Source organism: Drosophila guanche, unplaced genomic scaffold (genome assembly GCF_900245975.1).
Source record: "Drosophila guanche unplaced genomic scaffold, DGUA_6, whole genome shotgun sequence".
NCBI classification, from domain to species: domain Eukaryota; kingdom Metazoa; phylum Arthropoda; class Insecta; order Diptera; family Drosophilidae; genus Drosophila; species Drosophila guanche.
Window position 1 is genome coordinate 959,273 of NW_022995760.1, and position 67,246 is coordinate 1,026,518.

Sequence of the window (67,246 nt, forward strand, 5' to 3'; positions counted from 1 at the left end):
TGGATACGCAGAAATCTAGAATGAAATTCATGCATTGAGCACATAGGATCGGGGCACATAGACTCGCATATATCTTCAGATATATGGTAGATATACGTAAGTACGCACATATATGTATACTATATGGTCTATATAGCCCATACAATGTACATATATTTGGCATAATCAAAAATACGCCTCTTTCTCAGTTGCGTGCCGTCCTCCCCGTGCCGTCTCTTGCAGTCTTTAGTGGTTCCCTCTTGCTTTTGGCAACGACAACAGGCTATGCTGGCGGCCTGTCTAAAGATATAGTCAACACATAGTCCACATTCACATCACAAATGCTCCTACTGTGCCCTCGGTCCGCACCCCTACCCAGCAGGCAGAGACCACAATCTACCCCATGTAGTACGAGTGAAAGAGAGAGAGAGAGAGAGAGAGCATTTTGGATTTGGATTTTTGGCTTGCCCTCCCCTCCGGTGGCAATCATCATCATTCCTGTGGTCTCCTGGATTCCTCATTCCTCATTCCTCATTCCTCAATTCGCAGCTTGCATCTTGCAACTTGCATTCCACTTGCTTGGCTTAGGAATTCAACTTCAAATTTTGGTTTATGGCTTTTGGTTTTGGTTTCTGGCTGACCCGGATTTATCTTTTGGTATTCTTGGTACTAAAAATAAATACGAAGGTCGACCCCTAATTGGCCAAGAGAGGTTAAGAGAAGGGGGAGAGGGATATGGTGTGTGGTGCGTGTGGTCCGGTGTGGCGTTGCGGGGTGCGGACACTCTCAGTTCCTGGGTTCTTGCATTGGTGGTTCGGAGTAAGGCAGGAGCTTCGGAACCAAAGGTCAAAGTGACAACTGCAATTGCAGTGGCAGCGATAGCGGCAGAGCTACCCACCGACAGGTACTCGGTAAGGATCGGGTGGGTTCCTCTGGCTTGTGCTACGTCTCCGTCTCCGAATCCATTCATCCGACCGCCCAATGTTGCAACTGCTCCGCAAACGAGTGGCAGAGCGTTCACAGAGCTGTGGCAGAGGGAGTGTCAAACAGGTGTGCAGCGGGTGTCGACGTCATTGCATCTGCAAGGATTCCGTACACGGACCCGACCCAGACCCGGGCACGGATCAAAACCACACCGACGCAACGTCCAACCCGACGGACAATCATTCACAACGGCAGCGTGCATATGCAGCGCGCTGCTGTGCCATGCAGCCATGAGGCACACACATTCCATATCAATGGAAAATGGAACATTCCAATGGACTTTAACATTTCATTTAAAGTAAATACTTATATATACATACATAGTATGTACATAGTATGTATGCACATGCATTTACATATTCGATTGAATATTTGCTGATGTCGCACGCTAATTTTATTCTCAGTCTTCAATCTTCACTATGAGCTTGTTCTCAGTTTGTTGTGCATTTCTCTCATTTTTTTTGTTGTTTTTTTTTTTTTTTGCTTCATCCACATGCTTTACCGTTGTTGCGGTTTATCGTTACGCCCCGTAGACAATTCTCCTTCTGCCTATGAGTCAAATCGACTAAAAACTCTCATTCGCTTGCTGATTTACCGTTCTTACGGTCAATTGACCATCCATCCCATTGCTGCGCTCGTGTTACTGAGAGAGTGAGAGGTGCCTAGTGAGATGGGGGTGATGGGGGTTAGAACGAGAAGCATGCATAAATCAAGAGAGTAAGCGCGCAGCAGGAAAGGCTTGCGTTACAGTTAATATTTTGCAATGCGAAAAGCGCAGTTTCAGAGTTTCGCTTTTTCACGTGTCGCAACGGAAATCCAACAAATTTATAGATTTTGTACACACTTCATTTTTTTTACCTAAGCTCCATTTATTTTGGATTACTTTTGGCTACTTTTATTTACCACTGTGCGCTGCGCTGGTGGTGGTGGCTGTCTGGGCCCCTGGCCACACCTTTTTTGGGGTGGCGCCGCCCGACGTTTTGGGGCTGCTGTTCGTGGAGCTGCTGCTAACACAGTGACCTACTGCCGAGGCCAGCAGCCAGCAGCCGAGTGTTAACGGGTGCGGGGTACGGTGTACGGAGACGTATATGGAGGCGGCGGCGGCGACCGCGGAAGAAAGCGAAAGCGATAGTGACGTCATAGCTGGCATTCATTCACAGGATATGAGGCAGCACAAATTTTGGGGGCACGCGGCAAGCAGAGCGAGCATTGGGGCAATCGTTGAAGCTCTGCTAAGGGTGCGGCGCCTCGTGTTGCAAGTTGCAGCAGAGCAGCGCAAAGAAGGGCGGTGCACGGTACAGCCCAGCAGCCGAGGACCAGCAAAATGGAAAATTTCATTGAGAAAATGACTGTGGCATAGTCCCTACCACACAGTCCCCTGCTCTGCACTGCCCTGGCCACCCGTAGATACATTATCTGCAAAGGACACTGTGTGCGACATCAGCTTGCGATGCTGCCACAGCCTCTGCTGCTGCTGCTGCTGCTGCTGCTGCTGCTGTTGCTGCTGTTGTTCCTGTTGTTGCTGCTGCTGAAACTGGGCATGCCTCTACTGCTGCTGCTCTGCCATTCGGCTGCTGCTTGATGCCTGCGTCAGGCGCTCCAAGTTGAGCCTGGTTATGGTTTACATTCGAGGCAACAGCATTTGGCAAAATCAGTCGCAAACTCGTCTCCAAGCCAAACAGTCGTGAGCGGCTCTGGCCCCAGCATCAGCCTCAGCAGATGGAAGCAACAGAAGGACCCATAACAGAAGTCCATTTCCAAAGTCCGGGACAAACAAAAAGAAGCCTCAAATTTTCAATTGTGATCCAATACAATCTTTGGCTTGGCGCCAAAAATTATTTTTTTTTTTTAACTTTTTTTGGTTGTGTGTTCGAAAATGTGCAAAACATGCAGAGTAAGTCCTGAATGAATTGAAAGTGAAAGTGCAAGTAGCAAGTGAAATCAAACTGTAGATCCTGGCAGCCATCTGCTCTGGCCTGTTCTACGTGCGAGTTCCACCATGCAAGTTTTGAGCTATTTGAATCCAAAAACTTGACACGTTGAGCTCGTGCGTGGAGCGGCAAAATCATCGCCGCAGTTCCCACCAGAAATACTCGAAAGCACCGGTACTGAATAGCGCATGATATTAGCACATGTCTATTGTTTTTGTATTAACCAAAATCATTGCCTGCTCCAGAGAGAAGTGGGCTTTATTTTCAAGTAGAATAATCTTGAGAATCCTTGAGAAATCTAAAGCTGGAGAATAAAAGCAGCCAGTTATTTTTATTCGAGCAAAAATTCGAGCATTCCATCAGCAGAAGTTATATTCGAAATGAAATCATTTTAAGAGAGTTTTGAGTTTCTGATCATGGTAAAATTTATTCCCAAAATCAAAAGATTTCAATTCATTTGAAACTTTTAGATGTTTTTACATTTCAAGAGCCCAAACCCAAACGATATTATAAACACTACATTCACACAGTTTGTGTATTTAATTAGAATTTAGAAATTGTAAATATAATACCGAAATTCAGACAGTTTCAGTTTTTAGTTTTTAACAGTCCAAGTTTAAGGTCCATTTAAAGGAACGATTCTCGCAAAGTCACATCCATCACTCCCGATATAACATTATGTTTAAAATCCCAATATATTAGCAGCATTAAGTAGGCGGACGAAGAAATATTATTTTAATGTTTTTAAAAGTGAAAAGTGAAATAATCAAGGCGCTCATCCCTCCCATACACCGCTTTCTCTTCCCCAAATGATTTACTTCCTTAAACTTTACCAGACAACTGCCTATGTACATACAAGTGTACAAGTTCTATGGTATTTATTTCCTTTAGGGACTTTCCCCGTCTTAAAGAGCACCCACACTCCGATGTGCTGCCTACTTTCAGGGGCAGCTTCAACATTGTTGATATTGTTCCTCTTTCTGTTGATGTTTGCTGCTGAAGTTCGCGACTATGCATAGGGACACACGAACACGAATGAGGGAATAGGAATAGCACTACAGATGGAACTGCAGATGCAGGGATGGCTGTGTGTGTGTGTGTGTGTGTGTGTGTGTGTGTGTGTGGCGGCAGCCAGCAACATGTGACGCTTCTGCAGAGGCCATTTACCCGCCGATTTGCTGACGTCATAGTCTGCGCGGGGCCGGATGCTGTCGTTGGGCGCTGCCACTGCTCCGGATGCTGCCTCAGGACGCCATTTGATTTGCAGACCCAGTAACCCAGTGCCGAGTGGACACGAACGCCGACCGAAGCCACACACGGCGGAGGGTGGAGTAAAGCACTGGCAAGGGGCAGTGTCTGTGTCCTAGATTTTTGGGGGCATCTATTTTTAAAGCTGCTCCCGCCACTGCCATTGCCTCCCTGCCTGTAGCACTAGCAACTGCACCGCTTGCACCCCTTTTATGGTCTTTCCATACTTTCCTTACTTCGGTTTGCTTGCAAGGATTTTTTGCACCTATTTTACTCTATTTTGGTACTCCCTTTAGCGTGAGGGTACATCGACTTTCCACACATCGACAGCGTTGCTGAGGCATGAAGCTTTGTACAAAACCTCTCTAGATAATCGACTTGAAGGTAAATATATTATCAATTATCATCCAAGACATGAGAATGTCTTCCCTTGAAATTTGTACAAGCTGAAACACTGAAAGGGTATTCGAAGGCTCGGCCATCCATGCCGTTTGCTTTGGGAATCTTCAAGTATTGTGACGTAGCAGCGAAGGTCGCTGCTCCCTGGACTCTCTCTATGTGGTATCTCGCTCACTCTTTCACCCGCTCTCTCTCTCTCTCTCTGCAAAGGACACGTGTGACGCGCTCGCAGGAATGTACAGGACACGAGTGTACTGGGTGCAATGTAATTACAACGTTATTCCATGAATATTGATTGAAATCAGATTGGACAAGTGTGGGTTCTCCCAGTACTCCCACAGCCTGACAGCACAAGTCCTCCCTGTGTGAATTCTAAGGCAAACAACAACCATCACAGCGCTGTGTAAACTTTATATTTTGTTAAACTTTCCTTCGGTTTAATTAAACATGCAATTCAATTCAATTCAATTCAATTACTCAAGGCAACAAGCAACGAGTCACTCTAGACGACAATTGGCAATGCTGACCTTTTTCTATGACTGTGGCTTCAAACTGTTTTTCTCATGGGCATTTTTAGTCTGCTTTTACAATGCATCATTTCACAACATTTTTATATTCCAGCTGTAGCCAATGCCTAATCTAACCTTCTCCATTACTCTTCAGTTATTATAAAAGTATAAACAATCTATCAATAACCTATGTACATGTCTCCTTGGTCAAATTTTCCATTGATCTTTTTCCAAATAAAAACGCATTCCTCTGTTTTAATTTCTATAATTGCTTAAAATTACTTTTATCTGTTTTAACATTCAATCCAAATCCTTTCAACTTTAGTTAAACTTAATATATACTGAAATAATTATTTGATGTATTAACCAAATCTTTTAACATTCACTTTTACTTCTTCTTGTCTTTCCTCAGAGTACATACTTCTCTTTGAAGGAAATCTCTTGTGGTTCCTTTTGGCAGGTTCCTCTTAGGTTTGTTTTGCTTTTGCAGCATACTTGCAGGGGCCGACCTTGTTGGGCGGAAAGCAATGACATTTGTACATACAGATGTATGTTCATATGTGGAAAATACTTTGGAAATTATGGTTTCCCCAAGACGGCAATCGACTGATCGCATACGATGGCCTCCTTGCCGCAGACAATCTGTCACTTGATACGCGCTGCTTAAGCTCCACGTTTGGGGTTACCTTTAACGTTACCTTTGTCGAGATTCACACATACACATACTCGCACGCATGCATACGCACAGATACACACAGACACCCCAACCCCATGGTAGAGCTGCCTTGTACGGGCGCTGACCAGCGAAGCATTCCAAGCGGACCGTACCGGACCGGACGAGACCGCAGCGAGCGAGACCTCCTGCTCCCCTGGGGATGCCATATAAGTGCGGAGGCAGAGCAGGTGGAAAAATGTTATTTAATTTTTGTAACGCCCTCGTGCAAAATAGGAATGGGAAATGGGAAATGGGGGATGAACAGCATGGGGTTTCCTCAGCGATTGTGTGTGCTCCCCATGCTCGCTGCTTGCCTGCTGCTGGCCATTCCAGTTGCAGTTGCATATCTCCATACGGATCATATTTCCAATTGGGCTTCAGCTTCAGCTTTGGCTCTGACTGGCACTGGCACTGGCACTGCCTTTGCCTTTGCCTTTTCCTTTGGTCGAAGTGTCAAGCACCCCGTGTGGCGGCAGTGGCGGTGCACAACAACCTGCCTCAATGTCTGGCCGGCTGTGGCACTTTTGGAAATGTGCCGCGTTCTTTTTTCCATTTTGTTGTTGTTTCTTTTCGTGTATTTCGGTTGACTTTTGCTGCTCAGCTGCTTCTGTTTCTGCTGCTGCTGCTTCTGCTTTTCCTTTGTATGTTTTCCAAGCGGACGGCCCCTGAAAGTAGGCAGCGGCGGTAGCAGTTTTTCCACACACACACACACACACACCCACACCCATACACACACCAAGAGGCCCTAACAATATTACACGCACACATGTAAGTCTTCGTCCGTCCGTGTCTTTTTGTTGCAGTTGAAAAAACTTAAACAGGTCCGAGGGATGCGACGCCGCAGTCAGCAACGGCAGCAGAGTCCACGGTGGCAGCGCCAGTGACAGCGGCTGCGGCTCCACCGTGCAACTATAAAAGCCCAGCGACAGTCAGAACAATGTCTCAGTGAAACATCGTTAATTAAGCGACAAGCAGCCGGAGGCGCAGCACCCGAACCAGCAGCAGCCACAAGACAGGATGACACCCTGGTCAATCCCTGGTTGCAGGACAGATCCCATCAGAGATGCCGCCTAACTTCTTCTTTTTTGTTCATGTGCAAACAGGAATATTTTTTTTGTTTGTGTGTGATTTTAAGTGCCTTCAAGGATGTCCTGCTGGACAGCCCAAATATGATCAAAGAGCGGAGAAGCAATTTGGCAAAATATCGGCAAAAGGGAAGCAAATATCTGTAAAAAGCGTATTCAAATCAATACAAAAAAGAAACGAAAGGAACGAGAATTAGCTTAGGAGGCGCCATACCATGCCGCAAGTCGGCATTCTAGCATTCGGCATTCTGGCAATCAAATATTCAAAAACGTGCTCAGGCCCTTGCCCACAGAGACCAATTACCGATGGAACTTTGGCCATATGTTTGTGGCTGAAGGGGACATCATCATCATTTATTTATTCATTAAACATTCGGCAAAGTCGGTGCCCCGCTTCCCAAACATAAGTCCCACTCGTGTTACCAAAACTTTTTTCCGTTTAAAGTTCCCAGTGAGCCGTTCAGTGCATTTGTGATTCCAGTTCGAGCGGTACTTATTGCAGCTGCTGGCCACTGCACAAGATTAGATTTAAGACTCTTGTGCGTGTGACAGCGGCTATTGTAAGAGGCCATATAAGCATCAAAGTACAACTAAACACATAATGCCATCGATGGGTGTTTGCTTGGTTCCGTTTTATTCCAGATGAGGTGCAAATGTGCCCCATGGGAAGCCATACAGCCCTACTACAGCCATTTGCCTATTTTCCCTACTCCCCCACTCACACAGCTGTGAGAGGGCCATTTCACCAACACTTTTAAGATAATTTCTGACGCATTAACCTCGAGTTAAATCAAATTGTAACGAACTAATCGAATTAACACGCTGACTCAAATACTTCGATTATTTTGTTCTATCGAAATTTCGAAAATCTATCTATCGAATTTGTTATTACAAAACGTGCACACTATTCCTAATATTACAAACCAGGGTGACCATTTGAGGTATATTAAGGATATTATGACAACGAAATTGAGTTCTTTGTAAATTAACGGAACGTCGGAATAATTAAATAATTTATATGGGCCAGCAACATGCTGGGAAAAGTGAGAAACATGCTGACAAAGTTGAGCAGCACTGTTCGCCAACATTTGGTACGGAATAAAGAACACTTAGTACCCCTAGTGGGAGGTATATCCTGGAATTGAGGACATGTTGGATATCTCAGGCTGCAATCAATGCAATAACAAGTCGATCTGTGTTTTAGGTGCAGACTATAGATATGGAGAATGTATTTACATAGAAAGCATATGAAAAGGTTAAAACATTTCAGTCTAAGATAAAGTCATTATTAATGTTTGAGAGCAGCTTTGAAAATCAAATTTTAATATTAATTTATGGAAATAGGGTATACAAATTCCCGTACTAAACTATACCTACAGGTTGACAAGCAACAAATTGCCAAATACGTAGTCATCCATTTCCACTCACGTAACGTTTTATGATAGTTTTGTGAGTGGATCATTTTATTTTTTAACTTAATTTGGAAATATTCCAATTAAAAGCAGTCTTAAAAACAAGCCAATCTTAGAGAGAATGGATTAATCAATCGGATAAAATTATAGTTTTAGCGCTTAGACTCCGAACTAGCTAGTAATATCAAATAGAACATCAAACTCGAGGAATATGATTTCAGATTGCGGTATATTAACGGAATATTTTTACAATGGGGTATGTTTTAGTATTTTTTTAAGGGTGATGCTGTATATTTGATTGATAATTCCGCGGTCCCACTGTTAAAAACTACGCAGAAATAAAAAACAACTTAAAACAATAAAAAAGGTTGAAAACTGTGCAACGAAACAGGCATAAAGATGCTTGTGTGCATTAGGATGCATACTATTAAGTAAGGGAAAGGATGGAAAAAGTGTTCTGGTTATGCGAGTAAGTACCTGCATTCAGACTGTCATACCCTACCAGCGCATTGCTATCGATAGGCGCCTACACACTTTCCACAACATTGCAGACAAAACTCTATCAACAAATCCAGAAAAATACACATTCAAGTACAATGAATAACTCGAACGGGTCAGAGCCACGACGACAGGGACCACCAGCAGCAGCTGTGTCGCCCCGCGTGACCCAGTCATTGTCGGAGTTTGATGCCGAAGTTGAGGAGCAATTACGACGACGCGCACTTGCCCAGCAGCCACCGCCGCCAGTGGGACCGAGCGTGATACCCAATGGCGCCTTTCCTGGTAAGAAAGCAATTTCCGAGCGATGGCCGGATTCAACTTGGTCAGCCAACTAATCCTTAACCTCGACAGGTTCCCTTACACCTGGTTGGAACGACCCACCGCCACTGAACCCCGACTCGGTTCTGGGCAATGCCAACAGTCGACGGCCACGCATTGATCCACGTCGTCGCGCGCCCTACCCCATCGAGAGCAATTCATTGCTATTTTACCCCAACCCGGAGGCAGGCGGTGCTGAGCCCTCATCGCGCCCAACAGCCATGGTAATGCCGCGACAGCTGCCACTACCACCTGACGCACCCAATGGCGCTGCAACCCACGAGCCCGATGAGGGCACAGTGCCAACCCGCGGACGGCCCGCATCAGGCAATGCTGCGTCCAGGGTGCCCACAGCCGTGGTGCCACCGCGCATGAAGAAACCCAATCATGCCAATTTGCCCCACTTTTAGATCTAATCACTTGATGTATCATAGAAATTCCAAATTCGTGTGTGTAAGCATTCGCAAACTGCGTTGGAAGGCATTTGGGGATTACACATGCGTCCTTGAACTCCCGTTTTTCGGCCCGACAAACTCCCCAGGACCTACGTCAGGATGACACATCAATACTCCCTTCTGTAATCCAGTAGAATGCACTTAAAAATATACTACTCTAATCGTACACGTGACTCTGTCTCTGTCTCTGCTTGTCTTCTCCTTAACTTTATTTAACAGCGAGTAATAACAACAACAAAAAGGGTCAACAAAGGATATACATAACACCAAGCGATCACTACCAGGGCAGCTGGGAGCCATCGTAGTTGATGAAGCCACCGTTGTGCTGCTCGCTCAGCTGGTTGAGGGTCTGGATTATTTGGTTGGTACTCGTGGGTACGTCCAAGGGGGCACTGCTGCCGCCCATGTCGGTACGCACCCAGCCGGGATGCAGGCTGATGCAGAGGATCTTCTCCGGATACAAATCGATGCTCAGCGACTTGGTGGCCGCGTTGAGGGCGGACTTGGACGTGCGGTAGCCATACATGCCCCCGTTCGTGTTGGATCCAATTGATCCCAGCACGGAGCTCATGTTGATGATTGCTGCGCGACTCACGCCCATGGGCTCGCTGCCGTTGGCCTCGGACGCCTTCTTAAGCAGCGGCAGACAGGCCTTGGCCAGCATGATGGGCACCACGGTGTTGGTTTGCAGGGTATCCAGGATGTCCTGGGGCCTGGTGGCGCCAATGCGCACCGACTTGGGCGCCACACCAGCGTTGTTAAAGAGCACATTAAGTCCGGCACCCTTGGTCACGCCCTCGATCTCGGCAATCAGTTTATCATAGGCATCGAAATTTTTCAAATCTGCAACGATTGGGGTTTGTTTTGTATAGGATTGGGAATGTCACAGACCGGGGCGCCTGTCCACTCACCGATCTCCAAGATGTGTATGTTCGAGTGCTTCTTGGCCAGATCTTCCAGTTCCTTTTGAACGAAAGCATTTGAAACAAATTATTATTTTGTTTGGGGTTGCCACTCTTTAGTGGCACTACTATCGATAAGAATCGGCGTTTGGGCACACCAAAAACGAAATAGCATACGAAAGCTCGTTCATTCGATGAACTAGATCCGTTCCCTTATTTTGCTCGATTTATTTTTCGAATCGTTATTGTTGGATGCTTTTTTGATGACCTCCCTTCCTTTCTCTAGGTCACACTCCATGTGACTTTCTGAGACTGCTATCGGTAAAGTAAAGATAACGATGAAGATGAACTCATTTAGTTAGTTCACATCGTGAATAGTTCTTTCTATCGTTCGTTCACGAGCTACCCAACACTAGTACAAAAGCTATTGCAAAAAGGTTTGCGCCGCTTATTTCCATTTTGCGTTTCGCTGTCGAGAGTGCTATCTCCGTAACCCGCTGCTACTACTGCTGCTGTTTCTTCCCCAATCTCAAGATATTATTTTGTGTTCGCGTCTTTTACTAGTCCTGTCCCTTGGCCTGAATTACTTGGACAACCTAACGACGATACAAAAAATGGCGCCCGTGCAAGGTGAGTGCGAAAGTGTGGAGTGGAGTGGACTGGAGAAGAGAGAATATATGACCACGAATTAGTGCCCGTCGGGTTTGTAGTTGTTGTATGTTTGTCTGTCTGTCTGGTTATATGGTCATTCGCGTAGTTTCTTGGGTTATGAGTCATGGAGGGGGCAACTATGACTTGACGAAAAAAAAAACAACAAATCTGGCGAGCACTCACCACTGCCTGGGCCCGGCTGCGACATGTGGTGAAGAGATGCTGCGGTGGCTGCGGCAGGCTATTGAGGGCCTTGACCAGGCCCAGACCCAAGCCACGATTGCAGCCGGTTATCAAAATGGAGTTCATCTTGTCCTTCTGTCCGCCGATGTCGGTCTCCGGCTTTAATGATCAGCGTAAATCTAATCGTCCACACTCGAGATTAGGGCTATGGGCCACAATAAAATGTGTGACACTGGCGGCAAGCACTGGCTGACTACTGGGGCTCTAGGCGGCTTGGAGGGCTGGCTCGATGGATTTTGCCAGAACAATGTTCCCGGTCGCTTATCTGCTCTCCGCACTTGAGTTTATAGTCGTAACATTTGACGGTCGCCGGCGGCCAGGGCATGCAGCTGACAGCGTTGCCAGCCATCCTGCCGATGTTATCGATACCCCACTTGCAGGCCTATTTTTCCAATGTTTTGAAATGGACTCAGCTCTGCTGAAAAGGAGCCAGCAACCCTAGAGCGACAACTGTTGCGCTTCCAATTGGAAATTATGGAAATTTGTGCAAATTATTGCGCTGGTCATCCAGCTGCTGCCGCCGCCGCTTCCATCATCATGAACGCTCTATCGCCATTCCGCTGTGCTCGGCGCATTCGCATCGGCGGTGCGCACTCTCGCCGCTCTCCTCAGTCTCTCGCTGTTACGTAGCCCGCTATCGGTGCCTCCGTCTGCCCACCACATTCGTGGCATTCCAATAGCGACGTGTTTTCTGTGTTATTCCACCACCGCCGCCGCTCGACCAGAAGAAAGCGTTCTACAGCTTTTTGCAAAGTTCGCTAATTGTTCTGGATAGAGATAATAGATCCATCCATAAGACGACATGTCGCTCACCCTTTGGAGCTCGAGATTCTCGGTGACGTTCGTGCGGCAGTATGCGACGATATTCACGTCTGGCTCTGTTGCCACCAGCAGTCTACAAAATAAGTTCACAAATTCAAGTATCCTCAGTTTTCACAACAACGACAAGCAACGGCAGCGAACTCTATTCACCATGAAGAACAATCGTCAGGGCAAAGCACCAACGACCAGCGGTGCCACCACAGATACTGCCAACATTGGCGGTATCGGAGCAGCTCCTCCCTCTGCCTCGCAGCATCCACACTGCAACAAGCAGACGCTGTACGATCATCCGCTAGTCCGTCAGCAGTCCTCTACAGGTAAGCCAGAGGGCAGTTGGCAACGCGATACACCCTTCCCTTTCCATTGTATATCGCTTATGCAATAACAGTTGGTCCTATACCTCGTTACCCCCGCCCGTCCACCGCATAAATATGTAAGCTTATCGTACTTCGTACTCTGGCACGTAGAGCGGCAAAAGGTTTATGCCGGCAATCTGCAAAGTCATTGTAGGCGGCAGTAACAGTAACTTTCCAAAAATCCATTGAACATGTATCCAATGTGTGGATACGGGTACAGGTGTACCCATGTACCCATAAATTAATTTCACAAGACTCTCTTTAGTGTGACCCTCTAGCTGAGCCAACGGAACTTTCGAGAATCTCTTCTCCCTCTGTCTATCTCTGTGCACGATTTCACCATCACTTTGTGCATTATATTGCTTATCGGCATAACAAATGGATAATTGCATCATCATTGGACTTCGTCATCATCGCAAACATCAACAACTGATTGCAACGTGACGACAAATGTGGCTTTACAGATCGGGAGACAGATAAACGGTGAACACAGGGGGAAAACTGATATCTGCTTGGTGGAGACACATGGGACTGCCAACTGTTTTCTGTGGTTTCGATTCTGCGGCTGCGATTGCGATTGCGATTACGGGTCCGGGTCCGGGCCGCCTGTAACCATGGCAGCCCACAAAGCGCCAAAGCAAAAGTCAGTGGGTGGCATTTATGCATGTAGCGGGCGTGTCACATATGATTGCTCCAGTTTGATTTGCCTGGCATTGGGGGGCGGGCAAGAACAGGGCTAAGGCGTGGCTTGGCTATCGCTGACTTGCATCTAAGCAAACACTGGGTAAAGACGTTCACGTTCAGTAAGGACCGGGCCGCGGACCGTGTCTGGACATGCATCTGTTCGATTTTGTGCCCGCCTCCGTGGCGGACGAAGAGCCACCGCATGAACGGAGCGTCTACCGCTCGGCCTACATCGACATACGCCTGCGTCGGCATCTGCCGATGACACAAGAAGGTGCTATCTCGTGATATCCTTACGACTTCTCTTGGCATTCCTTTCCATTGCAGGTAATTATGATTACGACCTGGTTGTGATTGGCGGTGGGTCAGCTGGTCTGGCCTGCGCCAAGGAGGCCGTCCAGAATGGTGCCCGTGTGGCCTGCCTGGACTATGTGAAGCCCACGCCCATCGGCACCAAGTGGGGCGTTGGCGGCACCTGCGTCAATGTCGGTTGCATTCCCAAGAAGCTGATGCACCAGGCCTCGCTGCTGGGCGAGGCTGTTCACGAGGCGGCCGCTTATGGCTGGAATGTTGATGACAAGATCAAGCCGGACTGGAGCAAGCTGGTCACCTCCGTGCAGAACCACATCAAGTCTGTCAACTGGGTGACTCGCGTGGATCTGCGCGACAAGTAAGTGGAAGCCCCTCCTGTCTGTGGCCCCGCAATCCATCTAACGCCCGATCCCTGCTCTTTGTGCCCTCAGAAAAGTGGAGTACATCAACGGTCTGGGCTCTTTCGTGGACCCGCACACCATGGTTGCCAAGCTGAAGACCAACGAGCGCACAATAACCGCTGAGAATTTCGTCATTGCCGTGGGCGGACGTCCCCGCTATCCGGACATTCCCGGCGCCGTTGAGTACGGCATCACCAGCGATGATCTTTTCAGTCTGGACCACGAGCCCGGCAAGACCTTGGTTGTTGGCGCTGGCTGTAAGTAAAGCATATTTGATGATGATCGAACCATGCGCTTATCCTTCCCTGTTTTCCTATAGATATTGGCCTGGAGTGCGCTGGCTTCTTGAAGGGACTCGGCTACGAGCCCACTGTGATGGTGCGCTCGATTGTGCTGCGCGGCTTTGACCAGCAGATGGCCGAGCTGGTGGCCTCCTCGATGGATGAGCGTGGCATTCCCTTCCTGCGCAAGACGGTGCCACTTTCCGTGGAGAAGCAGGACGACGGCAAGCTGCTCGTCAAGTACAAGAACACGGAGACCGGCGAGGAGGGCGAAGATACTTATGACACCGTCCTCTGGGCCGTTGGCCGCAAGGGCTTGGTCGAGGATCTGAATCTGTCCAACGCTGGCGTTACCACAGTCAAGGACAAGATCCAGGTTGACACGAAGGAGACCACCAATGTGCCCAACATCTATGCCGTTGGCGACATCATCTACGGCAAGCCCGAACTGACACCCGTGGCTGTTCTGGCTGGTCGCCTGCTGGCCCGTCGCCTCTATGGCGGCTCCAACCAGCGCATGGACTACTCGGACGTGGCCACCACCGTTTTCACGCCCCTCGAGTACGCCTGCGTGGGCCTCAGCGAGGAGGATGCCGTCAAGCAGTACGGTGCCGATAACGTGGAGGTCTTTCACGGCTACTATAAGCCCACAGAGTTCTTCATTCCCCAGAAGAGCGTTCGCTACTGCTACTTGAAGGCAGTCGCCGAACGCAGCGGCGACCAGCGTGTCTATGGTCTCCACTATCTGGGACCCGTTGCCGGTGAGGTCATCCAGGGCTTTGCCGCTGCCCTCAAGTCCGGTCTGACCATCAACACTCTGATCAACACGGTGGGCATCCACCCGACCACCGCCGAGGAGTTCACCCGCCTCAGCATCACCAAGCGCTCCGGCCTGGACCCCACACCGGCCAGCTGCTGCAGCTAAATCTGCACTCGCCCCCGGAACAAACCCCTGCAGCCGGAGGGAGACATCGCCTTAGCCGTCGCTGCCCGCAACCTGCAAACTGAATTGAATTGAATGGAATTGTTGTTGCCGCGGCCCAGCGATACAAAGTTTACTTTTCGTTTAAGTTTCCACCAAATTAACCACCCACCCCTCCCCCAAAAAAACACAAACAATAGCCTCAACCGATGCTTCTGCAGAGCCCACTCCATGATGCAGATGAAGATGCAAAGAAACACACAGAGAAAGAGAGAGCGAAGGAGAGCGTGGAACGGGGATCGGAGAACGGGATATGGTGACCGGCGGAAGAGTGGAGGCTTCCGCAAGGGACCGCACAACATTCTCCCACCTGTTGCCCGTCCAACTGTCCCAACGGTTCACCCACATGCCCCACAGCTGCACTCAAAATTTTGAATTTATGTTAACAAATTATAGTATCCCATGAAATAAGAAAAACCCTTTATCTGTATGGTAGGAAAATATAATTTTTCACCCACAATTAAAGGCTGTCTAATTGTTGGTATGTGGATGCAGCTGCATTACAATCACATCCGAGCACATTTTTGCACTTGGCTTTGCACGAAGCTGTGACTGTCTTCTACAACTTCATTATGGAAAACGCTGCCAATTCTATAATTTTGAAGATATTGGGGCTCAAATTAAACTGATATTTCTTGAAGCATTTAACTATTGATTCACTCACAGAAATCAGATCGGTGTGGGATATAGACCCACGAAGTTCGAACCACTTTTTGCCATCGCTATTCAGTTACATTACGAATTGATTTATTCACATTAAGCATTCCGATCGTAGACTTTTTTCTATTATAGAATATGCTGGCCTCTGCACCATTGCTAAGATATGGATCCACTATCGAGAGAAGCTATATAGACGATCATTGGGTACTGCTTTACAAAAAATCAACTTTATATTGATGGGCTATTTGGGACTTCATGAATATCGATTGAATGCTAATCCAGTAGTTCCCAACAGACAAAGGGCTCTGCCTCTAGACTCAAACACCAATTAGATTTAGAGCTGCGACTCAAACTATCCCCTCAACGATTATCCTTGATATGAATGTGATAACTATGCACGTCCCCAATGGAATATTAAATTGAACATATGAAACCAACGGTACCACAGCGCACCTCAAAACCAAACGAAAAATGTGGACCTCTACATCAGTGGTCCGTGGCCACAAGCTAGCAGTGCGTTTGTGTGCGAAGACAGGACGCCGTGACTAGTCGGGTGGCCTGGGTCTGGGTCTGGTTCGGGGTAGAATTGTGCAATGCATTGGGATTGCTATCTGGAATATGAGTTTCCCCAGGCTGTCATTTTATGGGAGTACATTTTATGCCGGCAATTATTGGCATACCGTTCAGACCTTCTGGAATTGATGAGGCCAGACCGCAAATGGAATGACATTCGGGGATTTAAGGTGAAATTAGTCATGGCAATTAAATAGGGGCCAATATCCATCCACCTCAATAATAGCGGATAATTACATTGGTTTTAAAGTCAAACATGTGAAATCCAACTTAGTTAAGGCTTAAAAGGGAAATTCGAGATAATTTAAGTGCCAAAAGGACCTTTTGCTTTGCCTACATTTCATCCTGCGTACGCTTCCATGTTTGCTGCAAGCGCTTGAGAATGATTTTCAGTGTCCTCAATATTCTTACATCGAAAATTACACACAATTTTGATGCACCGTACAATCTGAGGATTATCCAAGCATAAATTATAATCCTACTTATAGACGGGGATGTGGCCATTATTTCAATCTTAATGTTCCAATAAGCTCTTAACAATATCCCTCTGAAAATACGTACAATATTTTGGCTTAAAACTAGAGGATTCCTTTTCCTTCACATGACTAAGAGCGGGATGGCCAATAGCATCAACACAATCTGGATGCATTCGGGAATCTCGTCTGAAGGCCTTTTGTATTTTTCTATTTGATGTTTATTTTGGTTGTTTTTTTGTTTCCTATTTTCACGTATTGTATAATTATTTTTTGTTTTTCTTTTTGAACAACTTGAAAGACATTTTATGCCGTCGCATACTCCTGCTGCTGCTCCTCCTCCTCCTCCTGTTGCTGCTGCTGCTGCTGCTGCTCCTCCGCCTGCTGACTTTTCTGTTCTCAAGGGGACGGGGGGGTCGAAAGCAAAGTTAAAAAAAAAAATATATAGAGCATTAATTAATTAGTAGTTATATCAGGGGTAGGAGGAGGTCTAGATGGCGACGCTCTGCTTGGACTGCTCGTCCTGCCGCTGCTGCTTGTTGACCGCCGATATGCACTTGGCCATGGTGGGGGAGGCGCGTGAAATGGCGTCGGTCATAAAGTAATCCTTCAGCTCCTTTTGCTTCACATCGATGGCCACGCCGCTGATGGATTTGCTCTGAAAAGAGAAGGTATAAATAAAATATGAGAATCGAAGCGTACAGGGGGACTACTCACGATTGCAGCCTGGGCACCGGTCTCATTGAAGCCGGCTGGCTCAAGCTCTCCGAGGCGCGTCAGATGGGGCGAAATGTCTTCGAGGCGAGAGCGGAGCTCGTCGAGTGTGTCGTAGGGCAGCGGTGTGCCCACCACCTCGGAGATGGCACGCAATATCTTCCAGTCCTCGCGGGCCATGCCGGGTGGTGAGACTCCCGGCAATGTCTGCTGGGGCCTGCCCTCCGTGTTCACGTAGATGGCCTGCTTCTCCGTGTAGGCGGCACCGGGCAGCACAGCGTCGGCAATGGAGGCTCCATTGTCGCCATGCGATCCAATGTACACCACAAAGCAATCCTTGGGCAGCTGCTCGCGGGTCACCTTACCGGCATCGGCATTCAGCAGGAACAGCACCTTGGGCTGAGCCTTGATGGCGCGGTCTGCGCCCGCCTGGTAGCCCACATCGTAGGCGCCCACCTGGGCGGCATTGTTCTGCAACACGTTGAAGGGGTTCCACTCCTGCAAATCACAGCAAAGCAATAATCAAGGATCACCAATAAGAGATATGTGAGCAGAGCGGCGACTCACTGGCTTCTTCAGCTTCTGGCAATACTCCACGATGGTGGCATGGATGGCAGCACCATCTTCGCGCTCCAGGAGGTCGGCACCAATGATGATGGCCGGCTTCTTGGCGCCCTCGAGCACCTTGGAGAAGGCGTGCGAGCCAGAGCAGACGTCCTTGATGAGGGCAGGGTCGGAGCCGAGGTTGTTGTGCTCGTACGACAGATCGACCTTGGGTCCAATGGAAGCGATCTGTAGCTCATTGTGGACGTAGGCCTTGCGCAGACGCGTGTTGACGAGGGGAGCCTCGTAGCGGGGATTTGTGCCGACTAGGAGGACAGCATCGGCCTCCTCCAGACCGGCAATGGTGCTGTTGAGCAGATAATTGGCTCGCACATCGGTGCCGGAGCCCTTGATGAAGCCCTGCTCTGTGACGACTGTCTCGCCCTCGAGGCGATTGATCAGATCCTTGAGCGCCACCATGGCCTCAACGTCGGCCAGCTGTCCGGCAACACCGGCCACCTGTCCATTGGCCTTCTTCAGGGCCTTGGCCACCGCAATGAGGGCGCCCTCCCACTCCACGGCCTGCAGCTCACCGTTGGGCATACGCACCATGGGGGCGATCAGGCGCTGGCGCTTGAGGCCGTCGCAGGCGAAGCGGGACTTGTCCGCCAGCCACTCCTCGTTGACGTCCTCGTTCTCGCGGGGCAGGATGCGCAGCACCTCGTTGGTGCGGGTGCTCACGACAATGTTGCTACCGACGGCGTCCAGGACATCGATGCTGCTCACCTTGCGGATCTCCCAGGGACGGGCCACGAAGCTGTATGGCTTGTTGGTGAGTGCGCCCACGGGGCACAGGTCGATCACGTTGCCCGAGAGCTCCGTGAGGAAGAGCTTCTCCACGTAGGTGCCAATCTGCATGTCGTTGCCGCGTCCGGTGGTGCCCAGATCGTCCACGCCGGCGATCTCCGAGGCGAAGCGCACGCATCTGGTGCAGTGGATGCAGCGGGTCATGATGGTCTTCACCAGCGGCCCAATGTCCTTGTCCTCCACAGCGCTGCGCATGATAAAACGTTAGGAATCAATCAGGAGGAGGACGCGAAAGGATCGCCGGGCTCTTACCGCTTGCCGGTGTAGTGGATGTCCGTGAAGCGGGACCGATCGGAGCCGAAGGCCATGGCCTGATCCTGCAGATCACACTCGCCGCCCTGGTCGCAGATGGGACAGTCCAGTGGATGGTTCATCAGCAGGAACTCCATGACGCCCTCGCGTGCCTTGCGGGTCAGATCCGAGTTGGTCTTGATGCGCCAGCCCTTCATTACGGGCATGGCGCAGGCGGCCACCGGCTTGGGGCTCTTCTCCACCTCCACCAGGCACATGCGGCAGTTGCCGGCCACGGCCAGACGCTCATGATAGCAGAAGCGCGGAATCTCAACGCCCACCAGGGCTGCGGCCTGCACATATGGATGGAGATGGAGCGAGTTGATGATCAGTGGATCAGTGCATTGTTAGGCCAAAGGACTCACCTGCAGCACTGTGGTACCAGGGAGCACCTTCACGGGAATGTCATCCACAAAGACCTCAATCTTCTCGGGCGCCTTGGCCGGTGTCTGTGCCACGATGGCGCTGGTGCGCACCGCTCGGCTGGCGATCTGATGTGTGGGTGAGCCCAGTGCGCTCAGCGCCTTGACAAGCGGTGCTCGTATCATATTTTCTGCAATGAGAAGCAACCACAAAAACTGCAATCCTCTTTCCTAACAATTACATAAGTCAGCTGGCTGGCAACATTGGCCAACTATCGATTTGTGACCGTCCGTGGGCCCAAATGCCCGACAATTGTTTGCTGCAGGTGCTGGAGAACTTCGCGGGGGTTCAGGGAGTTGCGTGGCTGTGGGACGTATAGATCAAAACCTACCGAAATGTTGGAAATTATTTATTTGAATTCTCGATGCGGAGACAACTTTTTTATCGCTTTTGACAGTCGCACTGTGACTGTCGCGTTGCCAACTGCACGTTTGACAGCTGACCGCTGCGGAAGGCAAACACTCTGTAGATGTACACTTTAAAAGTATATTTTTACTGGTTATTGTTTGAGTTGGCTAAACAATAATTATTGGCTCCACGCCCTATTATTTCCTTTAATGTATTAGGTTTTTCTGGCGGCCCTTCTTTTTTCAAGTAATTGGCAACGCGGCAGTTAACAGCTGTTCGAGTTTTGTTTACTTCGAATGACCATTCCCATGTAAACGTTCTTGTGTCGAAATTTAAAAAAAGGATGGATGATGGCGCCACCTGTTTCGAACACACGAAACACCATTTCTGCAGCAAAAAGCAAAATTAAATAAAGCCTTAATTACTTTGAATAGTTAATGAGTAAACAAAATGGGGAGATTCAAATTAGATGGCTAATTTGCAAAACCTACCGGCGCCAGGGACACATTTGGCGTCATCACATTGATGCGACGGTAGCTGCGGGCCTGACCGCCTGCCGCCAAGCCGATGCCACAAGTAAGATCAAATCTTGACATGAGAGTCACGCGAAAAATTACAACAGCAATAACCACAATGGCTGGAAGTCGCTTGGAGCCGTCATCTACCATGTCTGGACAGACTAACGCACGATTCTGTGGGGAGTCGTCCCTGGCGAACGGCGCCACTGTCTCGGCTTGGGCCACTCCACTAGAGGCGAGTGCGTGACACGAGCTGCCCTCGACAAAGGATCATTGTGGCTTTTTCTAGATAAATCCGGTAATCTGGAGAGCGGGTATCCATCTGGTGTGTTCACACACACTCGCCCACCTCTACCGCCAGAGTATCGCTGCCAGGTAATCAGATAAAAATATATTATGACGTAGCAGACCGACTTTTCATTGTTAATTGAGCAACAGAGCGCCAGACCTCAGACCCTTCTGTCCCGTTCCGATCTGATGCGATCCTATCCCATCCGACCCGACCCGGCCCGGCCCGGCCCTGTATGATAGAGACGTGCCTGATATCTCTTGGCATCGGGGCATTGGCGATGCGAGGCGATGTGATGCTGCGTCTTCATCGTTGGCGTCGTCGTCGTCACCGGCGTCGGCCGTCTGGGCGCCTGTTGGCTGTCTCTTATCTTGTATCTCGGCTTTTGTTTCTCCCTCCTCTCTCTGGCCTCGCTGCCCCCGCCGCTCAGGTGTGTTTGTGTGTGATAGAGTTTTTTCTCTTTAGCACTATCGTATTGTGTCTGTGTATGTGTGTGTGTTTGCTGCTTCTGTTGCTGCCACGCTCCAGACGTGTCGCCACAATTTGCAGCCAAACGCCGGCAACAGTGGCTTGGCGCCTAAAATCAAACGGGGGCCGAACGAAAATTTTAAAAATAACGTCCAACAACACGACGCACGATGGACATCACGACGCCGGCGCGGGCACTGGCGGCGGCTAATAATGTGATTTGTCTCCTCCGTGATGGGGCACCCGGCGCAGACCTGCTCCCCGGCATCTTTAGTATGTGATAATTTTAAGCAATTTACTCCCCTTTTCGTGGCAGTAGGCAGGGACCAGCATTTAACGGTGTCCTTGATGGGAGCGCTCGCCCTCAGCGTCGACAGCGGAGGAGGATGAAGAGGCAGGAGGTGACTGGCGGCTGGCAGCCATTTCTGCGGATCGTCGTCATAAAGCAGATACATATGCATCATATGATTATAATTATATGGCGCACATCCACAGAGTCCCCCTAACCCCATAACTGGAGAACGCATGGTACAGTGAACGCTGCCAATTGGCAGACAATTGGAAAAGCACTCCGTTTAAATCAACGAACAGCGAACTAGTGTGAAAGAAAGATGGGTGAGAGGGACTCGGTAAGAGAGTGCCGTGAGGTTATTATTGCCCAGAGTGTATTTGCATAGGGTGACACATTTGCAGAGAGCGCAGAGCTCTGTTACGATCGTCGCACATTATTCGGGTGTCCCAAACAAATTGGATACTCGGAAGAGCAGAAATTCTTCACCTAAGCCAAAGACACCTTTGCTTATCCAGTGCATGGAAGGAGAAGGTGGCCGCAGTGGATGCTTTTGTTTTGTTTTTTGCAAGGAGACGAATGCAATCGAGACAGAGAATGCAAAACATGTGGTTCTTCGTTCGTTATTCTGATGCTCTCTATCTCGGCAGTCCCACAGCAAAAAAACCTACTGTCCCGAGCACTTTCTTTTCCGCTTGCATCCATAAGTCAGGGAGCCTACTGTAGTGGTCAACTACACCACAGGGTCACTGTCAGCAGTGCTGCAGCTGCAGCAGTGGCAGTGGCAGCGCAGCATTTCCTTTGGCCCGCGTTGGGGGTCACACAGACAGCAGCTCCGTCGATCTGTGCGCCGACTGCGCTGCCGGCAGCACCGCGCTAGAGACAAAAAACTGGTGTTCGGCTCTCGTTTGCGATTGCTCGGCTCTGGCTGGGGCTTGGTCTGCTCTCCAGCGACACCGGGCTGCTCCCCCCAGTTTCGTGTGGTAGTATGCATGGTATAATTATCATACAGGTAGGGACAGCTCAGACGGGTCCTCTTTTAACGGTGCCAAAAGTTACCAGTTCCTAGATTTTATGTAAGTTTGCACCTAAGCATGAGCACAATTCATTATTATATTACGGGCGTAGTAACAAAATGTTTTCTATAAGTTTCATGCCGGTGCTCCAAATGTCAGGACTTTCTCTTTTTTTGTATCGAGGAGCAGAGCCTGGCAGAGAACTTAGGCCACTGTAACGCCGGGCGGCCGTACCTTGTGTAGGTGTACCCTGGTAGTATGCTTTCCTTCAAATAAAACCAGCGGCGCTTTGCAATTTTCACTTAGTCTGAGTCCGATCGGCGGCTGAGGCTCTCCCAAAAACAAAACAAACAAAAAAACCAATCGTTGCCCATCCGTTGCGCCGACTCTGTGCTCGGTACGTGAACGAGATCCGATTCGAGATCTATTGTCATATGCCTAAACCGTGATCTGTGATTTGTGTGATCCGTGATCCGCGTCGATTGTCACTTTTTAAACTACGTAAAGCATTTCCTTTTTTTCATGGTTTTGGTGTTTTTTTTTTGTTTCCTATGTGTGTGTTTGAGCGAAGAAAATGCGAAAATGAGTGGCGCCGAAATCTAATTTCTGATTTTATTTGAATTGTGAAATAGCATACGACGTAACGCCCCCGTCAGGCCAGCCCCCCGTCTGTATTTCGTTGTTGTGTTGTGAAAGAGTAACAGAAGCTCGAGACCGAAACTGAAACTGAAACCCCAAAAGCCGTCAACAGAGAGCATTCTGTACTCCTACCTGACATCATTATCATCGTCGTCGCCGTCGTCGTCTCCATCGTCGTGGCTGTGTATCTCTCTTTCTCTCTGCTTTGTCGCCGACTGGTCGTCGTCCGTTGTCGGCTTTGTTTGCGGTTAAAATATTTGCGGGCTGGGCTTCATCTACAGCAACGCCGCATTCGGAATTGGATTCGGAATCTCGGGGCTCGAATTCGGATTTGGATTTTGTGGATTCGGTGAGTGGCAGCAGCAGCATCACTGATTTACCTTGTGGCAGGCGGGTATCGATAAGATCATGGATTTTGGCACATCCCACCCGGTATCCGTTTGGAACTCAGGAGTTATACTTATAACTGCTTTAAAGGATAGATTTGATAAGGAATATGCAGCTACTTAGGCAATCTATAGATCCGCAGACGGACCATAGCAATCATCACTTAAGAAGGGTTTTTAATATTCCAGAGTTGTCAGTATAAAACAGACTAAGATTTAAAAAAAAAAGCACAAAGGAAACCGAAATCTTAATTCTCATTGACACGATATTAAGATACATTCCTTTAGCATGCAGCGTTTGCAAAGTTTTGTTATTTAGCAGTGACACGCGTTGACATATGCTTTACGCCCAACCATATCATATCATGCCATAGTTTCACGCAGTTCCCAACAGATCTTCCCATATCTTATCACATCGGAGTGCCATCTCTTTGACTTGACGCTTCTCTTCTTTCAAATGAGTTTTTGCTTTTCTTTTTGACTGCTTCTATATATGCATATATTTATGTATGTATGTATGTACATACATTTGTACATACATTGGATATATGTACATATGCTCATATGGATATAGCTAATTTCCTGTGCCATCTCAGCTCTCGAGAAAAGAGCTACTAAAAACCAAATTTATCTCCGCAAAAAAACCTAAAACACACGCCACAAGCAACTCCCAGAAACGGTAAAAAAAACCAAACCGCACATTAAAAGCAATAAAAAACAACAACAATGTTGTGTGCATGTGTCAGAAAGTCAAAATTAAATGATGGGATGATCCATTGAAGAACATTCCCGATAAATCCGGAGCCTTCGTCAATGGGAAATGGAGAAGCGAAGCACTTCCTCCATACGTGGGAGCCAAAAAGATCCGATCCCCCCCTCTCTATGGGTACACATGCATACATAGGTATGTCTGTATCTGTCTATTATGTATGAATGTAACTCTGAGTGTATGTGAATATTACTCGGTAATAACACAAATGAAATAATAAATCGAACGACGACGCTGCCTGCCATAAAAATACATTTTCGGCCCACATGTCTCTTGAGACGCAGCAGCGACCGAAGCTAAAGAAATTAAAATATGTGCCCCGCGAGACAGCGGCAGCAGGCAGCCCCCAAACACCAGATACAGAGATACACAGATACAGATACAGAGATACTACGCCTGGGATATTGAATGGGTTGCGGGGGCCGGAATTGGAAATGGAGATGGAAATGGAGACGGAGCCAGAGCCAAAGCCAAAGCCAAAGACAGAGACAGGGACCAACCCCAACCCAACCCAACTCTCAATCGTGGCCGAAGACAGAGCCAAGCGAAGCGTCGTCGATTTACGTGAAAAGTTTCAGTTCATTCATAAAAAAACCGTGATAAAAAAAAATAAGGCAGAAAATTAAAAACTTCTCAGGACCGAAGACTTCCATTCCCTTAAACATTTATCGTTAAACAAAAAAAACAGCGAACACCGATCTTTAGATATGTAAAATGGTGAAGTTAAGTGAATTAAGACGCTTGGGACTCAGATATCAGATGACATTAACTTGGAACTAAATGTTTTAGCGATCTCAATGGACTTTCCCTTAAGCACAGGAATCAAAAGTGGTTAAAAGACTAGCCTGATATATCCGAACGGAAGGGTATACAAAACTGAATCGAACGCTCGTGGATCCAGCTCCATGTGCCCATGGGTATATTTATTCGTATGGGTGACAGCGAGTGCCAGTGCGACTGCAGCTACCGCTACTGCGACTGCGACTGCTAGCGAGTGTGTGTTTCTGAATGGAACTACAGGCAACGCGTCGCATGAATGGGGCAACATACTCATACTCGTATGAAGTATGAATGGAGGGAGCTAGAGCCACCAACCAAGAGGCCTGCCTCTGCTCTGCTTTGGCCTGGTCTCAACAAGTCGGGTCTGTGCCCAGTCTGGGCATGGGGAATGGAGCATGGAACATTGGGGCATAAGGTCTGGTGGGCGTACAAATTGCTTTTGCCTTTTGGCTAGAGAGACAAAGTGAAATCGGAAATTTGCCCGTCTGCAGCCAGAAGAGGGTTTTGGTTTATTTTCGATGATTTTCTACGGATATGGAAACGTGGATTTGGATGTGGAAGGAAAGAGGAGGTGGAGGAGGAGGAGAAGTCGTTCGTCTGTCTGCTCGGATCGGGTCTTAATTTAGCCTTTGATTGGCATAAAATATTCATCACCGAAAAGCAATCCGATGATCGATGGATCCCATGGATGACCAAAAATCCAAAGGTGACAAGTCGACCAAGAGAAACGAAACAAAAAATACGCCAACGCGAAAATGTGGACACGTTTTGTGGTATAGGCGAACGGGGAGGTTCCCCAATTGGTTCCCCAAATGAAGGAAACGCGCGTGAGACCATCCCCCCAAAATCAAAGTCAGGAATCACATAAATGAGATCATTCCAGAGCGTGTGTGGGGAGACGAGACTGAATTCCGACGAATTCCAATGATCGATTGAGACGAGGTACGGCTGCAGCGATCTTTAATCCCCACCAAAAAGTTGACACATTCACGAACTTAATTTGGAAATCGTCTGTCATGTGTGAAGATGAGTCCAATCAGCGAAGCGGCAAAGCTGGATAAGGCATTTACTGACACAAAGGCATTATGTGTGGACTATCGAAATGAAATGAGTCATCCAACGGAGTCGATTACTATTGATTAGGAAATATTGAAATTAGGACTAAACTGAACTAGAAGAGAGTAATAGAGTGAAGATTCGAAAGATCGAAAAGTGAGTTAATGGTATCCCCATGGAGCCAAAACAGTCTCCCGTTCCTCTTCCTGGCAGTGCCAGTGATGCAAAACGAATGAATCGAATTGATCATCGATCATCGGATGCAGACAAAGACAAGTTGAAGGAGGAGAGCAGTTAATAGAGAGATGCAGAGAAGTGGAACGGAACCGAAAGATGCAGAGGGAGGCAGTCTGCAGGCGGCGCTGCAATCATTGGCTGACATTCATTTGATGGAGGGAGCCGTCAGGCGACGGCTTCGGCGGCGGCTGTGATTGATTGATTGATTGATTGATTGATAATTAAAAGTGGCGCCTGGCCCCGCCATCCCAGGAGGAGGCACTGCAGCATAATAAGGCAGACAGACATACAGACATAGAACGGTCTGATGATCATGTGGCGCTTGCTAATTTCTACCTCTGCTGGGGAACTCTTTCAAGTTTTGCCGCGAATTGAAATTCAATTCTGTTCGCAGAATAAATATTGAAACAGAAACAGGAATGAGAATGGAAATGGAAATGGACAATGGACAATGGGAATAGAGGAACGCTCACCGGACTGAATCGGGTTTCGGGTGCGAATGGGTATTTTTGAATGTCCAAGATATTTTACGATCATCATTATTATGGCCATTTTGGAGGGGGGTGTTTGGGGAAACGGCACCTGTGCCGCAGGCGCCATCGCCAAGGACAGTCAGGGTATACTCTTTCCTCCCGCCTGCGTTTGGAGAGATCTTTGACTTTCGCATAGTTTTGGTCCACTTACAGAACGAAGCCACTACAGGATGGAGTTTCATCGCATTTTGCTTAGTTCTCTAACTCTCTAAGTCGGTTCTTTGGCTTCTCATTTTCTGTGGTACTGTGGCTCCTGGTTGCCCGCATCATAATGCAACCTTCTTTCCCATTTATTTGGGATTAATTCTCTCTGCTTCTCTTTTTCCCAGTTTGCAAAAAGTCCACGTTCGAAGCTAATGAGCTTTTGTTTAATTTTATTAATGGAATTGCCAACATTTATCATAAATTACAAATCGTGATCGTGATAAGAGCCGATCCGCCATTGACTGCTTCAATCTTTTGAATAATAAAGTTGTCGTTTTGTTGCTGCTTCGATAATTATGGAACAGACAGACTGAGACATGTGGAGTGCTGCTGCTGTGACTCTTTTCGGGGAAATACCCTTTTGCAGTGTTGGGTATTTCGATTTATCCATTCTTTGAGCAATGATTATAGAACACAGAATAGTAGAGAATGCAATGGAAACGAAATCTAACAAATGGAATGACAGCTCCGAAAGTTACAAAAGCCAGCTTGTGTCCCATTATTATCAATGATCAACATTATACGAATTTCTAAATTATTTAGGCAATGTTTACTCGAATAAGTGCAATTTTACCCACCATAAATAAGAGGAAAGAACACTTTGAAAAAAGTCTTGAGTGGGTTTGTTTTTTCATTAACATTTCGGAATCGAAATCTGTCGTATCAGACCACTAAATACTGTAGTAGTAGCCCCCAGCTTTAGTTTCCTGAAAAATGTAATCAAAGATGAATAATTAATTGGGATTCGATGGAAGGATATTTAGAGCTTCGGCCTTTGGGAAATTCTTTGCTCTTGCTGTCACTCTTAGTGTCTCTCTTTTGTGTTACTGTTACTGTTGTTGCTCTCTCGCTCTCTCGCTCTTTCTCTCTCTCTCTATTTGTGTCTTTCTTTTGCTGTTTCTATTTCTGCTGATGCTTGAACTGGCCTTTGAAGGCACCGCCCCTCTCGAATATTTGCTTAATTTTATTGCCCGTGTCTTGTCTTTCTGACGATTTGTGCGGGGAGGGGGGGGGGGGGGGGGGGGGAGCGCTCCCCCCACCCATTGTCTCGAAAGTGTTTGCTTAAACCCAAAGAACAAATCACCCTTTATTTATGATCTGGAAGTATTCTCTTTCGTATGGCATCTATCCGTCCCATTCCCCATGCCGTATTGGTGTAGAAGGTGAGGCAATTTCCAGAGTATGAACGAGGGGCGCTGCCGCATGTACCGGGACTCGGTAGAGAAGCAACTCCGATCATATTAGAAGTATCTACACATTGACCCTTGGCTTCTTACCGTTATCTGTATCTGTATGCATAAATTTCCATTATAGAGACATCGCCTTGAATCCTGTGGATCGCCCCGGACACCAGATTCGCCTGAGGCTACGCGGGCGTATAATGCGATCGCTGCCATGCTGCTGAGACACCGCCTGGACAACGGCTAAGGGCTTTAAGGAGGAGACTTCAGAGAGCGAAAGGAGCCGCCTACGAACAGGCGACGCACAACGCACGACGCACAAGGATGCCGAGCCTTGGCCTGACCACGCTGCTCTTTCTGTGGCTGGTCCTGGAGGCAGAGGCAGATCATCATCACGGATCCCTAATTGAAGAAGCAATCACAAGGATCAGTCCCAGTCCCAGTCCCCGTGCCACACTCTTTGGCCTCCACACGGACGAGCTGATGGCGGGTGAGGGAGAGCTGGTGGTGCCACGACGCGTATACCCCGACGGCGCCTTCATGACTCACTCCCTGGCGTACGCTCACGATCGGGATCACCGCCGGCATCGACAGCGACGCAGCCTGGTAGATCAGGAGGAGCAGGAGGAAGCTGTGCTGCATTTGCAGCTGCCACTGCGCAATGAGACGCTGCACCTGGAACTCACGTAAGCATCCTCGACAGCATCGAATTATCCATACTTTGATTTAATCCCTTTGATTGCAGACCCCACAACTATTTCCTGGCCCCACAGCTGGTGGTGGAGCGACACCGTCGGGACCTGCGCACCCGCTCGTCCCTTTCCGAGAAGCATCTAAACTGCCACTTTCACGGGAAGGTGCGTGGCCAGCCATCGACCAATGTAGCCATCTCCACCTGCTCGGGGCTGGTGAGTAGATCAAATCAATTGATTTCGTCTGGCCACCCCTCTATTGGGTTTCTGATCTGATCCTTTAGGTTGGGCACATCCGGACGGCCAGCAATGAGTACTTCATTGAGCCCTCCAAGCAGCATGAGCCGCATCCAGAGCACGGACATCCGCATGTGCTGTTCCAGCGATCGTCCGTGAAGCCGAAACAACAGGATGGCAGAAAGCGAAAAAATCGCAAGAGGACAGGAGGAGGCGGAGGCGGAGGAGGAGGAGCTGTTGCAGGCTCAGGGATTAGCAATTGCGGCACTCGAGAGCCCCGACGCCGCATGGAGACCCGCTTGGAATGGCAGGCGAGGGGCAAAGTGAAGATCCAAGGCGGACGTCAGATACGTCGTCGTCACCATCATCACGGGCACGACCAGGGGCAGGGGAAGAGGCATCGGGGGCAGCAACTGCGTCGCCGGCAGCATCGTCGTCATCGCCATCACCAGCAACCGCACACGAAATTCAAGTACGAGACGCACCCCCAGGGACAGGAAGAGGGTCAGAGTCAGGGACAGGGACAGGGAGAGGGACACAAGCAGAAGCGCTCCATAAGCAGCCCCAGGCATGTGGAGACGCTGATTGTGGCCGATGCCACAATGACGGCCTTCCACAAGGACCTCAATGGCTATCTGCTGACAATCATGAATATGGTTTCGGCGCTGTACAAGGATCCCAGCATCGGCAACTCCATTGAGATTGTGGTGGTGCGCATCATCCGGCTGGACGAGGAGGAGTCACAGCAGCAGCTAAATCTCACACAGAATGCCCAAAAGAATCTCGATCGATTTTGCAGGTAAAGTTGATAGATCCTCACAGAGGGGCAAACTGTAATTGATTCTGTTTGTTTCCACCCACAGCTGGCAGCATAAGCTGAACAAAGGAAGCGAGAAGGATCCGCACCATCACGATGTGGCCATTCTGATCACGCGTAAGAATATTTGCGCCAACAATTGCATGTAAGTGTGGCACACAGATGCACATTCAGTTGGAGCCGAAGCTCTTCATGTGTTCCATTCTCCATGCAGGACCCTGGGCCTGGCCAACGTTGGAGGGATGTGCAAGCCAAAGCAGTCGTGCAGCGTCAACGAGGACAATGGCATCATGCTGGCCCACACGATCACCCACGAACTGGGCCACAAGTAAGTCCAGACCACACGACCACAGACCAGTCCAAGCCAGACCGGTAGTCGTCGGCATGGTCGTGCCACCTGCCGTGCCAGACATTTGGTCAATGGCGCAACGGATCCAGCGGCCAACGCATCGATCCCCAGACCCGCAGATTTATGGGCAGCCCAATTCGTTTAATGAATGAATCGCAGCCAGACCACAGCCAGACCACAGCCAGGCCGCCGCAGGCCGAAACGGAAATGCAACCAGAAGGAATGGCCAATGTCTGCAAGTCAAAGCTGCAGATACCCTTTAAAGCTCTCAAGAGCTAGATTTTAAGCTAACGCTTACAGCATTCTGTTTGGTTTGCTCTCAGGTTCTCTTCCGTTTTTTGTGATAACATTTTAGGCATTATTCAAATTTAATATACCCACTGAAAGTGTATAGAATGCCAGAAGCAGCAGCAGCTAAGTGAACACGACGGATGCTTTGACACCTGCGTGTGTGTTGTGACAATGATCGCCTGCGTTGCTCACGCCCACAGTGTTGCCGGTGCCACTAACAGTCGCAGTCGCAGTTGCAGTTTCAGTTGCTGTCACTGTTGCTGCTGCTGCTACCCCACCCCCTTGCTTCCTTCTCAATTCAAACTCAATTAGTCTCGAGGCGCAACGTCAGCGACAGAGACAGAGACACAAATCAGGCGGTAATCTTCGGAGTAGCGTAGAGAGCCAGGGATGAGTGGCACCCAATCACTGTTTGTTCAACCTCAGTCACTGCTTACGTACAGCAGCACTCCTCGGTTAAAGGAAACACACTCAGAGATGTCTATAGAGAGAGAACTTTGAAGACTTTCAAACCTTTGAGTTTCCAGTCGCTCATTTTCTATTACATTAATTCACTTTTTCCGTGATTTCCAATTGAACTTTGAGTATGGAATAAGTGGTACACAAAGTGATTCACTGTGATTCCACACACACACTCGTGGGGGCAACGCTGTTGTGCCGCTGTCGCGTCTCTCGTCTTGTCTCGTGTTGGTGGTGGGGCAGTGTCGCTGTCCGGTTTCGTTTGGTGCTTATCTGGTTTAAGCACACATATTCACATTCACATTCACAGTCAGATACAGATTCGGTGTTCGTGCCAAGTGGATTTGTTGTAAAACACCTTATAAGCGCAGCCAAGTGCCCGTCAGTCAGTCTAGCGTGATCACCGTCCGCGATTGACTCAACCCGAACACAAGTCGGAACAGTCGCAAAAGCTAAGCTAAGCCCGGCCCGCCCGCAGCTCAATCATCATTCAGTTCCCAGTTGTCTGCTACCCTTTTGTTTCCTCTGGTTTCAAATCTGATCTGATTGCTGCATACCCTTATAACAGATGGATCAATTGGGTTTACTTGCAAGAAAAACTGATCAATGAATTGCTGTGTTGCCCCATAAAATATTCCACAAAATATGGAGAATATTCAGACTATAGATAAAAGAGTATTCAGCTATCTATTTGAATCATTCTATCGAATGAATAGATGAATCGATGGAAGCGGTTCGATGATTGTATAAGTGTTGGAATCCCGCCTGGAATCCCCCGTCAATGGGCTGGAAACAACAAAAGGCGGTACTGTCGGCTACTGGCCGGTGGCACGGTTTGTTTTGGTTTTCATTGTTGCTTCTGGTGCCCCTTCCCTCTGTTGTATCTGTGGAAAGAGATACTACACGTCTCCCTTGATTGGTTCAATTTATGCAAACGTTTTGCTCTGATTCCACTATTATTCTAATAATCAGGTTTTGTAGTGTGACTGGCACTGGCACTGCTGGATTGGGTAGTAGTAGGAGGAGGAAGAGTGGCCTACAACATTGTATTAGACATTAGCTTCACGCGATCAAAACCAAATCTTCCTTTTAGCTTTGGCATGTTCCATGACACGGCCAAGATTGGCTGCCATCCCCGGGTGGGGCCCATTGTGCACATCATGACACCCACCTTTGGAGCGGACACGCTGCAGGTTTGCTGGTCGAACTGCAGCCGCAAGTACATAACGCACTTCCTCGAGTAAGTAGAGTCGCTCACGTTCCCCATCCTCAGTGTACATTGAGTTGGTTTCATTTTCTTTTGCAGCCAGGGCCTGGGCGAGTGCCTAGACGATCCGCCAACGCCGCTGGACGAGTACAATTATACGGGCGAGCTGCCTGGGGCGAGGTACAATGCACGCGGCCAATGCCGGATGCAGTTCAACCTGACCACCGATAGCGAGGTGGGCGCCTGCTCCGCCCCGCACGAGTTCTGCTCGACGCTGTGGTGTCGCGTGAACGGCGAGTGCGTGACCAATATGCGGCCCACGGCGCCGGGCACCAGCTGCGGGCGGAACAAGTGGTGCCAGAACGGCAAGTGTGTGCGCCGCGAGGAGCTGGCGGCCGTCAACGGTGGCTGGGGTAACTGGAGCGAGTGGAGCGAATGCTCGCGGAGCTGCGGCGGTGGCGTTTCCACGCAACAGCGCGAATGTGACTCCCCGGTGCCGGCCAACGGCGGCGTCTTCTGTATTGGGGAGCGCAAGCGCTACAAGATCTGCCGCAAGCGGCTCTGTCCAGAGCAGGAGCCGAGCTTCCGTGCCCAGCAGTGCGCCCGCTACGACAATGTGAGCTACCAGGGAGCGACCTACAAGTGGCTGCCCTTCTTCGACAAGAGTAAGATGGGAACTGGAAAGGGGATAGACAAGGAGGCTGATCGTTAATCGCGTTCATCTGTTTCCTCAGACAATCCCTGTCGACTGTTTTGCAGCGATGTGGACGACACAATCATCGCCAACTGGGGCGAGACGGTGCTGGATGGGACGCCCTGCACACTGGGAACGAACAACATGTGCATCGATGGCATCTGCAAGGTAAGGTAAGCGACGATCGATCCCGCTTCGTCCGTCGCGTAGCGCTACTTACCATATCCAAATCCTGCTTCAAACCCCGATCAATTAAACGAGCATTTCATCCAGAAAGTTGGTTGCGATTGGATCGTTGACTCGGACATGCAGGACGATCGTTGCGGTGTCTGCGGCGGTGCTGGCGATCAGTGCAAACCGGTGAGGGACACCTACGAGGAGCCCTTCAGCGCCAAGGATGGTGCCTACGTGGAGATTGTCAGCATACCGTCACGCGCCCGACACATTCTCATCAGGGAGCAGGCCAATTCGCCCCACTTCCTCGCCATCGGACGGTCCCAGAGTCAGGATAAGTTCTACCTGAACGGCGACAGCCTGATCTCCATGCCCGGTGAATTCGAGATCGCCGGCGCCGAGAGCCTCTACGATCGCATTGACGAGCAGGAGACCATAAAAATACCTCAGCCCATACAGCATTCCATATCAGTTTATGTAAGTGAAGAAGAGAGAGTGGGAGAGTGGGAGAGCTGGGATAATTTTGATGCCTTTCTGTTTGTAATCCACAGGCGATCGTTCGGGGTAACGAGAGCAATGCTGGCATCTACTACGAGTTCACTCTGCCACCGTTCAATGTCAGCGCTGGTCGACAGTATCTGTGGCGCCTGAGCAACTGGACCCTGTGCTCGGCCAGCTGCGGTGGCGGTGTCCAGCATCGTGAGCCCATTTGCCAGGAGAATGGAAAGGGTAAGGAGGCCTACTAATCATATCACTATTTGTTTCTTGATTCTCCATTCTCAATTTGTTGCAGTGCTTGTCGACAAGTTGCCGTGCTGGACGCATGCCAAGAACAAGCGGCCGCTGCGCCAGACGCGCTCCTGTTCGGAGCAGCAGTGTCCGGCCCACTGGTGGCCGGGTCCGTGGCAGTTCTGTCCGCTCACCTGCCGCCAGCCGGGTAGCCCAATGCCGCAGCGTCGTCGCTCGATTGTGTGCCTCGATCAGCACGATGTTGTCGTGGCCGACAATCAGTGCGGCCTCCTGACACGGCCCCCGGAAGCGGAGCCCTGCGAGGCATCACTGCCCGAGTGCCGCCCCAGTGCCAGGGAGTGATCTACGAATCGAAGGATATTTATTGCTATCTAATAGACCGAAACGGGAAACTTTACAACATATTTATTTAGCGAGTAAGCATTTCGAAGGTCGGTAGAAATCGACCATTATCCCGTCTGTCCGTGCCAGCCAGTCCGTCTATCGAGGGAATCTTTCGATCAACGATACAAATATCGATAGAATGGCAAATACATTTGCGCTCTCGGGCGTCGGGCAACATATTACAGATGTACTTAACTTATGATACACACACAACAAGCAAAAAAAAAAGGAAATAAAATATAATTTAGGAGTAGTTCTTAATGATCTATAGACCTATAGAAGCTATCGATATACGCAGATGATAGACGATAGTCATATGCGGGAAGTTGCCAGAGTTCTCTCGGTTCATATCACATGGAAAAGGGACTACGATTACGATGACGATAACGATTAAGGCCCACTAGAAGCGCGTATTGTCGGGCATCTTGCGGAAGTAGGCGATCTTGTCCTTGGGCACCCGATAGCCGTGCATCCAGCGGCTGCCCTTGCGCAGGGATCCATCAATGCCATCCTTCCACACACCCTGCGGCAGGTAAACTAAGGAAAGAGAGTCGGAAAAATATTGAAGAAGGTATCTGGGATGATGGGCTGACTAACTCACCCTCGCGCTCTTCACGACCCGCGTCTAGAATGGGCGCCACAATCAGCTCCTCACCGACGGAGAACTCATCGCTGACAATGAGGCAGGCGGGATCATGGGGGTCCATCATCCAGAGCGGCCGCACCAGGGGCAGGCCCTCGTTCATCGACGGACTGAGGTACTTCTTGAGCAGGGCAATCACCACCGTCTGGCGCACCTCCTTCATCTCCTGGGCGACGCGTGTGATCAGATCGCTGCGATACTCGCTGGGCAAATGGCTGAACTGCATTGCCGGCAGGAAGGTGGCCAGCTGCAGCCAGCGTATGAAGAGCTCCGGATCGGGCAGCGGCGGCTGGCCGAGCGAGTAGAACGTGACCATTTTGGTGAGCGATCGCTCCAGCAGATAGTCCCCGCCAATGGCCCCCGGCAGAACGAACGGATAGCCAATGACCCCGTAGTTGAGGACGGCGGCCAGAGTCTCGCGCAGTCCCTCCCAGGTGGCATTCGCCGGCGGAGTGCTAAGGAAAATGGGCGGCTTGGGCACCACGCTGGCCGTGGAGACGGCCATCAAGCCCTCACCCTCCAGGCTGGCGGTCAGCATGCGGGCGTACATGTCCGGATTGTCGAGCGGCTGGCGGCATTGGTAGTAGTGCGGCAGATTGTAGCCGGTGCCCAGATCCAGGTAGAAGCTCTTCACGCCATACTCGTCCTTGAGGCGTTGCAGCTTCTCGAGCAGCCACGGCACTGAGGCGTTGTTGGTGATGTCCAGAACGCCGGCGCTGGAGCAGCTCTTGTAGCGGGTGAGCGCCGGGATGCTGCGCTCCGAGTGGCGCTCGTAGATCAGCAGCTTGCGGCGCACGGAATCCTTGAAGTTCACGCTGTCCGTGCTGATGAAGGGCTGGATGGTGAAGACCACCTTGAAGCCGCGCCGATGCAGCACATCGATGGTGTCCTTGAGCGTGGGAAAGCGCGCTCGGTCCACGGTGAAATCCCCGATATTCTCCTGCCAGAACTCGTTGATCACGATGTGGCCGAGGCCCATGGCAATGGCGCTCTCCGAGTAGTCGCAGATGACCGTCTCGTTGAGGGAGTCGGGCAGATCCTGATTGGGTATGCGCCACACGGGCTCCTCCAGCAGCGAGTGCAGCACCTGAATGTCCTGCTCCTTCAAGCCGTCCCACAGGCTCTGCTGCGTCATCAGCATGTGCAGGCTGCGCATGTCCTCCGTAGTGCAGATCTTGTAGTCCAGCTGCGGCAGTGCCGTCAGCCGATTGACGAACGTGAAGTCATCGTTGGCCGCCCGCAGGCAGAACTGGTTCTCCGTCCGATTGATGCCCAACTGCAGCGGCGTCCGCTCACTCACCTGCATGGCCACCCCGATGGAGTTGATGAAGTAGCGCTTCACCCCATTCCCGAACTGGTGCACCTTGCTGTCCCCGCTGGCATACGGCATGAAGTCAAAGTTGGCGTAGCTGAGGGACCACTCCTGGCCCTTGGTGATGCCACCGCCGAACCACAACCCGTTGTCCCGCTTCAGCTCGTAGCAGTCGGTGGGCAGGAGGCCGGGCGTCAGCGCCTGCCACTGCAACGTGTAGCACCGAAAGACGCCCTTGTCCTCAAAGTTCATGTGGAGACGCGCCACGCCGTTCCACTCGATGCAGACGCTGCCGTCCGAGCGCCGCTGCTCCTCCAGGCAGTGGAACGGCGCCGAATCGCTGCCCAGGGTCACACCCAGCTGCCCCGATATCACCTCCTTGTCATCGTGGTTCAGTATGCGAAAGATGCGATCCACCGAATTGAACTTGATCTTCTGAAAGTAGCTCTTCGTCAGCACCTGCTGGTGGTACGCAATGTACGCATATCCAATCTTTAAGAGGAAGAGAGAGTTAGAGATAGATCAGAGGGAGGAGAATGTGTCTAGAAAACTATTTAATCAGTGAACTAATTTTGTTTGAATTTTTGATAGCAGTTTTGTAATGCTAAAAGGTTGATAAGTTGACAATAAACAAATCTGTGAGCGATCTTTGGATCCCATTAAGATGCAATCGGCTCCGATTTACTTGGCAATAATTGGTTGAAGGTACATAAAAGCTACACAAAGATAATCATAATCATATAAAGATATAATGATAATAATAATAGTAGGATCAGTAAATGTTTGCAACATTTTGATTCAAGATTTCCAAAGTCATGAATCGGGCATTTGATTCTCTCAAGTGATTATCCTAAGTACTATGTACATGTGTAGTACTTTTTTCCATAAGTGGCATAATGGAACTTTGTCTTTCGATTCCAAAGTCTAGACTTTAGACAGCAGCATTGATTAATCATCTGTAGTCAGCGATCTTTAGTCATGCGCCCTGTTTATGCTTTGAAGCAGTAGATCAACGAATATGTATATAAATATAGTAATTAAATGTGGCACGAAGAGTCATTCGTGATTAACAAAAGAAAGCCCTTACTGACAGTGGAACCGCTTGGTTCAATATTATTTACAGCCCAAAAGCAGACAAAATATTCGACAAGCAACACAACAACATAAGACGCGATTTTTCTTCTTTATTTCATTTGGAATAGGTCTGAGTAATTGGGTGTTTGGAATCACATCCCCCTTCCCTCCTTGCACCTCGTCAATATCTCAGGTCAATATCAATATCAATAACTTATTGATAAATATTTGTGTGAATATCGAATTATTATCAATCAAAGCATATTAATATATTTCTACCCGGTACTCGAAGAGTAAATAGGGCATATTGTATGTGTGTCAAAGTTGTGTTAAAGTCGACAGGTACACTGACGGAGAACCGGGTATAAAAGTTGTGACGCGTAAGAAGCGTCTCACACGTCCCTTCTCGTTATTTATGTGTTTATGGGGAGAAATGTATTGTATGTCTGAATATTGCTTACCAGAAATATAATGATGAAGAACATAATGATGACGAATATCTTGATTTTGTAGTCCTTAGTCTCCCGTTTCTTCTTGCGTATTAGCTGGGGAAAGGCCTAAACAAGAAGAGAGATGATTCGACTTGAGATCAATCTTCAATTGGGAATCTCCCCCCTCACTCACCTGCATCTTCTCGCGCAACAAGCTGGCCAGAGAGTTGACGCTCGTTATCGAGGCCTGGTTGCTGGCCAGGCTGTGGGTATCGAAATCGCTGGCCAACATCTCTTTGCTGTTGAGTCGCAGGGCCGGCAGCGGGGCGATCGAGGCACGTCTCCGGTTGCGAAAGCGATCGCTGCAAGGGTAACCAGAACACAGTCAGTCAGTCGGACAGTCCGACAGTCAGACAGAGAGACAGAGAGACAGAGAGAGAGAGGTCGTTGTCTGGGTGATATATGACAGGGAGTAGATAATGCCCAAAAATCATTTACGATCCCGATAAGAAAAGCCCCATATAGCCGCCATATATACATCCGATGTCAGCTGATGAGTGCCACAGATGGCCGCATGTCACACAACGCCCGATCAGATATGACAAAACACCCAACCCAACATGACGCTCGATGATGATTCGCGAGGATGGATGTCCCATAACCAAAGCCCAACCAAACCAACTACGCCCATTCACTCGATAGCGATGATCAAGAGCTTATCGCCCTTATCGGTGCTCCACGCCAGTCAACATCTTGAGGCGCACTTGAGCCGGAAGACAACAGAAAAACATTCCTGACAATGAGGAGCACATCACACTCGCACTCCCACTCGCACTCTCTCAATGGGCCAAGGGCCTCACACACAAACATATATTTATGTACATATGTAGTATGTGTAGCACAATTTTTGTGGATCGGTGGGGAAGTGGGTATGCAAATCTCTGTGGCAAATAAATCTGGAAACCCCCGCCCGAAACTGGCACACGAAGCTGCGCTGCTGATACCCCAAACGAGTCTACATACATATAATAAGAATAATTATATATACTTGAAGTGCGACTAGAGTATGTATTTGTTTGATTTATTTACAATTCAAAATACTGTCGGCGATAAGCGGGACGAGACCCTGGCGGGGCTCATAAACACTGCTGTTAAAACGCGGCTCGAACAGACAGATATTTTGTACTTTTCAGATATAGATCGGTTGGGATCTCACTATGTGGATACGGATATTCCTCGCGCGTTGTTATCACGGCTAATCACGATCATCAACTGAGCGGAGGAAGGTCCGTTCATATCTATCATTGCGCGCCATTAACATACAGATACAGTTATAGTAGGCACTACGACACAGCTGTGGCACTTGTGCCACTTGTCTCAACTTGTGCCGCGACAGTGACGCTCACTGGAGTAGATGCTGGATGGAGCAGGATATCAGCCACACTAGAGTGGCAAACATATTTTTCAGCGTTTCCTAGAGTTGTGCTATGATTGAGTTCAATGATTGAGAGAAAGGTGTAATCAGTGGATATATCTGTGTTCTATCACAGGAACGCTGGAACGCTCTTTTTGCGGCTGGATCTTTATGTATAAATTATGAAACATAAAGAGACAAACTCAACCCGTAAATATATTTAGCTTCAATTAACTTAAACAACTTCTATTGTGTTGACCTCTACTGTTCCCGTAACACATCTGTACATACATAAATGACATCTCAGAAATGTGTGTAAATGCCATTGCTCTGGTTGTTGCTCTGCTCTGCTCTGCTCTGCTGCTGCCTGTCTGGCTTAAGCTTCCTCCAAATTAACTTATCATCGGATCGGAGACTGTCGTCAGATTGGAGATTTCGCTGTCGCTGTCCTTGTCGCACCTTGTATCTGGCCGTGTAATGCGCTTAAACAGTTAAATTGCTCCACTCTCCGCTCTCATTTGTGTGCTTTTTGGTCCGAGAGAGAGCGAAACTTTTGCCTGGATCAAAGCTCCAGCTCGGCTTACAGTTGCTAACAGTAGCTTTCAAGTGCAGTGCTTTCTGCTCTGTTAAGATAATGTGACGCCCCTCTAACCGCATGTGGAAAATTACTGTTATTTCAGCCAGCAATCAAATGCGGAATAATGATAGACATTTTCAGTGCCACCAAATGCATTCGTTGCATTCGTCGCTGTTTGGGGTGCAGTGTGTGTGGGCGGCAGTGAGTTAAATCAAGAATCGAATACAAATTGCATTCAAGTTAGCATTAGCGGGGAAATGGCCCGCAACTGCAAGCGACACTCCACTCCACTTCAATTCACTGTGTAATCCCCTATTTGCCGGAATGCTGGGAAAGGCACGTTCCAGTCGTTCGACCAATTATTCGAATTACTGTCTCGTCCAGAGAGAGAGAGAGAGAGAGACAAAAGACAATGACACTTCAAATTAATTAATCTAATTGCCCGATGAATCACGATGGTTAAATGTGCCACAAAATGTTGAACGTGGAGCGTGCCACAAAGTGGAATATGAATGAAATTCGGCTAAGATCAAAGCAGACTCGCACATTTCTCTCGATCATTTGTTCTGGGAATACAGGAAAATTTGCATCTCTCTTCCTTAACCCCTTTAAGGGTTACAAACCTTCCCTTACTATACTATCAACTTACCGATAAACCCGTTTCTTGGCATTCCCAAACTCATCGTCACTGTCCTCATCGTTGGGGGTGGCAGCGAAATTAATTGTCGTAGCGCCCATGCCCTTATCCGGCGTATTCAATGTGGTGTCGCACGGCGTGGTGGCCGGTGTTCCCTGGCTGGAAGTCGCATCATCCGCTATCTGAAAGTAACCCATTAATGGTGTTTTTATATAATACTTTATTAATATTCAAGCGCATAAGAATTGATAGTGCAAACAATTGTAACGGAGAAGTGAACCGGGGTACGGGACGCAAGCCTGGGGTGTGAGACTGTGGGACTGCGGTACCTTTTGGCACCTACTATTCCGAGTTCCGAGAGGTTTGGCGAGGTGAATGCAATTAGCATGATTGCGCGGCTCACCGCAGAACAGAGCCCACAGCCTAGGTCTACCGATGACAGATATCCAGTTATCCCGACATCAATGTGCATTCGGCGGCAAGACCGCAGATTCCCGCATAACTTACATCAAATCGATGCGGATCCATGCTGATCAAGCTCGTTCTTATATTACCACCGACTCAAGGTACTCTAGAAAACTAAACAACAAGTTCCTATTTCGAACAGTTCTTGCACCAATGTTCGTTCATTCAATTCTATTCGAACCACACTTAGTACCTGCCTTATCCATATCCTTATCCTTGACAATATGTGTATCCTTGACGGGTCGTCTCTCCTCGGTCAGCACACTCGACAGCGTGAAGCGACTGCCATTGGGTGAGCTCATTCTGGCTCTGATCTTCTAAGCAGCATTCAGGGCAGAATGGGGTACATCTTCCACTCACTCGACACACTCTCTCTCTACACTCTCTACCCGCTCTACAGTTTATCGATGGCCAATTAGTGCCTGAAACTCTATTACACTTTCAATCACTATCACAGTAAGCGGCCGAGGTGCCCGTGCACCTCCCACTGTTGTCGCGCTGTCAATGCTCTGGAGTTGTCCGTCCGTCTGATAATTGCCGGATTGCTATTGCCAGAATATTGTGTGCTGCGGCGCCGGGTTCGCCTCAATTTATGCGTTTTAATCGCTCGCCAGTGCTGCCATCGCTGCTTTCTGATGTTTCTGGGAGAGCAGCCGCCGCTTTGTTTGAGTGCGAATATTATTGACACCCACACTCCGGCTCAGCCCTCTCCGGCACTCCAACAATCCAACGCTAGAACGCTTTATACGGGCGTTGAGTGAATTATTAACGTAAGAGAGCGGGTTGAGCGGATTGATTGGGTGGCGTGTAAGTTGAAATTCTAGCGATACAATTTGGCAAATTCTTTCTACTTTCATTGTGTAATTTCTTGGACAACTGGAATTGGTTATTTTACATGAATTTGTTTGCGTTTTGTAAGCACCACCTCGCAGCTAAAACACCTTGAGTGAATCGGTTGTGATCGCTCGAGTATATACGGAGCCCGTGTGGGAATTATTTTGATTTTGATAGAATTAACCCGGCAGTCGTAAATTAATTGTGGCCAGCACTTTCTGATTGGTTACGTACAGGCGGTGTTTCCAGCGGGTAGCGCCGTGTCGTCCGGATTTAGCCTTTAATCGTGACTGCTGGCCATAAATAACTGTCCCGCAGTGTGGCGGCGGTGGCGGCGTCGGCGGCTCAGAGATTCGCCCCAAACGGGCGACCGGACGCGCCCGGACGAGGCTCGCGAGCTCGCGCGCTCTCGTTATCGTTCGGCAACCGGTTGGCCAGACACCAGACACACGATCTGAACCGCTTCGTAGCCAGATTATACCCGTTTCACATGGATTCCGACCTGGTTTTCAGCTGTTCCAAATGTAGCATCACCATGGATAACCGATCGAGTGGCGGAATATATTTACGAATTTTAAGTCTTTGTTCTTGATCGAATATTGTTGCTAAAAAATTCAACTTATCTTTGTTTCACTTTTAATCAAATTTACTGGGAAATGGCATTTAGAGCAGTTCAGACAATTTGCATGGGCGAGAGAGTACACCGAAAATAGATGGAAATTCCATCGTAAGAACTCTCACTCTCTCGCTCTCTTCCTATTTGAAAACCCTTGCATATTTTTTGGCGGTGAGTTATAAACAGCAAACAGCTGATGTCTTGGCTGGCAGTGTATATGTGTGTGTGTGTGGATTGCTGATGATTGTTTTGGTAAATCACTCATACGCCAGATAGCCAGATAGACGAACGGCACGGAACGGCAGCACCGCCGCCTGCCTGCCTGTTCGCCCTGTCCGCTGTCCGCTGTGCCCCCTGCTCCCTGTCAGGGGCCCACTGATTCACACCTCCGTAATTAGCGTAACTTATATATCGCTTCAATCTGCTCATCTTCCGCCGACATTAACAATCAGTTGTAGTGCAAATAAATCGAAAATAAACCTAATCTCTCACGGACAAAAACTGAACGCGTCGCTGAATGCTAATAACAAGTAGAGCCGCGCTACAATGGAGACTCTCTAATACCTGCTGCTCGCTGCAGTAAGTGGAGAGCCTTCAATGGCAATAAGGAGATGGAGAACCATTGAATGCATCTGCAGCCAAAAGGAGAATTTTTATAAGTCGGTAGACAATAGATCGTACACTTAAGTGAGTGAATGATTGCCATTCGATATTCAATTAACCGCAGTATCCAGTACATTTGTGGTAGCAAAATGAGTACCAGTGTAGTCACAATCAGCAACAGTTGATGCTAATCAAGAATTAACATACAAACATGTGTACATACTCGCACTCAATACCTTTTGCCGGGTATATACCTTTGTGCTCCACGAGTATCGGGTATGATCATTCAATTTGTGCCGACTGCATCTCGCTTGGCCGCATTCCAGCAATAGTTTTTATACTAAACTTATAATCAGCTGTGCAAAGACAAGTTGTGGGTATGGGAATTATCATGTTCTTTGCTCGAGTGCATCAAGTGTGGCACTGTAGTGTAGAAAAAGTGACCAATGTGGGGTACAACACCCTAGACCATCTGGCATCATGTGATGGCACTGGAACGTGTTTGCCATTAACTGAATTTCGAGTTTTGTCACATGTGGTTTGTTCGCCAAGTTACTATAATTAAGAGTCAATTAACGTTTTGGGTATTATTTTTTGGGGGGAATTTTTCTGTGTAACTCATGCGCAGAGCCGAGAAGAGCGGCAGCGGGCGCAAAGGGGCCCCTAACGATTTCGCTTCTAATGTGAATTACGGCAACGATGATCAAGACAATTTGAGAGACTAAAATATACCCAAAAAATATACTCACACTTTCCTCGTGCAGGGCATCTTGGGCCTGCATTTGATGACGCAGGCGCAGGGCCTCCAGATCCAGGACATTAATGCCCGACGGCATGGATATGGAGTTGCGCCGCAGACCAGGAGCAAAGGGCGAGGACTGGTCGGGCGATGAGTCTGCTGTCGCTTCCGCTTCCTTTCCGCGTTCGCGTTCCCGCTCATGGACGACCCGCAGATATGGAAGATCCACATTACGCCGCTCGCTCAGCGAGGGCTTCCTTCCAGCCGTGCATGGCAGCAGTGACTTCTGCTCCGACCTGGGCTCGCACTCTGGCTCATCCTCGTCCGCATAGGCCAGGGTCAGGTCCAGGAACTCGCCGTTCAGCGCCTGCGCGGCCTCCGAAGCTGTCGGTGCCGTTGTCGTCGTCGTCGTCGATTGCGCCATTACGCGAACGCGGTCAAAAGGCGAATGAATGCGGCTCGGAAAACAGCGAAGCACCGAAATGAATCAGACAGAGTCAAGAGTGTAGTGTGTAGGGTTTTGGGGTGTGGGGTTTGTGGGAGCCTGAGAGAGCGGCGCTTTTGAGCTGGGCTCCGGGAAGAACGGATGGTAACGGGAGCAGGGTCGTCTTCGATTACAATCGCTGTTTGCTTTTAATCTTCGCTTATCATCGGCCCGGCGATAATCCGCTTTCCGGCCGACCGGCGACGACGCCATGGCTTTATGCCGTATTGATTCAGTTAATTAAATTCGGTTTTTAGCCATAAACAAATTTACTGATCGCATTTGTGTGCTGTGCGCTTCGCTAATTAGCCATAGTCTCACACTCTCACACTCTAACACTCTCTCTCTCTCTCTCTGTCTGCAGCTCTCTGTCGCTCTCCCTGGTGCCACTCACTTGGGAATTTTCGACCTCGTTTTAGCGGTGATAATAGCCGCATGGAAAACATTTAATCAACTGACAAAAGTCAAGAGCTAAACCCGTTCGTCTGCCGATCCAATCGATCCAATCGATCCAATCGATTCACTTAGTTGCCTTTTTTAATAATTACATGTGTCGGATGATAAGGCATTAGGCAAACAGCGACCACCCTCCACGGCCAGCGGGGACAGCGACGAAGCGACGCGGACAGAACAATAAAACTAATTCGCAATATTGTTTAACAAATGGCACTCATAAATTCTCTCAAAGTGGGTAAATATTTGACGACTGAGTTTTATTTATAACACAATCACCAGAACACCACACACACTCCAAGCGGAAGGGCACAGGGGCACGGGCAAGGAGAAACATTTTGGGATGGGGTGATTCTGACAAGAACAAAAATGTTGACGAAAATCAGGTTGAATGCACCATGCAGGTACAGGTATCCCTAATTTACAGACAAGAACCCGAAGAGTCCACTTGTGGATTCAACAAACCCCGAAACGAATGTGCATTATAACCAGGTGCAGCTGTACTAAGAGCAAAGGAGAAATAAGCAAATAACTAAAGCTTACTGCTGCAATTAGACAGAATCACGATTTGGCAATAAAACGATAAAGCCAAAAAACGATACAGAACGAGATATACATACATATGTACAATAAGCTCATATACACAGCACTATTTAGGGCTACAAGCTGATAAGTTTCGCTTAATTCTTTCGCTTAGGGTATTCAGCGTGCAACGTGTGAGAGCCCAAATTGGAAAAGGCGCGCATGTAAAATGCTTAACTTAAGAATCTAAATGAAAATCTCAACAGAAGTTCAAGGGAGAGTCCCTTTCCAGAGAGAGAGAGCTCGAGCATGGTCTTAGCTGTCTTACCGGGACTGTAACTTTGCCAGAAAAAACTTTCGCTTTGAGCTCGTGCCCAGAAAAGTGGCACAGGACCTTGTGAAACCTCTAGCTGGTAGTTTCAGTTGGGTGATAGGTGTGCTGAATCCGCATAAGATAATTCTAAACGTCATGAACAGTGTTCAACAGGCAGCACTTGAAGACATGAAATCTTTTATAGAGTTTTGCAGTGTTGCTGAACTTATAGCAACATGTGTCCAGACTATTTGCAACATTTGAGACTGCTGCCATGCATTGGTTGCGATGTTTTACATATTATTACATGCATGAAAAGATTAATTCATAAAATGAGTACCGGAATTAAAAATAAATAACTCTAATATCCATAAGCCACGATCTACCACGTTCTGTTTTGCCCTGCAAGAGGCTCTCGCCGTTATTGTAATGTTGGTGTAACACTGCCCACAGAATTGATCAATGGAAACATTTTGAAAAGGGAAAAATGCAATTGTTTTTTATTATTCGTTCGATAAATTTGTTAATTTTTTGTTTGTTCTAGCCTTACAGTTAAACGTTTGATGGTTTCTCCCAGCTTCTTTTTTGTTGTTGTTTGTATCTTGTTTGTTTTTTTTTTCTTTCTTGCATTAAATGTGTAAGAAAACAGTAATAATAATTTGCATGTTTGATTTGAGGATTGGAATGTATGTATGTACTTTATAGCATATTTTTTTTTAATGTATAATAATATTCTGTTTTGCTCGCCTTCCCCGAGAGATGCTCCCGACGATCTCCACTCTATTGAACAAAAACCACGACAGCGCCAAATCAATGATTAAAGTATTATTAATTATATTATATGGAATACACACAAAACTAAGCCGAAAGTTTGTTACAGTACTCGTAAATGGCCAAAAAGACAAAAAAAAACATATATGCAAGTAAGAATAAACGTAATTGGAAATTCATATTATGATAGAACTACAAACTAAACATAATAAATACATTGTACAAGATACGACAGTTATACGCGGACTGCACATTGAGAGATTAACAATTAACAGAGCAAAAAAAAAAAAAAATTAGAGTGGAATAATACTCAATTAAATAAGGTTGAAAATTAACCATAATAATCGTGTAAATTGTAAATATCACAAGCAGACGTCACTTGCATCGTTGATAAATGTGTGTATGTGTGTATATGTATTTATATGCATTCCTACAACTATGCGTGTGTGGCTGTGTGTGTGTGTGGGTTTGGGTGTGGTATCCCCCAGCACCAGATAGCAAGGTTATTCGCCAATAAATCACTGATTACTAATTGCAATTGCAATAGTGCCCTCTCGTAGCATGCGGATGCACAAGTAACTACGACTATCTACAGGTAAGTGGCGTTGTAGGTGGAGCATTCGCTATCGGCGGCACTGAAGGCGAGTTGCGGTATCTGCGTGCAAAAAATCTCCTTCTCTTTCGCTTTCGCTTTCCATTTCCCTTTCTTTCCTTTTAGTTTGTGTACACACACACAAATGCCCTTTGTGAGTCCAATTTTCGAGTTTCGTTTTGTGTTGGTATGCCTTTGATCAATAACTATTTACTTTACCTTAAAGTCAACTAACAATTTCTATAGAAAGTTCTTGCTTGAGTACAATAATTTCAACATTACTCTTCTTTGCATTTTGTTTTGTTTTCGCTTCCGTTTCGATTTACTTAACTCATTAATTATTTAGATTTAAATTTGAATTTGAATTTGAGTTTGAATTTGCATTTACTTTGCCTTGGATTTCTTCTCTTCACATTGTCTAAATTTTCCAAATTTCATTCTCTCTTTCTATGTTGAGTTGCTTCTACCGTACAAATAAATAAACTATCAATCAATGCTTGTCAATTTGTTTTGCTAATCGTTTATAAATATATATATATGTATATGTATATGTATTTATGTATACATATATTATGTTAATGTGTATGAATTGTATATAGATGTCTGTATATACTCTATTTATATACGACGTATATTCTGTGTACAATTAAAATTGACTTTTTACAATTTCTTTATATTTGCCAGGAGCTCCTGCCATCCTCTGGCCAAAGATTCAACAAAAAACGAAACAAAATGTATGGAACAAAAAATGATGCAGTAACTTTACGCTGAGGTCGGCTTACTATATATAATAGATGTATATATATATATATTTATCATTATGTATGTAGTTGTATGTATATGCGTGTATATATTGTATATGAGAATCGTCGGTTCTTCTGCTTGATCTAAATTGGTGCCTTTTGCTCTATGTGCTAAGTGCCAAAAACATTTGAAACATTTTTTGTTGCTGCTGTTAACATTTTCCATCTGCTATCCATCTATCCATCCATCTATCCATGCATCCGCTCATACATCTATCCTCTCTCCTTCTATCTCTATATTTGCCTATATCCATCATCATCATCATCATCATTAAGCCAAAGCCATTGCACATGCACTTCATACAAATCATTTTAGAAATCGCTAAATCTTTAATTATGATCCATGTGAATTGGGGTTGGGTGTGATAAATGGCATCTGAATGTGGCTTAATCTGAATCGAAACATAGCTTGAATCTCTATCGCAAGTGAATCCAAATTACAATGAGAGAGAAAGAGAGAGTGAGAGAATATGGGGGTGTCGCTTAACTAACGAACAATATGCAATGCCTCGGCTCGACTGTTGATGATACTCTGGAGGGGATTGGGTTGCTTAATCTGTGGTTCCTGCCGCTGCTCCAGCTTCTCCAGCCGCTCCAATGGCCACTTCTAGTCACCGCTGTCGTCCCATTTGCGCTCCTCCATGATCCGATCAAAGCAATCCGCAAGGAATGCATGCTGCAATGAATCAAAAAGACTCTCATGAGAAACACTTTTCGGTTATGTGGTGAATCCCATTCAATGCGCGTTCAGAACTCTCTCAGACTCACTCGCACACTTCTTACAATTACAATTCATTGATCAAGAAGTTGTGCCATGATTCTTTTGTGCTTGGACTTGCGCTGTGCAGGAGGTGCTCGAGAGAGCTTTGAAGCGCACTGCTTGGGGGCTGGCAGATTAGACATACATATGGCGTGTAGACTTTGACCCAGCGGGCTGGCTTATCTGGACGATTGTACTGAAAGCAAAATGTCATGGACTCCTCGTCGCTCTCGGAGCGCGTGATGCTGTCCCAGGTCAGCTCGACCATTTGCGCCTCCAGCGAGCCATCCTCGCGACAGGCGTGCAGGCGGAAACTCTTCATGCCTGCCAAAGAAAAAAAATAATATTACATGAAGGGCGGACAGGAGAGTTGAATGGATGGCACACTCACCCACGGCAGGCACCACATGCCCCTCCTTGCGACTATCACATGAGCAGTGGGGGAACACAACATCCCCGTAGCCGGGTAGGCTACGGGCCAGGGCCAGATAGTCGCCAGCCTTCTTGGCATCCTGCAGGGCCTTTAGCTCGTACAGGCGTCCGTCGGCGCGTATGTTGCCGCGGTTCACCTCATCCACAGCCTGATAGAAGATGAAGCGTCCAGCCTGCTCGCCGTCTGGCAACGTTAGCTCCTTGCTGACTGTAAAGAGCCACCGGCGCACACAGAGACACGTTGAGGAGGCAGTGCTGTAGTTCTGCACGTACAGCTGATGGGGGATCTCGTGCGGCTGCAGCTTCCGCTCGAAGTTGTACTCGACGATCTCGAATAGATAGAAATACTGCTGCGTGTAGGCGGTGAGACTGGCGCGCTGCACCAGGATCTCCCACACGACCTGAGCGCTTGAGGACTTCTTCACAGAGACTGTGGTCACCTCATGGTCGGGCAGCATCACCTTAATATCCACTGGCGAGGCCGAGATATCGTCCTCGGTGTCGGTGAGAAAGTCCTGCACAGCATCGCTTTCGGCTATCACTCGCACCGCGCACACCTTCTCCAGGTACTGCTCCAGGCCGCGTCGCCGCGTGTCCAGCTGCTGCTCGCTCAGCTGGAAAGGCCACTTGCCGGGCAGCTTGGGGAAGCTGAAGCCGGAGAACTCCTTGCGCAGCAGCGAGTGCAGATTGGCGAACTCCCGATACCGCCGCGAGCACAACTGCCGCCCGGCCATGTGTATGTTGAAGACAATGTAGCGCTCTCCGTTCCGGTTGACAATCCCATAGTCGGGTATGCTGCAAACAGGAAAAAAATATCCGTCTTAGGTATCTCTGTGTTAAGATCGCATTGCTGATTACTCACCTGATCGGCAGCGAGCGTTTGTCCGAGTAATCAATGTAGGAGTAGCCACTCTGGTCCTCCTGCGGCTCCAGTCGATCGGCCTCCTGCGCATAATTCAAAATGGGTATTAGTGGTGCCCTCTCTGTGCAGGAGCAGACGAGTGGACTCACCTGCTGTGTCACTGATATCACTGTGAGGGTCAGGCAGTCGCCGCCGGACTTGATCAGGTCCACGACCTGTTTGTGTGTGGCTCCCTCCACGCTGACGCCGTTGCTGTAAACAAAACAAAATCATAGAGTTGAATATTAGTTGCCATTGGAAATCGAAGAGGTATCTAGGGATTCGGATCCCTGCCACACACACACCGCTGGCAGCGCCTCTCTAAGGCACTCAATTGGGCAAACTGAACGCAGTGGAAGGGTAGCATTTGAATACTAGGAGGAGCGATGGAGCAATGGAACGATGGAGCGATGGTCTGGAGCGTAAGCGCTGTTGAATTGCCACAAGCAAAGTGCCTGCAAAGCCATAGCCAGCAGATCAATTTAAAGAAAACCCAGAGAACGGAGTGATCGAGATTGAGAAGAGTGGGGCGGGGTGGTGGAACCTAATGGATGCATTGACATCAGTGGAGCGCTGATAAGGCGACTGGAGATAGTCGATTCGGGTCAAGTTGCTGTTACGTCGAGTGGCAGGCCGTATCTAGGAGCGAGAGCACCCATTGAACTTGAAGGTTGGTAGTGGCCCAAGAGAGGGTACGCGCAGGTGTTTCCCCTCCATGGGATAGACCAGGGATTAAGCTCAAAAAGGAAAGTACTGTCATTCCCTGGTAAATACGTTATCAAATGGAATGAATGGAAAATGTTGGGTAATGGGCGGGACAATGGCAATGCAACTGCAATCAATCAACAAGAGATGAACCTGCCCCCTCCGCTCCGCCGAACACCACTTGATTCCGTCAAATGAAATGCCTGCCATGATTGAGGCCGAATGGCGTGGCAAACTGGAGATGGCTCTTAATCAGAGAGAAAATGTCAACAGTCGTCGTCGCAGCACACCGAATAAGGCACCCAGCACCCGGCACCCGCTAAGACAGCACTCGCTCACTCACTCTCTCTTCCTCTCTCCATCTCGCTCACTCAATTCCTGAGCGAGAGGAGTTCTGCTCATCCTGAGAGGAGTCTTCTGCCGCCGCGTCTTTCCGGTTTGCAATTTGCCGTCGAGCAGCAGCACAGATAAATAAATAAGTAAACAAGAGAGAGGAAAGCTGCTGCCATTTGCTGAGTGTGTGTGTGGCCTAGTCGAAGCTTTTTATACCCTGAAGGTAATTCAAGTAAACGGACAAGAACACTTACATATCTGCATTGTTTATATATTTGATTGTGTTTCCTACAACAACTTTCAAACACATTCAATCCGATTTAAGTAGGACGTTTTCTTTTACAAGCTTCCTCCCGTGTCAGTGTGTGGCCAATATGTGCTCAAATTCATAATATCCACTTTCTTTCTCACTCTCTCTCTCTTGAAGGGTATACAAAATCGCAGCACAGTTATCTGTTGTCTGACGCACTCAGCATGACTCACATAGCGACAGAGGGAGACATGGGAACAAGAGACACGAGAAACAAGACATGCCCATAGCATAATATGCAGGAAACAAAAAAGCAGAGCGAAGCAGAGGGAGGCGGCAAGGAGCGCAAGAGACAGGTCACAAGCAAAGACTGAAATTGAGACGAAGTCGGAGGCCAGCACAAACACACACACACATACGCACAGTGGAAGGTAGGGGAAACCAGTTTACCTCCTGTTATCCCCACCCCCCCCCCTTCAAAAAGCTAGACAAAGGCAAGGTATGCTAATACTAGGCAAGGCAACCCCGCATTACGGATGGCATAATGTATCTTCGTCAGTATCTCTCTCTTTCTCTCCTTACTCTCTTTCTAGATACAAATGAAACTGAAACACGTTATGTTAAAAATCAGAGACAGCTTTCGCAGACTGTTTTACCTTACCGTTCGCATACCCTGTACAAAGGTGTGTTTATGTGTGCGTGTGTACACACGTACTTTTACTATGTGTTGGAATATTTATAGTTATTGTTAAATGCAAAATGCTTTTTTCCTCCTCCACTTAATTTTGTTTGTGCAAAATGCCGGCACAAAGAAATGTTTTCCATTTATTTAATTATAATTAATTTATGGTATTTGTTTGCTGCATTTGTTAGTGGGCTTTATGTTGGCATTCAATGCGTGCGTGTGTGTGTGTATGAGGAGGGAGTGAGAGGATTGGAAAGCACACTGAAGCAGGAACAGAGCTTCACCCTAAACTATGTAGCTCTCTCACTCATTTACTCTCTGCCATGGCAAACTTTGGTTCTAGAACACTCCACAGAAAGGTTCACTGCGTGATTTCTGCACACTGAAGAAGACCCTGGAATGTCATGCGAAGGAACATCTGGACAACCGCCAGTGTAATTAGTGCTATTGGATTTCCATAGGTGTACACAAACACACACTTCGCATCAGCGAAGGGAAGCAACAGGATTGAATCAGGGGTGAAATCAAAGAACAAATATTGATTAAATATGTCGATATCCGCTCCATATCTGTGCTGATCCTGTGCAGATTTTAATTATAATTTCAATTAACCGACTTAACCCTGAAGACCTCTACCCTTACAGTATCTAATATACTCATCTAATATATACATCTTAGGGTACACCCCCGCGTTGGGAAAGTCTCAAAGTAGCACGAGGAAAATGCAAATTGGATTTTCTACAATATATTCAATTTGCACACATGTTTACCCCCACTATACATATGTTTCTTGTGCCCCTAGTACATAGTTATTGTTGTGGTGGGGCAGATGGGATGGGCCCATGGCAGAGCAAATTTAATTGTTTAAGTTGAGCAAATCGAATAAATATTTGCAAGATATTTGCAACCCACCAGCACTCCGAATAAATAGCTAATAGTACGTACTCCTCGTTTCAATGTTTACACAATGATTTATTTCTAGTGCCCAAGAAAATGTAAGCAATTTCTCAATTGCAGTAAAATAGGAATAAAATTGTGGATGGCAGGTGAAAATTTGTGTTCAAACAACCCCCCGCACTTCCCCCCTAGGGGACAGACTCCTCTGTCCCTGTGCTTGGTTTCCAGTTTCTGTTTGATGTTGTCTTTCCTATGCTATATACCCTAGACCTTGTGCCATTATCATTACCATTCCCATGCTACAATTCTGTTTATTTCTGGCTTAGCCGGAACGAAACAAAACGAAACCCAAAAGCGAAACCAGAACTTGAAACCGTCACCGAACTCACAGAGCCACAGGGAGGGAGGTATGTACGTATGTGTGTGTGTTCCGGGGCTGTGAAATGTCGAAATGTGGGCCAGGAAAACAGCAGCAACAACAAACGCGCTGCCCAACCATCCAGCCAGCCAGCCAGCCAGCCATCCAGTGACGCAAACCTATTGATTATTGTTGGGGCATATGCCACAAAACCACCAGCAACAGCAGCCAGCAACATTGACACACAACTCAACCACAACACACAAATTCGTGGGCAGCATTGAAGGGAAAACAAAGCAAAGCAAAGCAAAGCAGGAACGAATGGAACCCACAAATGGATTGCTACGAGCCAAGTCGAGGCGACTACACTCATCTCTTGGGAGTGTTTGTGTTGCGCTCTGTTGTTGGTGCCACAATCCCACACACACACACACAGGTGTAATTCAATTAACTTCCGGATTGCAAGGATTGCATTGTTTTAAGATCATAAATCATAACCAAAGGAACTTGCAAGCCCAATACACACGCACCTGAACAATGGAAAGGACAAAGGAATTTCTCTCGTATTCAATCAAATTTCAGCTTACAGAATGCCATAACAGCAGGACGACAGAAGTTTATGCATGCTGTGATGCTTCTGATTTAAATATAGACATATTCGATTGTACAAAGGTATGCAGATCCATGCTGAGATGGATGTTCTGTGTCGTCCGGAACGCATCAGAACCCACGGCAAAGAAAGTGGAAACGCAAATGAAACGCAAACTGAAAATAGTTCATAATCCCCATTGATTGAATCGTAGCAACCCAACCCACAGCCCAAACCCCAACAGCAGCCCCCTTCAACCTCCCCAAGTATAACGTTAAGTGGCCCCAGGGAGGCAGGTAGGGGTATGGCACAGCGCAGCACAGGCAGCCAGCAGTCAAGGTAAGGGAGGCTCCAGCTGGTCGAGAAGACGGTGGAACTTGGGTGGTTGGATGGATGGTAGGCAAGTGCACGATGGCACCGAGTACAAAAGATGCAGATGGAAAAATTGAAATCATTCTTGGGTTCTCTTTAGGTCATCCATTATGCTGTAGCTGCCATTCAGAGCCATGAATGGGGAAGCCAACGTCTTGAAAGGACGTCGTTGGGGAAAACAAATGGAAGAACTATTTGTTCAAGAGCTTTTTGCGTGGCATCTCTTCGTCTCGTCTCATCTCTCTCCAGTATTTTAAGTTTTCCAATTTGGCTCGTTAAATGAGCGACTATAAATATTCATTTGAAATCATTTTCGGCCATGTTTTATCGTGAGATATAATCATTGGTTATGCCCTAAGGTTGCCTATGTGGTACTGTGATCGATTACCCCTATCAACGAGACTGAATTATGTTGAGTTTTAACCATAAACATAACCTCTCCTTTGGACATGTCTTTGTCTACGCACTAAAGCACTGCCCAGAGTGCATCACTTTGCAGTTTGCTTATCAAAACCTCAAACGTATCCCCCTGTTCAGTGTCTTATCCGTGAAAATCGCTTTGCGATGCCTCCGCCACTTCTAGCCCTGGAACCTGGAACCTGGCACCACTTGAGTGCCCTAATCTTATCGAGGTGCAGTTGAAATCGCAGCGGTTCTTTGTCCGCCAATCTAGTCACGGAGTTGATGTCGCTGAACGAGCGCCATCAGACAGACGATGGCAAACAAGTGGATTGAGAAGAGGCAAGTGCTCCTCCGGCTGCTGCTGGTCGCATTCGCTACACTGACTCTGGTGCTGGGCGCAACCCAGGCCCTGGAGTGCTACACCTGCGACTCGGCCGAGGACTCGGAGTGCGCCACAAGGCCGGGCCAGCAGCTGGAGGTGGAAGAGTGCGCGGCAGCAGGCGACGAGTGCGTTACCTCGATCACGGCAGGTCTGACGCGTCGTGGCTGCCTGGCGCGCCTCCATCCGAACGGCTACTGTCCGGAGCCCTGCGACCGCTGCAACACGAGCCTCTGCAACCGCCACGTGTTTCCCACGGATCGGCTGCGCTGCTACCAGTGCACCGGATCGGACTGCATCGATGTGACGGCCAAGCCGCATCTGCTGCTTCCCTGTCCTTTCTACTGGGAGGGTGATCGCTGCTATACCAACGTCATCCACCTGTCCAACACGCAACGCGGCTGCGAGCACACCAATCTGCCCGCCACCTGTCCGCACGTCTGCCTCAAGTGCAACTACAATGGCTGCAACGCGGAGCGCACCGTCACCGAGAGCCGCTGCCTCCAGTGCACCCACCAGCGTATGTCGCCCAATCCTGACTGTCTGCGCCAGCAGCAGGCGCCCGCGGCTGGACAAGAGCCACAGCAGTGCTCCGTCAGCAATGAAACGGTGACGCAGTGCACCAACAAGGTGATGTACGGCCACCGTGAGGGCTGCTACACGCACCTCAACACCCAGACAGAGGTGCTGCAGCGCGGCTGCTCCACCACGATGGGCTTCTTTCCCACCGGAGAGCTGAGCCAGTGCTCCGGCGACTTCTGCAACGGCCAGTGTCGGGACATTGTCTGCGCCGTTTGCAACTCCACCAGTAATCCGGGCTGTCGCTCCGGCCGCAATCTACCAACGGAGAAGTGCGCCGATGGCACCGTGGCCTGCTATTCCTGCGAGCAAGGTTAGGGTGAGTGGGGGATCGGTCTGGGATTCATGTATTCCGAAATATACGACTAAAATTTGTTGCATCACAACTGTATCTGCATCTCTCTCGCTTTTTGTCTCTGTTGCCCCTCCTTCAACGGTAGATACTGTCCTTCGACGTGGATGCGCCGATGCCAACTTCTCCCCCGCGGACAGTGGCGGCGAGAGCTGCCAATTTTGCCGTAACAGCGATGGATGCAATCGCTGGTCCGTCCGCAGCTGCTACCGCTGCAACTCTCAGGAAAATGATGAGGATTGTGCGGCCATGACCAATCCGGAGGCAATGACGGTCAGCAATTGCACGGATCCGGTGGAGCTGTGCGTGAGCACGGTCATCAGCCGTCTGGATCTGGTCTACACAGTGCGCGGATGTGCCGGCGAGGTGCCCGAGTGCAGTGCCAACGATCCATACTGTGTTCGCTGCAACGGCAGCCTGTGCAACGCCTCTCCCACCCTGTGGGCCGCAGAGCGTACGCCCCTGATGGATGATCAACGGGATTGGTGGTCTTTGGTCAAATATTTGTGGTCCAGGAAGCTCTGACATACGGCACATTGATTGCACTTGATTTACAATTATTTTATGCAATAAATTATGAAAAATATGTAGAATCAGACAGAGTGCTTGTACATTTGTATGAAGAGACGGAAGGCGGTTGTTTGTGCTGATTAGTAACTCACGGGCCACAAGCTACTGTAGCCTGACAGAACGGGGGCGGATGTTTGTAAAGAGAAATAGAGAAAGAGAGAGAGAGAGAGAGAGAGTGGAGAGAACGCCCCACACAAAGATTAACAAACGAGACGCATGTCTGCCATGCAAGGGACCGAAATAACTTACATTAATATAAGGTTATATAAGGTATAAGGATAAGGTTTTGCCTTGGCCCACGTTTAGAGCGAAATTGTGGATAAACTTTAAGCAGGAGCAGGAGTACCGTGACGTACCCAAGGCGTTAACAAATATTTCAAGCATCGCCATTCCAGGCATCCAACGCGATGAATTTCAAAATTTGTTATCGTTTACTTTATATACCCTTTCAAGACGACAGAGAGTGAGTGATAGAATGTTCTGATTTTGCACGCAGAAAGGTAGCAGAGGGTATATATGTACATATGCATGTCTGTACATATGTTTATTTCGACTCTGTTTATTATTAAATCAACAAAACACTGCCATTGATTATACCAATTCATATGTTTCCTAATTAAGACCTGTCATTGGAGCGATCAATCAGGGAGGGTATCAAAAGCTTCGCTTCGGTCCTTTCATTCTTGTTTGCTTTTTTGTTGCTGTTGCTTTTGCTGTTATTGTTTGCGTTGTGCGCCCTCTACCGTTCGCTTTGTTAGCTCACGCGCAGCCAAATTATAACGGCAGCTATTTCTCCTCCTCTTGCTCATTCCCCGCTGCTGTTCTTATTGTTATTGTTGTTTTTGTTGCTGATAATGAAATGATGAAGCACTGCAAATAGCAACAACAAGCCACCACCCCACAATAACAGCTCACAATAGACAACGACGATGCCGTCGAGGAGGACGCCGGCTCTCTCGCATTCAGTTGTCCCTGCCTCCTCGCCCCTCCCTTTACCCAGCCACACACCATGCTGTCTCTCCCTATGTGTCGCCTCCCCCCGCTCCTACACACATTCTCTTTTTTTTTTTTTTGCAATGGGGAATATGTGTGAAAAATGTGGAAAATTTGCAAGTTTTCAGCGCGTGTGGATTGAGGGGGCGTAGTTGGGGGAGTGGGATTGAGAGTGGGAGTGGAAGTGGAAGGAGCGCTGGGGCATGGCAAGGCGGTGGACAGTGTGCTGGAGGTGCTGATGATAATTAAGTTGTTGCTTGCGCGAACGTGTAACGAGACTTTTGTAAATTTATTAATTGAATTTCGTGTCGAAACGGGGGCAAAGAGGAGAAGAAGAACTATGGACAGTGGACAGAGCACAATAACAACGACAACGAAAACCCACCCGCACCACGAAATATACAATATAATTAAATGATTGATAGAATGAGAGTAGAATGAAACGTCATCTGCTGATAACGAATATCAGAGCGAACAATACAAAATGTCAAAGATGCAAGACAAAAAGGGGGCGAGGGAGAGAGAGCAAGTGAAAGAGAGAACATTCCAAATGCTATGAGCGAATATTTTAATTAGCTTTTGTATGTGTGCTTTTGTGTTTGTTTTTGTATGGCATAATGTTATGCCATTGAAGGAAGCCCACATACACCCCCCCCCCCCCACACACACACACACCCACAAAAGAAAGCGATGCAGAGAAGAAGTAATATAGATAGGAAGGTGCCTGGGGCCATTCAAAATCCAGGGCCACTGCTCAATGAGCTTAAATTCCGGCAGCGCCTTAGCTAGGGCTGAGCACGAAAGGGGGATACCGGTACCCCTTCAAACAAATATGAATCTGCCGATGAATAAGAATGCCATAGAGCTAAGGCCTGCAGACAACGGGCACATGGGAAAGTTCAGTAACAACCCTCTTATTTTATATGGGTGGACGGACAACCCACCCAAAAACAACACACATACACACACAAACGTTTATTGATATTCCCAGGGAGCGTGTGCTGACTCTCTCGCTCTCTCTATCGCTCTTCTACTTAACAACTCCCCATTCAAGCAGTGCTCCAAGCTAGAGTGGAATGGCAGGCCAAGAACAGGCCATTCCAACCGCCTAGCGGGCACGGGAATGGGAACTTACACGCTTACACACACACACACGCACAAACAGTTGTAATACTTACACCTCCAGTATGCGATCACCCTTCTTGATGCCAGCCTTCTCGGCCGCTCCATTCTCGAGAACAGCGCTGACATGCTGCAGGGGAGCGTACAGTTCACCATTGATGGAGCGCAATTGTCCGCCCTCGGACACCTGACCGCGTACATTGAAACCGAAGCCAGTTTCCGTCTTGTAAATGGTAACGACGCGCGGCCCATTGGCCGTGGCTATGACGGTGGCTGTAGCGGTGTTGGGGGGGATGCTGCTGCTGCCGTTATTCTCGCCAATAATGCTCATTGCGCCGGGTCGCCTCTTCCGCCTCGCCTCGCCTCTCCACTAGCCTTGCCGTCGCTGACTCTTCTGCCACACACCACACACTCTGCCTGTCACTCACTGTAATGGGACTGGGACTGAGACTAGGGCTATTCACTGCACTCTCACTCAATCAATCGCACTCACTTGGCAATGTATTTGCTATTTAATTATTTTACACAATATCTTCTGCGGCAGTGATGTAGTTGTTTTTGCGTAACTCTGATATTTCTGCAACTTCTTTTTGGCACAGCACACAAACATTCGCGCGCGCACACACACAGTTATCTAGCACAGGCACAGACACCGCCACCGCAGCCACTTTTACTTTCCACTCCGCTCCACTCCACAACCCTTCGTCATTCCACACTCCGCCAACAACTATCCACTATCCGTTCCACACACACACGCACGGCGCACACGGCAAGCGCAACTTTGGAAATGGGCTCGAAAAAAAATTCACACCGCTTTCGGTTTTCCTGTGCTGTTGTTGCTAGAATTTCTGCGGCATTTTGCGAATCGCATTTTTAGAGAGAGAAAAAAAGTATTAAAAGAAATTGAAAGCAACTGGACTTGAAGTTTAGTGTGACCGCGGATTTATCGATACATTATACCATGAGACCCTAAAAAAATGTGGCCAAATATACCATCTCATGGTCAAAATATACCGTAAATATACGGATGAAGACCACATTCCGCAATTTTTATTTTCTGTTTCATATTACAGGATATGAAGGACTTTTAACACTGGCTGTATAGTTTAATCGGATTTATAGATCAATCTTCTAGGCGATTTGCTCACTTTAAAGGTTATTTTTATCGTTTCTTTTTTATAAAAAATTGTTTAAACTCTTTGTTTAGGCCTTCTTTAGCCACCAAAAATGTCCCTTCTGTACATAGTAACTACACGGTAACTACACGATTGCCACCTGAGTATTTATTAAATTTATTATTTATTTATTTATTTATTAAAACCCTATTTTCTTTAATTATTCCAAAAAAAATTTTTCACTGATTTTTAACCATTCAACATTGGCCGAGATAAGTTTAAAAGTAGAGACAATAGTCTACAACCTACCAAGTATACAACAAAATTTAAGAATCTCGTTAGTTGCCGTACTTGGTACCAGATGCTATGAAGGAATTAAGAACATTTTCTCTTTCCTTTACATTAATTGAGATTCTTTGAGTTTTTAAAACTGCGTTTTCAAATTTCCCGTTAAGAAATGTCTATGAAAAAAGGGAGTACTGACAATTGAAAAATGACCTTCTCCTAACTCATTTTTTCACTGCAAGTATGAGCCCACAAACACTAAAATAACCGTAAATATACCGAGCAAAAAACGTAACCCCGCTCTGTTATAACAGGTGAAAACAATTCAAAAATGCCTACCATACCATAAAGATTATGAAATTATTGTTGAAAAACGGTTTTTTCTTGTTTTTGTTTTTGCGCCAGCCCTGTCGTTAGCAACACAGCTGCAATTCTACCACATATTTTTTTGTTTGTTACGGCGCTAGATTTTCTGCATTTAAATATGAAAAGTGCCTAACACAAGTATGCGTTACGAGGACGCTCCCATCGAACATTTTGTTGCATGGTAAAATAAAATAGTCCCATTTAATTATGTAAAAATATCAATGTATTTCATAAGATAGTCCTAGATGAGCGACCACGACGAGACATGAAATAAATATATAATATATTCTAATTAAAACGAGGACCATCGTCAAGAGATGGCATCGCACAAATCAGAGAGAGTAAAAAAAAAAAAATTATGTTTAAGAATTACAATTACAATTATTAGCATCTGTTCACTGTTAATTTTACGCCCAATGACGAGAGAACTTAATTACTACAATTGGTTTTAGGCTTAAGATTAAATTATGAAATAAATACAATAGTGCAAAAAAAAAAGAACAAGAGGTGTACTAATGTGATGTGTAATTAAATTTATATAGTTACGATACATGTATGTGGGTATATCATTAATTTATCGGGGATTGGTTTACATGATGAATTTATTTTATACCTAAAATATAATATATGCACTCTGTATAATGAATATAATATAATATATATTTATATATATATATATATCTCTCGTGTGTGTGTGTGAGTGAATGTATTTACAACAAAAACGACACTGATACATGCTGTGGTTGGGGGGAGAGAGAGGGGACTTTGGGTGCTGGTGGGATGCCTTGCGGTTTTATGATACGAATTTAGGCAGCTATTTGGCATTTATCAAAATAAAACAATGAAATGAAAAATATATATATACGCTGTCTGTCTGTGTGTGTGTGTGTGTTGCATCTCCCTTCTGCGCCTGCTCCTTCTCCTTATCAAAGTTTGTCCGTTGCTTGGGATTTGTACTTGGAATTGCTCCCGCTGTGTGCCCCGATTCGATTGAATTTCACCCGATCAGCGCCTGCGTGTTGTCGCCTGCTGCTGCTGCTGTTGCGTTGTGGCGGCTCCTGGTCCTTGCTCCTGATGTCCTCCACGATTGCGCACACTGTAGCAGCTGATGGCTCTCATCATCATCCTATGATTGGTAATGGCAATGCTGCTACTGTTGCTGTTGCCGTTGCTGCTCCCCGTCCCAGTTGACGCTCCTTTGGCCACCTGCTGCTGGCGACTGCTGCGCAGGGACCAGCGTTTGTTCAGCTGCACATCTGTTGCGGCCATGGCCGCCGTGTAGGCCCGTGTCCCAATGGCCAATGTGGGTACGACTATGTTGAGCTTTTTAGGCGAAGGCGGTGGCCGAGCAGAGATGGCACCCGCACCATTGCACGACGATTGCCGACGCGTTGATTTGCTAAACGGTGACGAGGGTATATTGGCGCCGCCGCCGCCGCTGCTGCCACTGGGCATGGTGGCATTCAGTGTACTCCGGCGAAGGCTGCGCCGCTGTTCGCGCTCCTGTTGGGTGCACTTGAGGCGCCTACTGGCGGTATTGCTGCCACTGGCACTGGCGACGACGCTTGCTGTGCCGCTGGCTGCTCCTCCTCCTCCTCCTGCAGCACTATTGGCCCTTGCAGTGGGAGATGCAGCAACTGGCGGCACATTAACGGCTGTGGCGCCCACACCCACTGTTGGTACATTCCTTGTCCTGAGCGTCCGCTTGGTCATGTCAATGCCGCTGATACTGCAGCTACGTAGCTGGCGCTTACTCACTGATCCCCCGCCCCCTCCACTGTTGATGGCCAGTGTCTGGCTGCGGCGAGTCATCATAATGGAGCTGCTGCTGCCGCTGCCGTCGTTGCTGCTGCGACCGTTGCTGTTGCCGCTCTTGATGCTGCTGGGCGCAGCATTGAGGCTCCTGCGTGCAGCAATCACAACTGTAGCGGAGCTATTACCGGCTCCTCCTGCGCCTGCGGCAACTGCTGCTGCTAATCCTCCTGCACCGACTGCACTGGCACTTGCTCCGACGCCACCCACAGAGTCTTTTATGGCCGCCGCACTGAGGGACTTGTTCTTGCAGTGCTTAAACACCTGTCGCAGGCGCGTCTGCATGTGCTGATGATTCTCATTTGGCACATTCCGATAGCGACGCATCTGACGGATGCGCTGAGCCGCCACAGGCGCGGAGGCTGATGGGGCTGCGGCCAAGTCGCTGGCCAAAGCGCTGGCGCGATCGAGTGCTTCGCCAATGCCCGGCGCGGCTGCCACTGGTATGCATTCGACGTTCTGGAGTTTCTGGATCTGTTCGATGATGTAATGGACGGCATGGGAATCCTCCTTGCGGATCTCTGCCACGGTTTCGCGAAGCTGCAGCATCGCTGGGGTAAGGCCTGCCTCCGAGGCCGCGGATCTTGGTGTCGCGGGTAGGGTGGAGCTCACTTGATTGTCCTGCAGAGTGGGCGGTGACGCTGGTAACGATAATGCCGACGCCTCCTCCTCGTCCTCCTCCTCCAGCTCTTGGGGGACTGTGTCCGTTGTTGGCTCCTTTAATGCCGCCCAATTGCTGGAAAATATGAAATCCGTTTCGATGGAACTCGAACTGGAACTGGAGGAGCTGCTGGAGGTGGCCTCCATATGCTCGTGCTTCTGTTCCTGTTCCTTCTCTCGCTGCAGCTGTTGCTCCCGCTCCAAGGCCACCTGCTCCTCCTCAGCCCGCTCCTGCTGCAGCAAAGCATTCAATTCCAAGAGCTCCGTAGGCTCTGGCTCCTTCGCAGACTCCTCTTCCTGATGCGACTGTTGCTCGACGTAATCGGACGGCGTCCAAGTCTCCTGTTCGTGTTCCTGCTCCTGATCCTGCGGCTGGTGTGAATGCAGCTGATGCAGCTGCTCCCGACGCGTCTCCAGCTGTGTAAGGGAGTAGCCTTCCTGCTGCTGATAGTGCTGCTGTTCCTGTATGATTTCCTGCATGCTGCGATCATCCATGGCAGCAGCAGCGGCCGCCTCCGCCTCGGCAGCTGCTGCCGCCGAACGGATGCGAGCCTCCACCTCCTGCTCATTGAGGAGCGTATTGTAGGACTCGGCGAAACTATAATCGGAGCCCAAAGAGCACACACTGGAGCCATAGCTGCCGAAGCTGCTCTCCAAGTGGTGCTCCAGATGATGCTCCAGTTCTGTCAGCTCTCGGCCTGCACCGCCTGCGGGTGGAACAGACTGCCCATAAATGTGGCTTCCATCGACGTAGTGATGCAAGTGAAGCTCCTCCTCCTCCTCCTCCAGCAGGATCACTTCCTCGCCCGACTCCGCCTCGTGCTGCAGCTGCAGCTGCTGTTGTTGTTGTTGGACCAATCCACGCCAGGGATAGACCCCCGCGGTGTTGGACTTACGCCACATCTTGCGATGATTGTGCAGACTCCGCTTGAGACGTTGGGCATCGTAGGAGGAACGCGGCACTCGCTGTTGCAGCACAGACGCAGACGCGGATGCCTCCACATCGCCTGCGTGCTCCTCTTCGGCAGCATCGATGGTTTCCCCATCGATATACTCGTCGTCATCATCCTCCTCCTGCTCCTCCTCCTCCTGCTCCTCCTCGACAGCATAGTAATCAAAATTGCGAAACGGCTCGGGCGGCAAATGTCGCTTGGCCAAGGCACTGTATGGGGCATCCAGAATGTAGTCCTCCTCCTCGATGCTATGAGAGTCTGGACAACTATTTTCGCTATCCATTGCACTGTCCTCGTCTTCGGCATCCAGCAGGGCATCCACATCGACATCAACTTCCGCTTCCATGTCGCTGGAGTCCAATTCACGGCGTGAATCCAATTCACGGCGGGAATTCCTTTCTCGGCGTGACGCCAGCGACGGCACTGGGCAGGGGCTGGGCGATAGAACGGGCGAGGGCTCCTGGGAGGAGCCAGATGTCGTCGACGATGGTGTTAGTATCACAGTTACCACAGACGTGTTGTCCGCACGCATTTTCTTGGATGCCCACGTTTTCAGTGCCCGATCGACCAGGGCCTTGCTCGGGTTCATCACGTCCTGCTCGTTGAGGATCTCGCCAATGAGATGTTGTTTGCGCACAGCATCGACTGCCTCCTGGGCCGTCACCACATTCCAGAGGCCATCGGTGCCAAAGATTAGACATCTACGCGGGAGGAGGATAAACATTAAAATTCGAAAATCCCCGCTTCGAATTTGCGGCTGTGCAACTCACCTGAACATGTTTGGGTCAATTTTAACAACCTTAACATCCGGATCGGGACTCACGACGAACTCCTTGCAGCGTGAATTGTAGCTCCAGAGATCGCCGAGGGAGCGGGCTACTGCCAGAAAGGGTATATCATCGACAACCGTACGCCGACGGATGGGACCACGATGCTGGGGATCCCGTGGTCGATTCCAGACCACACGCGGCACACCGCTTTTGATGGCTACCATGCCACCGGAGCGCTGGATGCGTGCCTTCTCCTCGTGTGACTCCGGCTTGTGGTCGGTCGTCAGCTGTTTGGCCCGCCACTGGCGTTCGTTGGGCTGCTGGTAGCCCAGCACAATGCCCGAATCGCCCACATGACCGATGTAGATCTTCTCACGGCGCATAAAGGCCACCGTTGCCGTTGTACCCGCCGTACTCAGGTGTCCGTTGGAGGTGCGCGGCCATTTCTCTGCAGGAAATCAGCAAAAAAAAGAAAATAATTGGATGAGGGTGTGTATGGATGGTATGAGAGTATTTGTTTTGTTATTCCGGTCAGAGGGCATTCGTTGGAAATGGGGACATTTCTTTTTCGCTCTTGGTTTTCTCTTTTGTCTTCTTTCTGTGTTGTTGTTGTTAGTTTTTTGTGTTTCTTTTCTTTAATGGCCGTTGCATTTTTTTTTAAACGCCTTCATGTGTGGTGTTTTGTGGTGCTATAGAGTGGTGCTGCTCTAACCCATTGGCGGCCAACGCATACCAATACTCGTATCGCAGCGGGGTTGCCATGCTTGCTGAGAGTACAGCCATATGGCAAGGCCTGTGGAATATTCCATTCCCGCTATGTTGCTGTGTGTACATATGTCAGAGAGCGCGCCAGAAAAAAACACAAGCAGACACACACACGTACACACATTTTAAGTGGATGGGGTTTTCTGTGTGTGTGTGGACAGACAATAGAGATGAGCGTAAATGCGATTGAGTCATCGTTGCACAGCACAGTTGTATAATTACTAGAGGTGAGTCAATGTGAATTTAATGAATATATTTTGCGGATTTCATATCCCCAATTGGCGGGTCGGGGCCGTGCAGGGATGTATCCTCATCGATTACTGATGTGCGTGACCTGACACGACACAATGAATATGCCGTGACTCAATGCTGCCCATCTCTATTGGCGCTCTGCTTTGGTTTATAATTATCGTTGTTTTTCAGCTCTCTCTCGCTGTCTCTCTTTCCACGGCCTTTGCCTGTCTTTTCTGTGTAATTATTTGTGTGTGTTGCCGCTGCTTCTGCTCTTACCTTGCTCCCGCCACATTGCAAAGTGCGTGGCTATGTAGCCCTCTCGTATGGCTTTCAGCACATCCTCATCATTGTCTGACCAGAACTGCTTCTGCCTCACAATCTCCAGCATCAGGTGCTCCTTGGCGAAGAAGGCCGCCTCGGGCCCGCCATGTCCATCATAGATGCCAAAGAACGCGTACTCCAGCTCGTGAGTCAGCGGCGATTCCTGGTAGGCGACAGAGAACTGATCCTCCATGTATTTACGTCCTCCCTGGCTGCATTGCCCTGTCACCCGCATATTGACGCCCAGGGTGGAGCTGGGTGTGGGCGACGGCTCCATGCTAGGTGTGCTGTTGGGGCTCCGGCTGTCGCCTGTGCTGGCGATGCTGCTGCTGTTGAGGACTTCAGTGCGGGGCGGCACAATGGCTTTCGGCTTCCGTTGGCGACTCAGTGTCCCACCGCCACCGCGGGAACGGGCGGCAGCGGTGCTGCGACAACGCAATGTTTTGGTGGTAAACAAGGGTGGCGGCTTCGATGTTTCTAAATCCTCAGAAAATAAATCCAACTCCTCCTCCACCTCCTGTATGATCTCCTGTTCCGTCGTCAGACTTCCACATGCGGTGTCAGCGGCGTTGGTGGCTAATCCCGCCTCAACAGCATTCGTATCCATAGTTGGCTGATGGTTGCCGATGAGGCGAGAACAGCGACGGGAAGACGCAGACCCAGAGCCCTGTGTCAGCGGGGGGCATATTGCAGGCTGCTGCTGCAGCTGCCGGGAACTGGCAGCGAGGCAGGGAGTGGTGGATGAGGGTGAATCCGTGTAGTAGTTGATGATGTCGTACTCCAGCTCGGTTGTATTCACAACTGGCACATCCTCAGTGGCTGCAGTGGCCACTGTGGCCTGGGCTGTATGCTGTATGGCAGCTATGGGCCGCACCACTGAGCGTTCTATGGCGGATTTGATGAAGCATCTGTTGGCTGTGGCGATGGCGCCATTGATGCTGCTGCTTCTGTTGCTGTTGCTTTGCAATGATGTCGTTCCAGATGCAGATGCGGACACAGATGGGGACGTGCATATGGACGTTGCTCTAGTTGTTCGCACTGTCGTCGTCGACGCTTGCACGGTGGGCCACATTTTTGTTTATATTTTTGCGGCCAATGCGTGCTTCTTCTTCCTCCTCCTGCTGGTGCTGCTTCGTTGTTGTTGTTGTGTCCAGATGTTGTTGGAGTTGTTGCTGCTTTGCTAGTAGACGTCTTCCATCCGCAGTGTTGTAATTTCTGATGACATTTGCCACTAGACAACCGTAAAATAAAACTGGCAACTCCTCGCTTATCGAAGCGACTGTTGTCCCTTTCTAACATTGGCTCTGACAGCCAATACAATGTGTGCTGTGCTGTTGCTGCTGCCGAACGTTAAAGCGAGACGCCTGCTGTGTGTTTCGGCTATACTATTCGCCTTTCCTTTTGCTCTGGGCGTGTGTGTTTGTCGGTTTGTTTGCCTTGTCCGCGTGTGTGCGTGTGTTCCATCTATGTAGCTTTTAATTTGTACTGCCTGCCCATCGCCGCCAAATTGCTTTTCTGCTTC

At 48.5% G+C, this 67,246-nt stretch overlaps 9 protein-coding genes across 16 annotated transcripts in view; 4 read left to right on the plus strand and 5 right to left on the minus strand.

The window, feature by feature from the left end:
- Positions 1-2,663: 2,663 nt before the first annotated feature.
- Positions 2,664-11,655, minus strand: LOC117590759 (C-factor). Of its 2 annotated transcripts, XM_034283699.1 has the most exons (4): positions 11,273-11,655; positions 10,448-10,499; positions 9,804-10,379; positions 2,664-2,674 (listed from the first exon to the last, which is right to left on the minus strand). In XM_034283699.1, the coding sequence occupies exons 1-3, from the start codon at positions 11,396-11,398 to the stop codon at positions 9,814-9,816; spliced, it is 744 nt and encodes a 247-aa protein (XP_034139590.1). In that variant the 5' UTR covers positions 11,399-11,655; the 3' UTR covers positions 2,664-2,674; positions 9,804-9,813. The 2 variants fall into 2 exon arrangements, with proteins under 2 accessions (XP_034139590.1, XP_034139589.1); XM_034283698.1 differs by lacking the exon at positions 2,664-2,674 and having other exon boundaries at positions 9,723-10,379.
- LOC117590763 lies at positions 8,568-9,704 on the plus strand. The gene is made up of 3 exons (XM_034283709.1): positions 8,568-8,731; positions 8,814-9,045; positions 9,115-9,704. The coding sequence occupies exons 1-3, from the start codon at positions 8,726-8,728 to the stop codon at positions 9,489-9,491; spliced, it is 615 nt and encodes a 204-aa protein (XP_034139600.1). The 5' UTR covers positions 8,568-8,725; the 3' UTR covers positions 9,492-9,704.
- Positions 10,847-15,578, plus strand: LOC117590757 (thioredoxin reductase 1, mitochondrial). 2 transcript variants are annotated; one of them, XM_034283696.1, is made up of 4 exons: positions 10,847-11,068; positions 13,522-13,864; positions 13,938-14,164; positions 14,227-15,578. In XM_034283696.1, the coding sequence occupies exons 1-4, from the start codon at positions 11,053-11,055 to the stop codon at positions 15,111-15,113; spliced, it is 1,473 nt and encodes a 490-aa protein (XP_034139587.1). In that variant the 5' UTR covers positions 10,847-11,052; the 3' UTR covers positions 15,114-15,578. The 2 variants fall into 2 exon arrangements, with proteins under 2 accessions (XP_034139587.1, XP_034139586.1); XM_034283695.1 differs by lacking the exon at positions 10,847-11,068 and adding an exon at positions 12,015-12,471.
- Positions 15,579-17,117: 1,539 nt separating this feature from the next.
- Positions 17,118-20,181, minus strand: LOC117590756 (NADH-ubiquinone oxidoreductase 75 kDa subunit, mitochondrial). The gene is made up of 6 exons (XM_034283694.1): positions 20,046-20,181; positions 19,657-19,844; positions 19,253-19,584; positions 18,158-19,187; positions 17,594-18,088; positions 17,118-17,534 (listed from the first exon to the last, which is right to left on the minus strand). The coding sequence occupies exons 2-6, from the start codon at positions 19,837-19,839 to the stop codon at positions 17,367-17,369; spliced, it is 2,208 nt and encodes a 735-aa protein (XP_034139585.1). The 5' UTR covers positions 19,840-19,844; positions 20,046-20,181; the 3' UTR covers positions 17,118-17,366.
- Positions 20,182-22,959: 2,778 nt separating this feature from the next.
- On the plus strand, positions 22,960-34,775 carry LOC117590718 (A disintegrin and metalloproteinase with thrombospondin motifs 7). Of its 2 annotated transcripts, XM_034283620.1 has the most exons (12): positions 22,960-23,630; positions 28,561-29,113; positions 29,173-29,335; positions 29,404-30,155; positions 30,220-30,318; positions 30,388-30,501; positions 32,366-32,512; positions 32,579-33,144; positions 33,214-33,341; positions 33,447-33,824; positions 33,899-34,076; positions 34,141-34,775. In XM_034283620.1, exons 2-12 carry the CDS (start codon positions 28,752-28,754, stop codon positions 34,437-34,439), a joined length of 3,186 nt encoding a protein of 1,061 aa, XP_034139511.1. In that variant the 5' UTR covers positions 22,960-23,630; positions 28,561-28,751; the 3' UTR covers positions 34,440-34,775. The 2 variants fall into 2 exon arrangements, with proteins under 2 accessions (XP_034139511.1, XP_034139512.1); XM_034283621.1 differs by lacking the exons at positions 33,899-34,076; positions 34,141-34,775 and having other exon boundaries at positions 33,451-33,668.
- Positions 34,488-44,484, minus strand: LOC117590720 (myogenesis-regulating glycosidase). 3 transcript variants are annotated; one of them, XM_034283622.1, is made up of 6 exons: positions 43,837-44,484; positions 40,582-40,751; positions 38,135-38,303; positions 37,972-38,067; positions 35,083-36,928; positions 34,488-35,018 (listed from the first exon to the last, which is right to left on the minus strand). In XM_034283622.1, the coding sequence occupies exons 1-6, from the start codon at positions 44,248-44,250 to the stop codon at positions 34,882-34,884; spliced, it is 2,832 nt and encodes a 943-aa protein (XP_034139513.1). In that variant the 5' UTR covers positions 44,251-44,484; the 3' UTR covers positions 34,488-34,881. The 3 variants fall into 3 exon arrangements, with proteins under 3 accessions (XP_034139513.1, XP_034139514.1, XP_034139515.1); XM_034283623.1 differs by lacking the exon at positions 43,837-44,484 and adding an exon at positions 41,232-41,583 and having other exon boundaries at positions 34,882-35,018; XM_034283624.1 differs by lacking the exons at positions 40,582-40,751; positions 43,837-44,484 and adding an exon at positions 39,031-39,178 and having other exon boundaries at positions 34,882-35,018.
- A 3,587-nt stretch (positions 44,485-48,071) lies between these two features.
- Positions 48,072-59,317, minus strand: LOC117590721 (sorting nexin-27). 2 transcript variants are annotated; one of them, XM_034283626.1, is made up of 6 exons: positions 58,500-59,317; positions 49,968-50,070; positions 49,819-49,901; positions 48,916-49,751; positions 48,670-48,848; positions 48,072-48,440 (listed from the first exon to the last, which is right to left on the minus strand). In XM_034283626.1, exons 1-6 carry the CDS (start codon positions 58,772-58,774, stop codon positions 48,372-48,374), a joined length of 1,545 nt encoding a protein of 514 aa, XP_034139517.1. In that variant the 5' UTR covers positions 58,775-59,317; the 3' UTR covers positions 48,072-48,371. The 2 variants fall into 2 exon arrangements, with proteins under 2 accessions (XP_034139517.1, XP_034139518.1); XM_034283627.1 differs by lacking the exon at positions 58,500-59,317 and adding an exon at positions 50,163-50,278.
- LOC117590722 (G surface protein, allelic form 156) lies at positions 54,737-56,356 on the plus strand. Of its 2 annotated transcripts, none has more exons than XM_034283629.1 (2): positions 54,737-55,725; positions 55,847-55,983. In XM_034283629.1, the coding sequence occupies exon 1, from the start codon at positions 54,762-54,764 to the stop codon at positions 55,722-55,724; it is 963 nt and encodes a 320-aa protein (XP_034139520.1). In that variant the 5' UTR covers positions 54,737-54,761; the 3' UTR covers position 55,725; positions 55,847-55,983. The 2 variants fall into 2 exon arrangements, with proteins under 2 accessions (XP_034139520.1, XP_034139519.1); XM_034283628.1 differs by having other exon boundaries at positions 54,738-55,719; positions 55,847-56,356.
- Positions 59,318-60,647: 1,330 nt separating the features above from the next.
- The window catches only part of LOC117590717, a 7,088-nt gene continuing 489 nt past the window's right edge, over positions 60,648-67,246 (minus strand). Inside the window, exons 1-3 of the mRNA XM_034283619.1 lie at positions 65,680-67,246; positions 64,405-64,852; positions 60,648-64,335 (exon numbers count right to left, since the gene is read on the minus strand). The exon at positions 65,680-67,246 is cut by the window's right edge and continues 489 nt beyond it. Coding sequence (XP_034139510.1) covers positions 61,215-64,335; positions 64,405-64,852; positions 65,680-66,796 — 4,686 coding nt within the window. The 5' untranslated portion in view covers positions 66,797-67,246 and the 3' untranslated portion in view covers positions 60,648-61,214. The remainder of the gene's footprint in view (positions 64,336-64,404; positions 64,853-65,679) is intronic.

Excerpts from the sequence above, each read along its gene's own strand:
- LOC117590763 (XM_034283709.1), top strand. Across the intron at positions 9,046-9,114 it reads ACCCAATGGCGCCTTTCCTG|GTTCCCTTACACCTGGTTGG; the intron begins GTAAGAAAGCAA and ends TAACCTCGACAG.
- LOC117590722 (XM_034283628.1), top strand. The coding sequence starts at position 54,762 with ATGGCAAACAAGTGGATTGAGAAGAGGCAAGTGCTCCTCCGGCTGCTG. Across the intron at positions 55,720-55,846 it reads CTGCTATTCCTGCGAGCAAG|ATACTGTCCTTCGACGTGGA; the intron begins GTTAGGGTGAGT and ends CTTCAACGGTAG.
- LOC117590720 (XM_034283622.1), bottom strand. The coding sequence starts at position 44,250 with ATGGCGCAATCGACGACGACGACGACAACGGCACCGACAGCTTCGGAG. Across the intron at positions 36,929-37,971 it reads TCTTCATCATTATATTTCTG|ATTGGATATGCGTACATTGC; the intron begins GTAAGCAATATT and ends TTCCTCTTAAAG. Across the intron at positions 35,019-35,082 it reads GGGTCGTGAAGAGCGCGAGG|TTTACCTGCCGCAGGGTGTG; the intron begins GTGAGTTAGTCA and ends CTCTTTCCTTAG.
- LOC117590757 (XM_034283695.1), top strand. The coding sequence starts at position 12,135 with ATGTCGCTCACCCTTTGGAGCTCGAGATTCTCGGTGACGTTCGTGCGG. Across the intron at positions 12,472-13,521 it reads CCGTCAGCAGTCCTCTACAG|GTAATTATGATTACGACCTG; the intron begins GTAAGCCAGAGG and ends TTTCCATTGCAG. Across the intron at positions 13,865-13,937 it reads CGCGTGGATCTGCGCGACAA|AAAAGTGGAGTACATCAACG; the intron begins GTAAGTGGAAGC and ends TTGTGCCCTCAG.
- LOC117590718 (XM_034283620.1), top strand. The coding sequence starts at position 28,752 with ATGCCGAGCCTTGGCCTGACCACGCTGCTCTTTCTGTGGCTGGTCCTG. Across the intron at positions 29,114-29,172 it reads ACGCTGCACCTGGAACTCAC|ACCCCACAACTATTTCCTGG; the intron begins GTAAGCATCCTC and ends CTTTGATTGCAG. Across the intron at positions 30,156-30,219 it reads AATCTCGATCGATTTTGCAG|CTGGCAGCATAAGCTGAACA; the intron begins GTAAAGTTGATA and ends TTCCACCCACAG.
- LOC117590756 (XM_034283694.1), bottom strand. The coding sequence starts at position 19,839 with ATGATACGAGCACCGCTTGTCAAGGCGCTGAGCGCACTGGGCTCACCC. Across the intron at positions 19,585-19,656 it reads CTGGTACCACAGTGCTGCAG|GCCGCAGCCCTGGTGGGCGT; the intron begins GTGAGTCCTTTG and ends CCATATGTGCAG. Across the intron at positions 18,089-18,157 it reads GCCAGAAGCTGAAGAAGCCA|GAGTGGAACCCCTTCAACGT; the intron begins GTGAGTCGCCGC and ends TGTGATTTGCAG.
- LOC117590721 (XM_034283626.1), bottom strand. The coding sequence starts at position 58,774 with ATGAGCATTATTGGCGAGAATAACGGCAGCAGCAGCATCCCCCCCAAC. Across the intron at positions 49,902-49,967 it reads TGATATCAGTGACACAGCAG|GAGGCCGATCGACTGGAGCC; the intron begins GTGAGTCCACTC and ends AATTATGCGCAG. Across the intron at positions 49,752-49,818 it reads AAACGCTCGCTGCCGATCAG|CATACCCGACTATGGGATTG; the intron begins GTGAGTAATCAG and ends TCCTGTTTGCAG.
- LOC117590759 (XM_034283699.1), bottom strand. The coding sequence starts at position 11,398 with ATGAACTCCATTTTGATAACCGGCTGCAATCGTGGCTTGGGTCTGGGC. Across the intron at positions 10,500-11,272 it reads GCAGCCGGGCCCAGGCAGTG|GAACTGGAAGATCTGGCCAA; the intron begins GTGAGTGCTCGC and ends TTCGTTCAAAAG. Across the intron at positions 10,380-10,447 it reads CATACACATCTTGGAGATCG|ATTTGAAAAATTTCGATGCC; the intron begins GTGAGTGGACAG and ends CAATCGTTGCAG.